Below are 72089 nucleotides of genomic sequence, written 5' to 3' on the forward strand. Positions count from 1 at the left end.
CATTCATTACTCAGTGCTATTCAGAGATGTACAGTACAATACGATGGAGCTGTACAATTTTCTGGTTTCTAGATTTGAAGAGGAAGTCCTATATCATGGCCTGTGAGTTCACTTGACCTGAAACCGCTTAAGTATTTCCTATGGGATATCTAAAGTCACTTGTATATGAGACCGCAGTGGATAGAGAGAAGGAATTAGTTGCCAGAATTGTAGCTGCTTTGATGTGATTCGAAACATACCAGGGAAATTTGTCTGGGTGCTTCAGAACCTTGTTCGAAAATGCCATGCTCTTGCATTGAGGTTTATGGCTGTCTGTTTCGCCACATTTTGTAAGATATAATGCAAATGATACGTTTATTGTGTCACTGATGGTATCTGCAGGTAACTAACGTAAATAAAAAGTACACAGTAATGTGATTTTATTCCTATTATCTCAAGCTTGATTCTCCGACCCCAGGTTCCCAACATCAAATTGTTCAGTGGAGCATCCTCTATGCCCTGCCAAATCTTTGCATGCACTTGTGGAAACACCCTGTATTGGAGAGGAGGACGTCGACAAAGAGAGTGCTAAGGAGGGGATAGTCAGAGGCAGGGGAAAGAAGACCTGGACAAAGAGAGGGTACAGGAAGAGATGGACAGAGAGAGAGGGCTAGGGAGGCAACAAACACAAAACGGTGAGGATGATATGGACATAGGGGGAACGAGATGGACAGAGATGGGAGTCATAGACAGAGAATAGTGGAGAGTAAAACGTAGACACAGCGACTGTGGAGGGGGAGATGGACAGAGACAGGGAGAGGAAGGAGATGGGCAGGTACGTGGTTCATGCATTAAATGAACCATGGATACATATACTGTGGCGATAAAACACCCCAATAGTCCACACAGCGTAAGGTAAGTCTGTTGGTTATCACTGACTGCCAATATGGCCATGTAGTACTTCGTGAAATAAAACATTTGAAGAAAATTTATATGACGCAAAATACACACCGCCTGGCGACAAGAAATGCTTTTAACAGTTCATGGGGGATATACAGATGGGATTCGCTGAGCTATTTCGCAAAACAGTCAATGCGGTAGTGTTAGTGCGCTCTATTTAAACAATCTGCTAACCAGAAATTTGAAAATGTCACTAGACTTATGGTCAATGAACTCTATGGTTTAATAAAATTTCTCTATCTTTTTGGAGTCATGGGATATGGCCTATAGAAATGAGAATCAAACCATCTGCATTTTATTTTAATGGGTCACACTTCCGTGTTCCTATCTATACCATTCCAAGGGTGTGTGACTGCATGAAGTTTGGGTGTAGTGGGATACAGAAAGCCGACGAACTAGCCACCGATAGTTGCAGGGTAGTGGACCTCGTCAAAGTATATCCTGTGGGAAAGCTAGGAAAAGAGATGGCCTGTAGGTTCAGAAATGATCGGCAGAATCGAAGGTAGTGGGCGTCAGGTGGAAATAACCAACAGAAGAGGTTGACCGTAGGGCCGTCTGAACAAGAAGATGCTGTCTCCGGAAGTCTGGCATGCTGGGGCACTGTTAGACGAGCTGCAGTGATACCCGGACAGTGCTGCTTCGAAGCTGTTGATGATGTTGGATAAACGGTATAAAAATGAGTTGTACCATCGTGGACAGCGTTCGTAGTCACTTTAGTTATGGCAGTCTCAAGAGAGGATGTAATTATAATAAATTCGTTGGTATAAAGCAACTTTTAAATTAGGGTCGTATAAGTGTTGGCCATGGACTATGCAATCTGTTTGTGGAATAACTGTAATATCTATTCATTTCAGAGAATGTGTCGAGTCATTGCTTAGTTAGTAAAGTTTTGTGGGATAAAGTTAAATGTCATACCAGTTTTGTTTGTGATGTGTTCGTGACGTTCACACCACATCAGTGAGCGCAGATTAACAGCTTCAAAGTCAAGGTTTTGCGGGTTGTTACGCATCTTAAATGCTTGCTAAGGAGAGCAGAAGCTGGACCACAGTATTTTCATTCAGTTATTTTATAAATTTTAGGCAGTTTTCTTTGTGATTTGTGAAGCACCTTCGTGGGTGCATGGAATATATTCTGAGCCTCTTCATATGTCAGTGTGTTCTAAAGTGTATTAATGTTTTCCAAAAGCAGTTCTATGAAGTATCTTATCTCCTTACATCAAAATTATTGTTCGATTTAACTTGTTGTTTGTGAGCGGTATTTGCCTATGTATGTAGCAGTAGTTCACATGGCACAGAACTCTAAGCCTGATTTAGATGTTATTTAATTTTCTACAGAAAGATATAATGATTCTGATGATCATTAGCAATGTCGTACGTAATAATTTAATAATTTTCAGTGAGCTACTTTTATGAATGCTACCGAACCCCTCATGCTCTCGCCATCGAGAATTCTTATCACCCGTCCTTGCAGGCCGCTTTTTTAATCCCTTGGTGTGGAATAATAACCTGTGAAACCTAATTCATTAACTAATCTCAAATTTTAAGTTTCGCGGTATACTGAGGCCATCCACATCACTTTGTTTTGCTAAACGTTATCAGATACAATGACTGTTCCGTTAGTATGTAACATAATTAGTACAAATGCCCGTCAGGAATCTGTTTTGTTTAGCTTTCCTACAGCGCAAGCTGTGGAAATTGGTCGCAGTATTTACCACGATCTTCGTTGTAGGTTTTACATGTTTTTTCGGTAATGTAATGTTACATGCTGGTACATGGAAAAACATTGAATTTAATCCATGTCCCTTCCATACAGGGGACAGAAGTTCCCTTTTTGTATCTATAGGGCCAAATAATATAAAATTCATAACTACTGTCATTATTCCAAACGTTATTACCATACTTTGAATGAATTTCGTACTTATATCACTTGATGTCGAAAGTAGTACTGTAGATCAATAAATGTCGATAGATGATTATAATCATACTGTGAGATCATTATAACCAGATCACCTCTCCCATTCCCTACTAAATGCAGATTGTGTTGAAACCCATTGCAAAGAATGATTTGAAATATAAAAGAAAAGTATGTAGAAGAATCATTAGCCATTTAGTCGAATAATATCAAATAATAGTTCAGTTTTGGCCCGATCAGGCAAATGGTTAACCACCCACAATAGTGAATATGTTGGTTCGAAATTCAGGGATCGGACCGTTACTCTTAACTAGTATAGCAGTACCAAGAACCCAGCATCCAGTAAGAGGTTAAGAGGTGCGTAGGAAGTGTCAGACAGCAGATATGAATATAACCACAGATTAAATAGTCTCGAATACACGAAAAACAACACAGATTACGAGGGTATTTGTAACCACGTACCATTGGGTTACAGCTACCCACACGGACGCTAAGTGCACGCGCACACACACACACAACTATTGCTTGCAAAAACAGACCTCCATGCAAGTACTTATTCTAGCTGGCGAAGCTCCAATTTATTCAATGTTTTACTCGCAAAATATGTGCTATGCTCTACAATCACGAACATAGCTTTAATCACTTTGAAAATTACGATAGTTTTCGCAAAAACCTATTTGTCCCCACAAAAACCCAGTCCAAATGCTTATCGACAGTTCATGTACAAGTTTTCGTTTAGGCCAACAGTCAACGCATTTCATTTTTGCGCTTACTGTTAATTCAAGTCTACACTCCTTCCATCCACAACTTATTAATAAGTTGTTACTAATTTTCTTGAAAATTGTGTTATTGCTGTCCACCATTTAATTTTCTTGGGATTTCTTCTTCCCTTCTATCTTCTATTCTTCTTCTGCGAGGAATTAATTTAGTCTTCTATCTACCCTTTTTCTCGTCCTCTAGTATGATCTGCCTCTTCAGGGTTTTAATATTCTATGTAAATAAAATGCATATACGTCTAATAGCGACGTCATGACTAGTCTCTAACAAATACTGCACTATGCTTATTGCTAATCTTCCAAAAATTGTTTCAATTGAACCGTTTCTCAAAATCGTCCTTCATTCTGCTTCGGCTCCACACTTCACAGTGCGAACTTAATTCGAAAGAAATTTCTTCACGCAGTTATTCGAAATCATGGTTTAGTGAACACTTATTGACGAAAAAGCCTTCTTCTCACAAAAGTCCTCTTTAGTTTCAATTGTCTGCCTGCTACTCTTTAGCCGGCCGGATTGGTCGTGCGGTTCTAGGCACTACAGTCTGGAGCCGAGCAACCGCTACGGTCGCAGGTTCGAATCGTGCCTCGGGCATGGATGTGTGTGATGTCCTTAGGTTAGTTAGGTTTAATTAGTTCTAAGTGATAGGTGACTGATGACCTCAGAAGTTAAGTCGCATAGTGCTCAGAGCCATTTGAACCATTTGTTACTCTTTAATTACAGAGATAATTTTTATCCTTATGGGCCAAAGTATTTATTTTATGTAATTCATAAAATTTACATTGACTTGCACAGAACAAATACACGTTGAACACAAGAAGACATACGTTCACAGAGAGTGTTACATACATTCACTTACGTGGTTCATTTCAGGATGTTTACATAAAAAAATATGCAAAACACATATTACATCAAATTCAGCGTTACAGACTTTAAGTGAAAAGACATTACTCGATCTTACAATTGAGTAAATCTTCTTCACATGGCCTTGGAGAAAAATTTGTGTGCGACAGGTTTCAGCGTTATCTGTTGATCACTATCCGTGTCAGTCAAGTCTACTCTGTTGTGCAAGGGATAACTCAAGTCAGAAGTCCAATCACTACGTCAGGTTCGAGTCATCATAATGTTTAGTAGCAGTTTCTTACAGTCCTATCTTCAGCTTGCTTCGTTCAACTACTGTTAAGTCATAACCACATGCTTTGTTGTTTTTCGAGGACTGGTTGATTCATTTGGTCGTTGGTTGAGAATTTGATTGCTTGATGTTATCTTGAGAAGTAAAAAAATTATCGAATGGTTCGTAGTTAAGGCGAATCTCAAGCAATTGCTCTAAGGTGGTAATTATCTACATCATTGTAGGTTATCTTCACGTTTGGTCCTCGAAAGTGAGTACTTGGTGCCTTACAGCAGCTGAGGTTCTGTTTAATGCTTCTGTACTTCTGGTATCAGCCTTCGTGACGCCTTCATCCAGCTGTTTTAATTGGTTCTTTGTGAACCACCGTTTTAGTTCTCTGATGATACTGGCAGATAATTTCTATTGTTCTGTGAACTTATCCTTGTTGTCATACGTCTTTTGTGAGTCCCACTTTAGCCATGTTGTTCTCTGATACATCTTTCGTTATATTCTAGTTACTTAATTTCAGTGCTTCTAGTTTCGTCTCTTTGAATTTAATACAAGCTGAAAGTTTCTGTAAACCAAAATTCGTAAGCTTAAGCGATTTGATTTTATTCGCATTTCTGGGTTGAAATCTCAGTGTTATTTTGGGTAGGCAATGATCTGAAGATAGATTTGCTCGTCTTAATACTCTTACATTCTGGATCTCTCTATGGGATTTCTTTGGGATACCTACAGGATCTATCTGGACTTCTCCCAAGAGCAGATAGCGCGATGTCCAGGTCTTTTTCTTCCTTGGTAGTTGCTTGCTCAGAGCCATTTGAACCATTTGTTACTCTTTAATTACAGAGATAATTTTTATCCTGATAGGCCAAAGTATTTATTTTATATAATTCATAAAATTTACATTGACTTGCACAGAACAAATACACGTTGAACACAAGAAGACATACGTTCACTTGATCGTTAGGTGGGCTAGACAGTCTTCCACGATGTATCTAAACTTGCGCCCTATCTCTGACTGGGCAGTAAAATCAACTAAGATGTTTCTATGACGCTCTTGAAACTTGTTAATTATGTCTTGTAGTTCTTTCCGAAATCTGTTAGTATTTCCAAGGTTACGTTTATTGCCCTCTTTGCTGGATGTGTAAACATATGGTGCAGTATACATCTTGTTTGTAAACGGGTTCACGATTGAACAAATGTCAACAACTGATTTCCGATTTTGTGGGTTATGATAAAGTCAGTCCTCAGGTGTGGAACATTCTTCATTCTTCTACACCCTATGTTTCCTTTAAGAATACGGTAGCCCTGTGGATCAGAGGCATGTTCGTCTATTTACCTGCTCTCGTGTATTGCTGTGAACGGCATCTTGTTGTGAGTAAAAGTGTGTGTTAAGTGTTTCAGATTTCCCAGTTGGAAACTCAGGAGACCAGTATGTGCAAAAAGAAAGTACGCTTCAAAGTGAATCTTAGTTTGTAAATGTTTCATGAGTACAACTTGTTTCGTTGATTTATATATGTATCTGTAAATAATTACACTCAACAGAAGAGAAGATTTACAGCTTGTACAACAGCTGAATGTATACAAATGTAAACTGTCAGTCCAAATAAATCAAAACGAATAAAAGGAAAGAATATTGGAGGATAAAATGAAAAGATATTGTTACAAGTGGTCATAGAAAAACAGAGTAAAATATTTGACTAGACATTGTAACATAGTGGGAAATACATAAGCTGAAATACATATCAGTAAGTATGAAGAATTGCATTTTACTGCAGGGAAGATATATCCATAATGAAACAGCAGAATACATACAAATTACAAATAGATTGCAACTGCCTTTCATGGCGATTCTTGGTTATCTGACGATGGCCTTGTAAGTCGAAAACTGCCAAAGCAAATAAATTAATACTGTATAAAATCCACATTTTTGTGCTCTGATCTGATTCATAACGAACATGAGGTAGTGGCAGTTACGGTCAGAGTTGAAATATCTGTTCAACCAACTCTTTACAGAGAAAAAAATAGTAAAATTTGCGTCTTTCGAAGGTCAAGCCTTCATCATTAGAATTGTTGTACGAGAATTAGGTGGCTGCACCATATCGATTTACATTTTTGTGCTTTTCATTTATAAACAAAATTTTGTCATTTGCAATATAATCTGCTAGAGAAAAAATATCAGTATCTGAATTTGAGAGACCAGGCCGTTTAACTTGAGTACTACGCTAATTACTTTGCAGTAGAACATAGAGTTCATTTGTATCCAAAGTAATTGCTTCATCTTTCATATCTGACATATAATTATATGATTGTATAGTGAGTTTTGAAACCTACATAACAGTCGATACCAAAGCAGGGACTAGCAAGTCACCAAAGTTTCCCCCGTGTAATTCCATTACAGTCATAGATTTTTCTACACTGACGGTGACGCGAAATGTTACGCCATGAGACGCAATCCTATATTTATCAGACTTTGTGAATACGTTCACCACAGGCATTAAAAGAATGAACTTTCATTCTACGAGCAACCCTTGTGGCAGAGCGGTTCTAGGCGCTTCAGTCCGGAACCGCGTTGCTGCTACGGTCGCAAGTTCGAATCCTGCCTCGGACATGGAAGTGTGTGATGTCCTTAGGTTAGTTAGGTTTATGTAGTTTTAAGTATAGGGGACTTATAACGTCAGATGCTAAGTCCCATAGTGCTTAGAACCATTTGAACCATTTTGAGCTACGCGCAACTGATGTCCATCATAAATACCATTTAAGGTATGACTTCCACAGGCTCGAATCGAAATGCACATGTGTATTCCCTCTGGCATGCAGACACACAGACTCCGATTATCATCTTTGGGAATTTCTTGCCGAACCTGAAAGACAAGTTGTGTCAGTTGGAATATTGCTGGCTAGATGTTGGTATGACTGCATACAGGGGTTGGACAAAATATGGGAAAATCGCGAGAAATACACTCCTGGAAATGGAAAAAAGAACACATTGACACCGGTGTGTCAGACCCACCATACTTGCTCCGGACACTGCGAGAGGGCTGTACAAGCAATGATCACACGCACGGCACAGCGGACACACCAGGAACCGCGGTGTTGGCCGTCGAATGGCGCTAGCTGCGCAGCATTTGTGCACCGCCGCCGTCAGTGTCAGCCAGTTTGCCGTGGCATACGGAGCTCCATCGCAGTCTTTAACACTGCTAGCATGCCGCGACAGCGTGGACGTGAACCGTATGTGCAGTTGACGAACTTTGAGCGAGGGCGTATAGTGGGCATGCGGGAGGCCGGGTGGACGTACCGCCGAATTGCTCAACACGTGGGGCGTGAGGTCTCCACAGTACATCTATGTTGTCGCCAGTGGTCGGCGGAAGGTGCACGTGCCCGTCGACCTGGGACCGGACCGCAACGACGCACGGATGCACGCCAAGACCGTAGGATCCTACGCAGTGCCGCAGGGGACCGCATCGCCACTTCCCAGCAAATTAGGGACACTGTTGCTCCTGAGGTATCGGCGAGGACCATTCGCAACCGTCTCTATGAAGCTGGGCTACGGTCCCGCACACCGTTAGGCCGTCTTCCGCTCACGCCCCAACATCGTGCATCCCGCCTTCAGTGGTGTCGCGACAGGCGTGAATGGAGGGACGAATGGAGACGTGTCGTCTTCAGCAATGAGAGTCCCTTCTGCCTTGGTGCCAATGATGGTCGTATGCGTGTTTGGCGCCACAATCAGGACTGCATACGACCGAGGCACACAGGGCCAACACCCGGCACCATGGTGTGGGGAGCGATCTCCTACACTGGCCGTACACCTCTGGTGATCGTCGAGGGGACACTGAATAGTGCACGGTACATCCAAACCGTCATCGAACCCATCGTTCTACCATTCCTAGACCGGCAAGGGAACTTGCTGTTCCAACAGGACAATGCACGTCCGCATGTATCCCGTGCCACCCAACGTGCTCTAGAAGGTGTAAGTCAACTACCCTGGCCAGCAAGATCTCCGGATCTGTCCCCCATTGAGCATGTCTGGGACTGGATGAAGCATCGTCTCACACGGTCTGCACGTCCAGCACGAACGCTGGTCCAACTGAGGCGCCAGGTGGAAATGGCATGGTAAGCCGTTCCACAGGACTACATCCAGCATCTCTACGATCGTCTCCATGGGAGAATAGCAACCTGCATTGCTGCGAAAGGTGGATATACACTGTACTAGTGCCGACATTGTGCATGCTCTGTTGCCTGTGTCTATGTGCCTGTGGTTCTGTAGGTGTGATCATGTGATGTATCTGACCCCAGGAATGTGTCAATAAAGTTTCCCCTTCCTGGGACAATGAATTCACGGTGTTCTTATTTCAATTTCCAGGAGTGTACATGCTTCAACACAAATGCAGGTGCTAGCCAAACCTGCAGATTGTGCTGTTGTACTGTACAACGAGCGGACCTGTGTACAGTTCGCAGTACGTTTCAAGAGTCAGTCGTGGTCAGAACAGTGTTGCGAGGTTGTGAGCACATGACGTGAAATCGAACGTGGACAGATTGTTGGTGCTCGTATGGACAGTGCTTCCGTAAACTAAGGTAGTCGAAGCGTTTGGTGTTTCAAGAGGCACTATGTCGAAGATCAATATAGCATACAGCCAAATTGGAAAGACATCATCCGCTAAGTCACTACGCAGGCGAATATGTGTGTTGAGTGACCATAACAGACGATCATTCAAGAGGATTGTGACGCAAAATAAAAGGACGAAAGCTGAAAATGTCACTGCAGACAAGAAAGATAGACTCGCGAACCCTGTCAGCATCTAAGTAACACAGAGGACTCCATAAACAGGAAACTACAGGGCAGGCTATAATTCTAAAAGCACTTATCAGCGATGCAAATGTTGTAACACGAAAACGTGTTGTTGAGGCAATAGGCCTGCACTATGGGGAAAAGGGACAAAGTCAGTTGGTCGAACTTCTGGCCAAGTACGTGCCTCATGAGTGAAACATGGCGTGGGTTCGCTGATGATTTGGGCAGCCATATCATGGTGTGATATTCCGTGGCCTTCATGGTTGCTGTTCAAAGATTATATGAACATCACACGCAAAAGGTTTGTTCCCTAATGGTGATGCTGTGTTTCAAGACAAGAGAGACCCTCTTCACACAGGCTCTGTCGTGCATAACATGTTCTGTCTGCAAGAGGATGAATTGCGCCTATCCCCTACCCACCACAGTCACCAGATATCAATATTATTGGGCTTTTGTAGTCCACGTTAGAGACAATGGTGCGTTCTGCCTGTTCACCTGTACCGTCGTTACCTGAACTTGCCACTGTCTTGCAGGAAGAATGGTATAAAGTTCCCCAGATAACCGTGCAGGACCTGAGTTTATCCATTCTGGCAGTTGTTTTGGATGCCAACGGCTTTCTTACACTATACATGCGTGATGGTGTGTCCTGTTTGCGGTGTTTCCATTCTTTGGCCAGCCCCTGAATGTCTGTTAGTCGCATCCTAGACATGCACTGTACGTGAAAAATCAGGGAACTGGACAGGCCAGTCAAGAATCCGTACACACCTAAAGTGGTTTGTGGTGTGAACTGCATTGTGCATTTTTCCTTTAACCTGCTGTAACACGTAAATTGATATCCTAGGTCGCGCGGGGTAGCCGCGAATGAGCGTTTCTATGACATCCCTGAATATTGACCATTCCTCCTGGATCACACTATACAGGGTGTTACAAAAAGGTACGGCCAAACTTTCAGGAAACATTCCTCACACACAAATAAAGAAAAGATGTTATGTGGACATGTGTCAGGAAATGCTTAATTTCCATGTTAGAGCTCATTTTAGTATCGTCAGTATGTACGGTACTTTATCATGATATCATGTGGGATACTCTACCTGTGCTGATAGAACATGTGCCTTTACAAGTTCGACACAGCATGTAGTTCATGCACAATGGAGCTCCTGCACATTTCAGTCCAAGCGTTCGTACGCTTGCGGCCGGTGTGGCCGTGCGGTTCTAGGCCCGTCAGTCTGGAACCGCGTGACCGCTACGGTCGCAGGTTCGATTCCTGCCTCGGGCATGGAATTGTGTGATGTCCTTAGGTTAGCTAGGTTTAAGTAGTTCTAAGTCCTAGGGGACTGATGACCACAGATGTTGAGTCCCATAGTGCTCAGAGCCATTTGAACCATTTTGATCGTACACTTCTCAACAACAGATTCGGTGACCGATGGTTTGGTAGAGGCGGACCGATTCCATGGCCTCCACGCTCCCCTGACCTCAACCCTCTTGACTTTCACTTATAGGCGCATTTGAAAGCTCTTGTCTACGCAACCCCTGTACGAAATGTAGAGACTCTTCGTGCTCGTATTGTGGACGGCTGTGATACAATACGCCATTCTCCAGGGCTGCATCAGCGCATCAGGGATTCCATGCGACGGAGGGTGGATGCATGTATCCTCGCTAACGGAGGACATTTTGAACATTTCCTGTAACAACGTGTTTGAAGTCACGCTGGTACGTTCTGTTGCTGTGTATTTCCATTCCATGATTAATGTGATTTGAAGAGAAGTAATAAAATGCGCTCTGTCATGGAAAGTAAGCGTTTCCGGACACATGCCCACATAACATATTTTCTTTCTTTGTGTGTGAGGAATGTTTCCTGAAAGTTTGGCCATACCTTTTTGTGACACCCTGTATAGAAGGCCTTTGTTTACAAATGGCGCAGTGTGTCTGTTTCATGAAAATCTGTTTGGTGGAACATATATGTCCCAGCAAAAACTTCACAGAAAGTATAAAATATTGGTTTGTGAGATGTCAGAGCCATCTTGAAAATTTGTATTCGAGGTTTCATGTTTTTGACTGTCACAAGAATAAATACGTTCTGGCACTGATGTGTTATACTTTTTCCATATTTGCCACCCTGGCAAAATAACTCTTGGGTCACATGTGCTCCATGTCATCGATTTTCAAAATCGATCGTCTTAAAATTTTGTTTTGGTACTGAAAGTATACTATTGATCATAACAGAATACAGTTTCTGACATTTTATTTTCTGGTGTATGCAAAGTAATTTCAAACACGAAAGTTCCTTTCGACACCTAGCAGTGGAAGCTTATAACACGTTCACCCTATGATTTGAATAGTAAAACCAAAAAACGACATATATTCTCGTTTTTATATCTTTCAGAAGTTTAATTTGGATATTTCGATTTTTTATTATTGTTATGTTGGAGATCCAACAACTGCTATGAGATGAGGACAGACAGAATCTTCGTGATTTAATTTCTTCTAACTCATGTTAGTTAAAACTAAAATCTTGAAGTAATTCACCAAAGTCAAAAAATTTCACTTTACAAGGATAATACTTCATTAAAGTTGATTGGTAATATCGTAGCATATTATTATTTGTATTTTCCTAAAGACATTTCAGTATATTTCAATCATTGCACTTTTCAAATATAGAAAAATAATTGACTTTTTACCATGACATACATTAAAAGGATTTCTGGATAAAATAAATATTTCTTTCTAATTAGATTCAAGTCATGCTTCGCCACTGAGACACAGTAAATTGGAATATTTTAAAAATAGAAATACACAGTGTCAGAGAATATGGAGAACGGTAGACTCAGCAAGAACATACTATTTCAGGTTTCAACGCCTAATACATAGTTCATTAGAAATTTTGATACGTATTAATAAAAATAATGTGCGACGAGATTCTTGATAACGTTGTCAGTCGGTCGTTCAAATGGAAAAAACCACAGGATTTCGTTATATATACATACCATCGGTGCGTACATAAGTAATTACAATTACAATACTCTGTCATATTTAGACTGGCCACCAGAATGCATTTGTCTTGTTCGCGTTTAAAGTAATACCAGGCCCACTGCGTTATATGAGGGTGTGACCATCGTCAGATGTTGAATGATTACTGTGAAAGACTCATTAATGCCACGTATTCATCTCAAACAGCGTCTTCAGTACCTGAAAGAATTTGTAAGGGACCTCGTTGTGCATCTCCGTTTGGCCATCTGGTCGAATCGTGCAATATCCATATTCTTCGACCACATACTCATCATCAAGATTCCGGTCCACCACATCTGAACTCTACGAATGAGAATCGACATATTCTGGACCCCCTTCACGTGCGTGGACTACCTGAAACTTTTCTGTGACATCCAGCAACAATGGTCGGAGGCTAGGAGTAGCCGGCCTGGGGAATTACCATCCCATTGGCAGGAAGCTGTCGACAGTACAAATACAAGCAGATGCGTTTGGAGTGGCGTCGTAAAATGGTAGTATGGATACCTGATGAATGGGTTCAAATTGTGTTCAGCGAAGAATCGTGGTTTGCACTATCCTGGATGACTATCATCAGTGAGTATGGCTGCAGACTCAGGAGACACCTCATCCTTCCAATGTTTTCGCGAGGTAGAGCTGTGTTAGTCCTGGCGTCATGGCGTGGGTTCAAATGGTTGAAATGGCTTTGTGCACTATGCGACTTAACTCCAGAGGTCATCAGTCGCCTAGAACTTAGAACTAATTAAACCTAACTAGCCTAAGGATATCACACACATCCATGCCCGAGGTAGGATTCGAGCCTGCGACTGTAGCAGCAGCGCGCCTCCTTACAGAAGCGCCTGGAACCATTCGAGCATCGCGGCCGGCCTCGATTTTGTAATCACAAAAATAACATCGCACACCCTCTCAATGTGTAAAGTTTCTTTTCGTTTCCTCCTCCCCTTCTAGGTGCTCCACTTTTCCTTGTCAGCTAGTGAACATAAAAAATAAACTTATTATTATTTACTTGACGTCGCTCAGTCGGAAATGACGCCGGTATTATAGGTAACATTAGACTGTACAAACGGTTGCTGCTCCCAGTTTCACAGTTACGTGGAGACACACTGTTTCTCTCAGGAACTGTTTTGGGTGGTTCACATTTCGGCCAGCGTCGAGCATGAGTGCAGTGGCGGCCGCTCTTCCGCTCTTCGCCAGAGGAGGAAGCCTCAGCGGCGCCGCTGTCAAGCGGTGCGGGGAATCCACTCATTTCTCCAGCCCCCCCCCCCCCCCTTTTCCCTCCCACTCTGCGCTGTTGCAATTTCTGCGCCGCCGCCCCAGATAGCGCCTTATCTGCTGAGAGTGCGCCACGCCATGCTCTCACAGCTCTGTGTGGTCTCGCCTTTCCCTGCATTGGCAGATAAGGCGCCGCGCAAAAGTGGCGCTCTCCGCCGCACTCGTAGCCATAAACACTTGACACCGCAACCACGGGGCCAGTTTCTGGGCTCGGTGTCTCCTAGCCGGGTTTCAAGAAAACGCGGCTCTTTTCTCTTTAAAATAGCTGCCATCCAAGACGTGAATAGTACACAAAATACTATAACATGAGGGTACTTCAAAAAGTAACTCACCTTTCACTATGCCTGAACAAATAACTTTCAGGTGCAGTGCACAGTGGGGTGATATGGGACCACTGCTAAACAGGAGTGGCAGAGGATATTGAATGTATACAGAGATGGACAGCACGAATGGTTTGTTTGACGTGTGGGGGAGTGTCACTGAGGTGCTGTATGAACTGAAATGACACACTCTTGAAGAAAGACAGTAACTATCCTATATGGTTTACCCACAAAGTTTCAAGTATCAGCCGTGATGTTTTAGTCGCTACAGTCTGGTACCGAGCGACCGCTACGGTCGCAGGTTCGAATCCTGCCTCGGGCATGGATGTGTGTGATGTCCTTAGGTTAGTTAGGTTTAATTAGTTCTAGGCGACCGATGACCTCAGAAGTTAAGTCGCATAGTGCTCAGAGCCATTTGAACCATTTTTCAAGTATCATCTTTAAAATATGACTCCAAGAATATACTAAAACCCCACACATGTCACTCACATAGGGATCAAGAGGATAATATTAGATTAATTTCAGCACACACAGAGGCATTTAAATATTTTTCCCGCCCTCCATACGTGATTGCAACGGAAAAAGCCTTAATCACAAGTGCAGTGGTAGATGTACATACGGTATTTGATATGTCGCAGAAACAACACAAATAGGCGTATCACTTACAAATATATTGGAACACAGTTAAGTAAGACGCCAGTGATGCAACACACGCACCATTGTCTCTCCAAGAGCAATATGGTGTGCTGTTTGCTCCACACAACTTGCGTTCAAATGGTTCAAAGGCTCTGAGCACTGTGGGACTTAACATCTTAGGTCATCAGTCCCCTAGAACTTAGAACTACTTAAACCTAACTAACCTAAGGACATCACACACATCCATGGCCGAGGCAGGATTCGAGCCTGCGACCGTAGCGGGCGCGCCGTTTCAGACTGAAGCGCGTAGAACCGCTCGACAACAACGGCCGGCCACATCTTGCGTCGTACGATCCATGGTGAGGGAAATTTCAAGTCATCACTGATACGGCTGAAAAAGTATAAGTGCAGTTTCCGCTATGCAGGCTATCTAATTAGACATTGAGGAAACTAGTTGGAAAAAAAACGTAGATTTTTCCGCATCTTATAGTCTGACAGCCTAGATAATGAACTGCTTTTGCTTTTCAGTATATTGGTGGGTATTAAATATAGCCAACATATCGAACTTGGTTTTTACAGTGGAAGGAGAGCCATACCGCTGTCCATTACCGAGAAAGTACGTGGGATATACTGGAGCTTGTCCTCTAAAAGGTGGGCAGCTTTGCGTCGCACCGACGCTTTTGCCGACTGCTCTCACCTGGTATGTGGGGTGCGGAGCAGCCTCGTGTTTCTCTGCCGAAACAAGCCGAAGCCCTAAATGAAAAACTTACCGAAAAGATAAGACGGCAGGAGTCATCAGCTGATGATACTGACAAGAAGTTTTTCAATCTGTAATCACAGAAAACTTTGAGACAACCGTAGAACTGAAAACTAAATTCCTGTTAATTCTGAAAGAGCAGCTGGACAAAGCCAGGGAGGAAACGTCGGGATTCTACTCATCTTGGTGGGCTTTTTCCATTTCTTCAAAGACATCGTTTACCCCTACAGAGAGCTCACCATCCATTGCTACACCATCGATGGAAACTGATCTCACTTCAAACCCAATAACGTTTCTTCTGAACATTCCTCAAACTGAATCATATACTAACCTGTGGTACTGGAATGTTGTAGAAATAGTATCCTAGCTTTATCAATCTGTAACTATTATTTGTATATGTACAGCACTGTATGAAGTACCATTCTAGGTGGTCTTAAACGAAAGTAATTTCTTATGGTGGTATTTTTAATGTCATTCACACACTTTCATCACCTTGCAGCAGGACAAATAACAAGTGTGTCCTACATTGTCAAAAGAAATGCAAGTACATAGTTGCCCGAAAAAGTGGAAATTGTCTGGACTTGTGCTGTAGAGTTGTAACAGCTTATGTGAAAACACACCTGAACAAAGTCTGATACTTATTGCTTTGTACGAATGCAACCAGTACCTTCTTTTCTTTTTGAAACACTTCAAATGACGATAAGCCACAACAACGTCCTTCAGAATAGCCCATGAATGCAACTGAAACTGAGACAGAAATATAAGTCGTGCTTGCATGTTGCTTGTCGTATAGCGAGTCGCATTGCGCATCACGTAATATATCATTTCGTCTCATCCTACTGGGAACACAAGTGTCGTACTGGTAAGTGTCGCGTCGCGCAACCTTCACTGCGGTGTGTCGTACTGCGTATCTTTACCCCCTCATACCTTATTCAACGCTGCACTTCATTTCAAAGTGACACAAATACTAGGTCTCTTTAAACAACGGTCGGGACAGGTTACCAGTCGTTCAGTTCCCAGAAGGCAGAAACCCACTCCTCAGTCACGGAGCCGTTCGAGAACATCTACGTGAACGTCCTCTCCCTTGGAAAATCTCTTTCGCCTCAGATGATCTTTCAGCTTGCCAAAAATACGGAAATCGCGTAGTGCAAGATCTGGACTGCTAGGCGTGTGCTTACAAACCTCCCTCCGAAAACGCTGAAGCAAAGCTTGTGCTCTGGGTGCCGTGTGGGGTGTCGTATTGTCTTGGAGGAGAACAATGCCCTCGCTTAATTTTCCACGGCACTGCGCAGCGACGTCAGTGCCGCACAGTACGAATCGGCACCAATACACTGAGAAAAATAAATCCAGAATATCAAGGATTTGTGCAACACAAACGAAACTTGGTAAGCCTGTTTGTACATCTGAAAGATGATGTCTGCTGAAATTTCGCACCCGTCGTTTATGAGTTGATTTAGCGACACTGTGAAGATGCAAATCAGATTCGTTTTAAATATACGCTGCCAGTGGTGGTCACGACAATGAACCGTCTCAAGAAGACCGGGTTCCTGATGGTCGTGGCCCACATACGCTGTTGTAAACCAACGTTGCTCTACACTATTTTCAGATCTTCCCTTGGCCTGCTCGATCACCAGATCTGTCTCCAGTCGGGTAAATATGGGACATCATCGGACGAGAACTCCAGTGTCATCCACAACCAGCATTAACCGCCCCTGTACCGATCGATCAGGTGCAACATACATAGAACTCCATCCCACGAAATGACATCCGGCACCTAAACAACGCAATGTATGCATTTTTGCATGCTTGCATTCAACGTTCTGGCGGTACGCTGGTTACTAAAGTACCAGCATTTGCAGTGGCTTATGTCGCGCTTACATTAGCCTATGAACTTGCAGTGTTAAACACTTAAATGTGTTTCCCATATAAATGTACTTTCGGAATTTAATTACCCTACGTTAATTATCTTTTTCTCTTAGGATTTTTTTCTGACAGTGTAATTGTGGCCTTTGCCGCAGATTCTGTGTACACAACTCCTTCACAGCAGAAGAAGTGTAACTTCGTATTTGCTACGCGTAGGAGAGCTGTGTCTCCGATCCATAGACACCGTCTTTGTTGCAGGTGCGATATGATTGGCCTATCTCTCATCGCCGGTAATGCTGCAGTTTAGGAAAGTAGAGCATTCGCCAGAATAACGCACAAAGAAGTTAAGGGAAGCCTTAAATCTTGCATCATTATGTGCATCTGACAGTGATCGTGGAACCGTGCGTGATCAAAATTTCCGATACTGCAGACGATCTCGGACCGAGGAATGAGCACTCCCTGTTGAGATGCGCGTCTGCTGAGCCTTGTCCGTGGTTGGCACTCTGTGATTGCTGCGGATCGGTTCCTCGACTGCCTGTACATTGTGTTGTCCGCGGTCGATTTCGATGTCATTGCTTCCCGGCCTGCCTCACCCACGTCTTTGAGACCATTGTCGAATTGTTCGCACCATTCCACTACAACATTACATTTCGTCCATGCCCTGAAAGAATTCCACGCTGAATCTATCTGATATTTAGACGTTTTGCTCACAAGAATAGTCCTATCCCACGTACTTTAACTTCGGTGTACCTTACCAGTTGCCACGCCATTTCACTCGTGCACTGTAAGGAACCTTTTATTCGGAAGGCTGCAGAACACTGTCTGCAGAAGACCCAAAACATATACTCTCTTCTGACAATATGGCAATCTTGTTGCGCAATGGTCTTAGGGTGATATGCTTCCTGGCCCTCCCATAATCTCAAATCTAGAATCAGACCTCATCTACAGTCTGCTCTCCACACTTCTTTACTGCTTTCTGTGTAAACTTGTAACATAAATACACTCCTGGAAATGGAAAAAAGAACACATTGACACCGGTGTGTCAGACCCACCATACTTGCTCCGGACACTGCGAGAGGGCTGTACAAGCAATGATCACACGCACGGCACAGCGGACACACCAGGAACCGCGGTGTTGGCCGTCGAATGGCGCTAGCTGCGCAGCATTTGTGCACCGCCGCCGTCAGTGTCAGCCAGTTTGCCGTGGCATACGGAGCTCCATCGCAGTCTTTAACACTGGTAGCATGCCGCGACAGCGTGGACGTGAACCGTATGTGCAGTTGACGGACTTTGAGCGAGGGCGTATAGTGGGCATGCGGGAGGCCGGGTGGACGTACCGCCGAATTGCTCAACACGTGGGGCGTGAGGTCTCCACAGTACATCGATGTTGTCGCCAGTGGTCGGCGGAAGGTGCACGTGCCCGTCGACCTGGGACCGGACCGCAGCGACGCACGGATGCACGCCAAGACCGTAGGATCCTACGCAGTGCCGTAGGGGACCGCACCGCCACTTCCCAGCAAATTAGGGACACTGTTGCTCCTGGGGTATCGGCGAGGACCATTCGCAACCGTCTCTATGAAGCTGGGCTACGGTCCCGCACACCGTTAGGCCGTCTTCCGCTCACGCCCCATCATCGTGCAGCCCGCCTCCAGTGGTGTCGCGACAGGCGTGAATGGAGAGACGAATGGAGACGTGTCGTCTTCAGCGATGAGAGTCGCTTCTGCCTTGGTGCCAAGATGGTCGTATGCGTGTTTGGCGCCGTGCAGGTGAGCGCCACAATCAGGACTGCATACGACTGAGGCACACAGGGCCAACACCCGGCATCATGGTGTGGGGAGCGATCTCCTACACTGGCCGTACACCTCTGGTGATCGTCGAGGGGACACTGAATAGTGCACGGTACATCCAAACCGTCATCGAACCCATCGTTCTACCATTCCTAGACCGGAAAGGGAACTTGCTGTTCCAACAGGACAATGCACTTCCGCATGTATCCCGTGCCACCCAACGTGCTCTAGAAGGTGTAAGTCAACTACCCTGGCCAGCAAGATCTCCGGATCTGTCCCCCATTGAGCATGTTTGGGACTGGATGAAGCGTCGTCTCACGCGGTCTGCACGTCCAGCACGAACGCTGGTCCAACTGAGGCGCCAGGTGGAAATGGCATGGTAAGCCGTTCCACAGGACTACATCCAGCATCTCTACGATCGTCTCCATGGGAGAATAGCAGCCTGTATTGCTGCGAAAGGTGGATATACACTGTACTAGTGCCAACATTGTGCATGCTCTGTTGCCTGTGTCTATGTGCCTGTGGTTCTGTCAGTGTGATCATGTGATGTATCTGACCCCAGGAATGTGTCAATAAAGTTTCCCCTTTCTGGGACAATGAATTCACGGTGTTCTTATTTCAATTTCCAGGAGTGTAGTTTTGGGTAATACCTGAAGTAATGTAGGCAACACCAAAACTTTTATCAGCTCACAATTATATTTAACATTAATGGAGCCAACGGGACAAAAGCACACTGTGAGGCTCCCTCTCTGCCTTCTGCCAGCCTGTGCACACGCCATCCTCGACTCTGAACAAAATATCACCCACACATTGTCCCCCACAGCAGACCCTCCCCCCACCCCCGCCCCCGCCCCCCTTCCACCACTCCAACCACTTACAGTCAAACTGTTGTATACCCTTACTAGGAGGAACTTGATCCTCCAGCTTCAGTCAAAAATATAACATTAGGAAGAGAAACCCAGAAAACTCTGTGTTTTATTTGAGGTACTTCAGTAGAGAGAAATACATTCTTAGAATTCCAGAATGAGATTTTCACTCTGCAGCGGAGTGTGCGCTGATATGAAGTTTCCTGGCAGGTTAAAACTGTGTGCCCAACTGAGACTCGAACTCGGGACCTTTGCCTTTCGCGGCCAAGTGCTCTACCATCTGAGCTACCGAAGCACGACTCACGCCCGGTGCTCACAGCTTTACTTCTGCCAGTACCTCGTCTCCTACCTTCCAAACTATACAGAAGTTCTCCTGCGAACCTTGCACAACTAGCACTCCTGAAAGAAAGGATACTGCGGAGACATGGCTTAGCCACAGCCTGGGGGACGTTTCCAGAATGAGATTTTCACTCTGCAGCGGAGTGTGCGCTGATGTGAAACTTCCTGGCAGATTAAAACTGTGTGCTCAACCGAGACTCGAACTCGGGACCTTTGCCTTTCGCGGGCAAGTGTTCTACCATCTGAGCTACCGAAGCACGTCTCTCAGGAGACGAGATACTGGCAGTAGTAATGCTGTGAGCACCGGGCGTGAGTCGTGCTTGGGTTGCTCAGATGGTAGAGCACTTGCCCGCGAAAGGCAAAGGTCCCGAATTCGAGTCTCGGTTGGGCACACAGTTTTAATCTGCCAGGAAGTTTCACTCTTAGAATTGTTACAACGTATGAAACAGCTATTTTTCTTGACATCGTTGTACCTAACAAATAGTGCACGTTATTAAAAGTATCTCATCAAAAGCATTCGAACGCTTATTAGTGGACATCAATGTGGCATGCGACAGGCCTTCACCGTTATGACAGCTTGAAATCTAGCCTCATGAGCCCAAATCAGAGAAGGCATGGATGTTGGACGCAGGGCTCCAGAGGAAGTCGATGTTCTAATTCATCCCGCTGCCAAGTTCATCGGGTTCAATTCTCTCGATCTGGGCAGACCAGTCCATTTCAGGAATGTTACTGTCCACATACCGTTGCTTCACAGAACCTGCAGTTTCATGCTGCTCCAAACTGCTACTGTACTGTATGCGGTAAACAAAGCTGCAAAATCAGTTTAAATCTTTGCGCATATTAAGTGGAATAAGTGGAACACAACCCTAACCGCGAAAGGCATCCCCATACCGTAACACTACCTCACTCTGTACTTCGCCGTTGGCACTACAGATGACGGCAGGTAACGTTCTCCAACCGTTCGCCAATGTCAGGCCTATCTATCAGATTTCCACACAGTACAGCGTGATTTATGACCCCAAATTACTTATTTCCAGTCATCCACAGTCCACTACTGTCTGTCTTTATATCACCTCAAGTGTTGGTTCCCACTGACTACAGAAATGTATTGTTCATAAGAAACTGTGCAACCATTCTAATCCACTCATCTTATGTGCCTACATATAGTTATCGTACTAGCTGGACAGCCGGTAGCAGTTTGTAACCCATGCGTCATCCCTTCCGCTGACTTCATGCGATTTTTTAAAATCACATTACGCGAAGGTCCTTGGTTCGTATCCGTCAGTGCATGATGTCAGCCTGGTCTTGATTTAGTTATGGTTGTTCCTTCGCGTTATCTCGCAATCACGTCACCAGAAGTCGACTCAGGCAGCTTCTGAAGCGCTGAAATGTCTCTAATGGATCTATTATTTAGGTGACGCCCAATGACTAATCCACGTTCGAAGATTCTGTGCTCCTCTGATCCACACATTCTGCTGTTATTGCCAAGTCCACCTTCCGTGACGTCTAGTGATCAGTTCCACTTAATGTAGGGCTGTAATGATACTTTTGATGAAGTAACGTGTTAATTTACTACAAATACAAATTGTTTCTCGTGAGAATATGAAATAAACGTGGCAACAATATCCTTCTATCGCGAATAAGAACATTAAGGCTCAGTTAATTACAACACCAAATGATCTCACTAAAAAAGTGTATTTCAGGAGAAAATGGTGTATAAATATGAATATCCATGCAAAATTACAAAATGTAAGCCGCTAAGGAAATGAATGCGTTTAGTGAACTAAATTTCAGTCTTAGTTAAATGAGATTTTTCTCGTTCTGGTGTGTGCTAATTGTTTTTTTATCTCAAAAATCAATATTTCTTGTCGTTCCATTTTCTATGGATATATATACAGCGGATAGGCAAAATAATCTGAACAGTGGTAGTAATGGAATGGTTGTGTTTGACGATCAACAATGCAAATTATACAAGTTTTGCGCTGGACTGTGCGTATTCAGTATGGACTAGGCAACAGTTCGGGTTGTTAACGAGTAGTGCACACATCGTATTTGGATTCGGAGACCGAAGTCGAAGTGCATTGAAAGACCTAACAAACTTCCCAAGAGGCCAGACTGTGGGCGCCTGATTAGCTGTAGCTTCGGTAAACAAGACAGCCAACTTACTTAATGTTTCAGGAGCAACTGTTTAAACATTCATGACATCCTACACAAAACATGGAAACACGTCGTCGTGTAAACGTAATAGCGGGCGCAAATCAAAACTAAGTGACAGAGATCTTATTAAACTAACACGAATTGTGTCAATACCACACGAAGCTACGGCGGTTAAAGTGATTGCAGAGCTCAACAGCCATCTTCGAGACCCCGTATCTATCGACACTGTCCGCCGAGAATTTCATGAACGAGCTGCTATACCGAAATCATTATTGACGACAACCAACGCAAAGAAGAGTAAGACGTGGTGTTAGGAGCATAAATCCTGGACGGCTGATCATTGGAAACGCGTCATATGGTCGGACGAGTCAACGTTTTCGTTATTTTCAACATCGGACAGTGTTTACGTCTGGAGAACACCAAAAGAAGCCTACAATCCTAATTGCTTGGTTCCAATGGTTAGGAGTGGAGGTGGAAGTGTGATGGTGTAGCATCCATATCGTGGTATTCTGCTGATACCATCATTCCTCCCAATGGCCGTGTTACAGTCGACAATTGTGTGTACATTTTAGGTGATCATATGCAGCGCCCGATTCAAATGTTGTTTCCCAAAAAGATGCCATATTTCAGGACAATAATTCACCCATTCACACAGATCCAGGACAGGCTGTAGCATGCAACTGAAGTGCAGCGTCTTTCCTAACCAGCAAAGTCCCCACACTTAGACATTATCGAACCCTTATGTGCGGTACTGGATTGCAGACTCCGGAGCAGATTTTTGCCTCCCTCGTCACTACAGGAATTAGAAAAGATTATGACCAAAAACTTGAATAACATTCCACTGGAGACTATACAATTATTATATGCCAGTATTCCAAGAAGAATCGCAGCTGTATTGTAGGTAAATGGGGGACCAACCCCTTATTAATAAACCATTCTCAAGAAAGTACAGGTGATCATATCATTTTACCTATCCCCTGGTAAACATCTTCACCTACGCTCTACGAATCACTATGAAGTGTGCGCCAAAGTCTATTCCTGTTCCATGCTTGGATGGAGCGTGGGAAATATGACTCATTGTTCTCATCTGTGCTTACTATTACTTGTCTAGTTTTATCTGCGCTATCTCTGCAGGATGGAAACGTAGGTAGCTGTTGAACATTTGCAGTTTCTGCACTAAAAGCCGGGTCCTTCGATTCCAAGTACGTTCTTTCGAGCTTTACGGCCTATTGTTTCGAGTTACGCCTATCAGTATTCTTAAAATTTCTGTTACGCTTGATCACCAGAAAAAGAAGCCTCCACCCTACGCACCGCTCTCTTCTTGTTGATATTACTCCCATGTTAGACAATCATTCCTTACTCAATGTACATCCAAAAATGTTTAAATGATCCGAGCCAGCTTTTGCAACAGCCGCTTATTCATACGTCAAGATAAGTCTGTATCGTCTCTCGTAAGTGTTGTGCACCAGGCAGTCTCGATAACTGTATTTTAAAACAAAATTTCCATTAGAATCAACTGAGCTGAAACAGAAGAGAAGAGTGAGGATAAGATATCATTGGTAAACTTAGTGCTTCATTTTTAACGTTTTCGTCTCGTGATCTCGATATAATAGTAGATGATATTGCTCCACATGCGTCTGTAACTGTCTGGAACCGGGCGACCGCTACGGCTCGAATCCTGTCTTGGGCATGGATGTGTGAGATTTCCTTAGGCTAGTTAGGTTTAATTAGCTCTAAGTTCTAGGCGACTGATGACTTCATAAGTTAAATCGCATAGTGCTCAGAGCAATTTGAACCATTTGCGTCCGTAACTTCAGAAGTCAAAAATAGGTATTTATTTCCGTGTAAATATTTTCAGTGAGGGTAAGCCTCCGTCAGGCTGCTTTACTGTTTTCATTCATTTATTACAGAATTAACACTCGATGGGTCTTCTTTCACGGATGTGAAAAGTTTCTTCAAGCAGTTAGTGGAATAATTCTTTCTGACAGCTTCATTCCTAAGAGATCACATGCAGCTGAAACGCCCATACCTTCAGATTTCAGGGACTTAGATGGTGTACTGATTCTTTGTACTACTTTCCACAGAAGAAAACTGTTGTAAGAATCATTGTGCTTCTAATAGTACTGGGACAAACAAAGCACGGCCCAATATTGCACTGTTGCCAAATTAATTCAGTCTGATGGATACAAGATTGAGGCCATGTATATGGGAACATGCTCATGGAAGCTCAACGATTCTTTTCGTTCGAGGATGTACAGTAAACAGTTACCAATTTCTTGAGGCAGTAGGACACAGTTCTTTACAAAACGCGTATCTTCAGCTTGTGGGATGATTGTCTGATTGGCGTACGGATTCTGGACAGTACAGAATCGAACGAAAACTTTTTGATCACCTTCTATAGTTGGACAGGTTACTCTTGTAACCAATACAATCTGATATGAGGATGGCCCACGTTCAACCGCATCTCGCCATTTTAAAAACCAAGACAGACAGTAAAACATCTGCATATAGTACTTTAATACCGTATCTCTGCCGACCAATCAAGTGGCTATGCGGTTAGATTCAATTCGAATAGGGCCACGGGGCAAACACGTACTCTTTTTTTCCTCTCAGTTTTTTTTATTACAGAGGGTACCTAAATCCTCTGACCGAACACGGTGAGCTACCGTACCGGCGTACTCTTGATCTGTTTCTTGCCGTGCAGCAGTAAACATCATTTTACGTTTTGAGTTCAGACATTATTGGCTTGTGTTTTGTCAGAAGGCAATCCATAAGCAGCAGTATTCAGGATTCAAGATGAGAGCGTCGCTTTCTAGTGTTGCATTGGAATAATGCCTGTTTTTTTTCTTTTGTTTTGCAGGTGTGTTTTCATTCTGTGCGAGGTTAGGCTTATATCTGACACAATTCGCAGTCTAATATAGTAAGAATTAGCATCACGCTTTGTTCGAGCCATCTCCCAAATAATAGTAGCTTTGTATTTTATTTTCTCACTCAGGGGATTTGTAGGTATGGTGGACGTACGTACACTACTGGGCATTAAAGTTGCTACACAACGAAGATGTGCTACAGACGCGAAATTTCACCGACAGGAAGAAGATGCTGTGACATGCAAATGATTAGCTTTTCAGAGCATTCACACAAGCTTGGCGCCGGTGGTGACACCTACAACGTGCTGACATGAGGAAAGTTTCCAACCGATTCCTCATACACAAACAGCAGTTCACCGGCGTTGCCTAGTGAAACGTTGTTGTGATTCCTCGTGTAAGGAGGCGAAATGCATACCATCAAGTTACCGACTTTGATATAGGTCGGATTGCAGCCTATCGCGAATACGGTTTATCGTATCGCGACATTGCAGCTCACCTTGATCTAGATCCAATGACTGTTAGCAGAATATGGAATCGGTGGATTCAGGAGGGTAATACGGAACGCGGTGCTGGATCTCAACGGCCTCGTATCACTAGCGGTCGAGATGACGGGCATCTTATCCACATGGCTGTAACGTATCGTGCAGCCACGTGTCGATCCCTGAAATAACAGATGGGGACGTTTGCAAGACGACAACCATCTGCACGAACAGTTCGACGACGTTTGCAGCAGCATAGATTATCAGCTCGGAGACCATGGATGCCGTTACCCTTAACGCTGCATCACAGACAGGAGCGCCTGCGATGATCTACTCAACGACGAACCTGGGTGCACGAATGGCAAAACGTCATTTTTTCGGATGAATCCAGGTTCTGTTTACCGCATCATGATGGTCGCATCCGTGTTTGGTGACACCGCGGTAAGCGCACATTGGAAGCGTCTATTCGTCATCGCCACACTGGCGTATCACGCGGCGTGATGGTATGGGGTGCCATTGGTTACACGTCTCGGTCACCTCTTGTTCACATTGACGGCACTTTGAACAGTGGACGTTACATTTCTACCTTTCATTCGATCCCTGAAAAACCCTACATTTCAGCAGGATAATGCGCGACCGCATGTTGCTGGTCCTGTACGGGCCTTTCTGGATTCAGAAAATGTTCGACTGCTGCCCTGGCCAGCACATTCTCCAGATGTCTCACCAATTGAAAACGTCTGGTCAATGGTGGCCGAGCAACTGGCTCATCACTACTCTTGATGAACTGTTGAAGCTGCATGGGCAGCTGTACCTGTACACAACATCCAAGCTCTGTTTGACTCAATGCCCAGACGAATCACGGCCAGAGGTGGTTGTTCTGGGTACTGATTTCTCAGGATCTATGCACCCAGATTGCGTGAAAATGTAATGACATTTCGGTTCTAGTAGAATATATTTGCCCAATGAATACCCATTTATCACATGCATTTCTTCTTGGTGTAGCAATTTTAGTGGCGAGTAGTGTACCTATTGTTCGAAAACCTTAATGCGTATTCACTGAGTAACAACTGAAATTAATATCAGTTTATCCTTACTTGTTTTCTTTCTCACACCATTTGACTGCTATGTTCCATCTACATGTGTTCGTTTATCGTTTATTCACGTCAGTAGCCGATACGAGAACTGCTCTTTGGAAGCAAGCTGCCTTCAGCAAATTCACATCTCCTAAACCACTGGATCTATTTCAGCCAAACTCTATACACGTATCACTTATGTCCAGAAAGAATTTTTGTGGGGGCTCCCGCCAAAGGGGTGGCGGGGGGGGGGGGGGGGGGGAGGAGGCAGTGTAGCTCACGATGGGCGAATATCCAGACTTGTCATCCAATATTTGAGGATGGGAGCGCTTAGAGGCTTGGAACAGTGTTAGACATAATTTCAAACCTTTACGAAAAATTTTCTCTCTCACAACCCCTGCAAAATGTATAAAGGGGAAAAAGTTCATCGCTTACTACATTTTCGCCGTTCATGTAGTAAAACTGGCGCACCATGTACCGTGTTTCAGTTTATTACTTCTTTAGTACTAACTTCGTTCACAATACACTTCGCAGACAGTATCCACTTATGCTGCTGAATATACGTAGAAAAATATACGAGGGTCGCTTAATAGGCCGGCCGCGGTGGTCTAGCGGTTCTAGGCGCGCAGTCCGGAACCGCGCGACTGCTACGGTCGCAGGTTCGAATCCTGCCTCGGGCATGGATGTGTGTGATGTCCTTAGGTTAGTTAGGTTTAAGTAGTTCTAAGTTCTAGGGGACTGATGACCACAGATGTTAAGTCCCATAGTGCTCAGAGCCATTTGAACCATTTTTGGTCGCTTAATAAGTAATGCCCCACATTTTTTTTAGAACATATTTATTGTTGAGACTCAGAATTTGGTGATAATATACATCAACATGTCTTGTTCATGTCCTATTTTTGTACATAATCTCTATCACGTTCTATGGCCATACGCCGACGTTGTGGAAGAGCATGTATTCCCTACTGGTAAAAGCTCTTGTCGTGTAGGTGTAGCCAGGTTTTCACTGCATGACTGACAATCTCGTCAATTTAAAAGTGTGACCCCGTAGAGAATCTTTAAGCGGCCCAAAGAGATGGAAGTCCGACGGTGCCAGGTCAGATGAAATGGCCTTTCATTGAATCTTGAGGTCCGCTGTAAGCATTCGTAGAACCCATCGTGAGCAGCTCTTTGATTATCCGAGCGTCTCGATCATTGCAGACGCACTTGCAATGGTGACCGACAACTGTAGAGCCAGTTGTCGAGTTGTGATGCGGCGGTCGGCTGGGATAATGGCATCCGCACGATTCAGCATGTCTGGACCAGTGACTGCGACAGGACATCCGGAGCATGGCTAATCGTGGAGCTCTGTTTCTGTATTTTTTGAGGCTGTAACTTTCTTTACCCATTGCCCAACTGTATTCCTTTCAACTGCAGTATCGCCATACACTGCATATAAACGTTTATGGATTTTCATCACATTTTCTTTTCCTGCACACAGGAATTCAGTAACAGCACGCTGCTTGTAACATGAGTCGTTTGTAGACGCCATTTCGATGCTGTACTACGGCTGTGCCATCTGCGAGAACAGTTCCAAACTTCAACGGCGCACAGAACAAACATCAAATGTGAAGCACCAGTAAGGAGTTTAAAAAAAAATGTGGAGCGTTACTTATTGAACGACCCTCGTTTCATTGTACAACACGTAGCTCAGGTAATACGACTTCTTTGAACATTGAGCTGCCGAAACTGAAACTGCAGGGCGAAATTCGTAACACACACGGGCGAAATACGTGTTAATATGTGAAATTGATTTGCTTGTGCGTACGTGGACAAAGCCATGGGTAAAAAGCTCATCCTAAACCCCTTAAACGATTTCAACCAAATTAGTAACAATCTGCAAGGAAATACTGTGAGGGTAAGAACTCTCAGCCTCCTATTGGGGTGAGCGTGATAACATGGAGGGTGAAGGGGAGAGGAGGAGATGAACAGTGAAGGGTTCAAATGGTTCAAATGGCTCTGAGCACTATGGGACTCAACTGCTGTGGTCATCAGTCTCCTAGAACTTAGAACTACTTAAACCTAACTAACCTAAGGACATCACACACAGCCATGCCCGAGGCACGATTCGAACCTGCGACCGTAGCAGTCTCACGGTTCCGGACTGCGCGCATAGAACAGTGAAGGGGACAGATGAGATAGGCACAGACAGGAGGGAGGAGAGGATGGACAGAGAGAGGGTAGGGGAAAATGGACAGAGAGAGGGAAGAAGGAGTGATGGACAGAGAAAGGAAACAAGAGATGGTGGAGAGGGGGAGAGGAAGAGATAGAGAGAGGGGATGGAGGAGCTGGAGAGGATAAGGAGGAAATGGACAAATGGGAAGAAGAGATGGATAGAGAGAGAGGAAGGAGGAAATGGACAGAGGGAAGGACAAAAGGAGATGGACTAATAGAAGAGTGGAATAAATACATACTTGGACAATGCCGGGTACTTAGCCAGTAGAATTATAAACTGTTTCCCCAAATAGAATATTTTCTTCTTCGCATTCACTTTTCAGCCAATATGAGATGGGTTTGAGCTGTACGGGACTTCAAGACAAGTTTTACAGTTCAGGATAAATACTCTTTCGTGATACAAGCTTCTTGCTACTAGGCACGAGGTAATACAACGTGAGTTTATATCAGCGTTACACACGTTTTCTCTACAACAGAAGACGCAGCTACACTTACAGGTCATGTCATGTTAGTGTGGCAGAAACTACGGGCTCGCTGTGTCTTCCTTAACAGTCAAAGCTCGGCAAGTCTCCGAGAGCAGCTTTCCTGGTCATCACTTCAGTAAGCAGCGCATTTTTTCCGACCAGTGACAGCTTAGAGCCGCTTGATGGATATTCATGCTTTCGCAAAGCGTAACGGGACTTGAAAAACATATTCCAGGCGTTTATATTTCATGAACGTCCGAAAGAACAGACACCACACATTCAAGTAACTGATTCGCCTCGATGGCCAGTGTTCCATAATTGACAGTGTGGGTGCACATTTATGTTCGACCTCCAACGGGAATCTAAAATTAGGGAGCGTGGAGGACATGGAGGGGACTGAGGGCAGGTGGCGCCAGGTGGGGTGGGAGTCGTTCGGGAGCGTGTCGAGATAGTCCGCGCGTTTGCGTTAAATACTGTGTCTGGGTGGCGCAGTGGTTACCGCAACGAGCTCCTGGGTTTGAGTCCCGGTCTGGCACACATTTTCATCCTTTATTGCAGATTCCGTATAAAAACTCGGTGCAGCTAATACTATAAGTTCCTTTCCTTCCTACCCCCCCCCTCCCACCATCACCAATTTACATAATATTACAGGCGTGATTAGTTCCAAATCCTTCGTTGTTACAGTGTGGCTCTTAGCTGTATTGATCCCAAGAGATTGAGTGTAATAGGGGACAGTTTGATTGAAGAAGAAATTCTGAGATTGCTCGAAGAATTTGGATCAGAAATTGACGATGATTGTCTTGAAATTGACGACAGTATTTCTGAAACAGAGAATAAATACAAAGATCAGACGTCAGCCAGAGTGACGCTTCGCGTCTTGTATTTTGAATGCTTAAAAATGGAAATGAGCTTTAATGTAAAGTAGAAGAGCGTGAAGCTCCCATTCGACGAGGCAGAACACAACGACGGCAGGAGTCTCGAAGCAACGTCGTTGCCTGGATAAATGACAATGTTCGACGCCAGTTGCCCTTCTTTTGAAGACGTAAACAGAAAGTACCGAATTTGGCTGTAGGAGCCTATTTATTGGCGGGAATGTGATAAAAACATAAAAACTGAAACAAACCGCTAGAGAGGATCTACTGTTTCTAATCTGCGGAAACAAAATAACGTCCAGGTCGGTTTGGGCTAACTGGTCTGTTTTGGAGCTACATGAGATGTATGAGTGGCTTGCTACAATTATTCACATGACCTTGTGCACAAACCAAATATCACTGACTATCGTAGCAATGAGGTAATGTTAGATTCATCTTTACGTGCTAAATTCGTGAAAAGCGACAGCTATAGGTACTTTAATTTATGATTCATGTCATTAACAATGACGATCACACACGCAGGGGCAATCAAACCGTGATCCTTTACATAAAATCTGGCCTTTTAATGATAACTTTATACTGAAAAGTAAGAGCAGTTTTTATCCTGACGAAAATCTAACAGTTGATGAAGGTTTATGTCCTTTTAGAGAAATAATTCGATTTAGACTATGCATCAAGAACAAGTCTGATACTTGATTATAATACAAGTAAAACAGGTGTCGGCCATGGAGATCAGTTGGCGACCTAGCATTATTTTCGACGGCTTTCTGTGAAATGATGGAACCAGGTATATTTTCATGTAGTTATGATATTTGTGATCAGTTCCTACCGTGTGGTTGTATTGGGAGCAGTAAGGCGCTAGAGCAGAATAACAATGAACATTCAATTTAAGTGAGACGTGGCGGCTTTGTGCCATCTTTGGATCCTCTGACTTACTGGCATTCCGGTAGGAGGAGCGAGTACCGGACTGATTCGCTGATGATGATCGCTGTGTGCGAGTGAGGAAATGGCGGGATCCGTGTGGCGATTGTCGAGTTGGTGTTGGTGCGAGGCGGCTGCAGGTACTGAGTGAAGGGCCAGTCTGTTGGCATGGTGGTCGATGCGGCCTCTCGCTGTACTCGGAGCAGCATGTACGATAGCACCCCACTGTGGCTGATTTCTGGGTTTTGTAGAGAGAGTGGATCAGCAATTTGCCTTTAGAATGTTCTTACCGTGTGAAGTTTGGATGTTGACGGCCGAAATATTGCACAAATGATGACACATGGAGCACCAAAGAAGTTACGGTGCGTAATGTGTTTATTCCTTCAGTTTGAAAGATGAGGTTTTCTTGCAATTACTGTACATATTTGAATTCACGAGTGTAACATTGCTGATTTGCTTACTTATTTCTATTTACGTCTGCATAAAAAGTGTTGTATGGGCAGCTGGTCTGGTAGAACGTCTCGGGTTACAACAACGTTTACTTAGATGGGTCTCTGATTGTAGCGGTAAATATGTGTCTGAACTGTTCTGCACCAAATCCAAAGGCGGTACTCACTCTCTGGTGTTTCCATTTGTTGTTCTTTAGCTTCAAGTCATTCCCTATCTCTTGTAATTTTTGAGCAGTGCCGGCCGGTGTGGCCTAGCGGTTCTAGGCGCTTCAGTCCGGAACCGCGCTGCTGCTACGATCGCAGGTTCGAATCCTGCCTCCGGCATGGATGTGTGTGATGTCCTTACGTTAGTTAGGTTTAAGTAGTTCTGAATTCTAGGGGACTGATGACCTCAGATGTTAAGTCGCATAGTGCTCAGAGCCATTTGAACCATTTATTTGAGCAGTGTTGAATCAGCTTTTGATGTTCTAAATTAATGTTCTTTTAAATTTGTGTTAGATCGATTTAAATCTTGAAGGCTTGCAATTTCAATTTAACCTGAAAATGTTAAGCCTAAAGTCGGTTCCCGGGGTGTAAGACTGAATCTGTTATTCTGTAGTTTCAAAAGAGCATTCGATATCTATTGGTAAATCTGCTGTTGGTTATCACAAGTGACATATCCTTTTGTATTTGCATTTTTAGTAAAGTAATTGAAATTTTTCTTATGATTAAAATATTTATGCATTATTCACTGAACTTAGAGTTAAGTTATTTTAAATTTTGAGTGACTTTAACTTCTTGTCTACTGAGTTTTAAGAGTGGCCCCTGCATGGGTAAGGGTGATTCCGTATAGTTAGTGTGATAAACAGTAGTTATTTCAATTATTGTTTCTCCGCTTCAAATTTGCTCGAGTAGGTGAAGCTTGTTGTTTAAATTGCTATTTCTTTTGTCTTAAGGACAGCTTTTGTAAGTGAAACTTGCTCTTCATTATTATATAGCAGGTGCAAGAGAATATCGTGGTTTTAATTATAATTATGATTGTTGGCATATTTTGAAATAAACTTGTAATTTTTTAAGGAAAAATGATGTGAGCAGCCTGGGTTCGCCCTCTTATCCGTTATCATTTCTATATTTCACTAACCAACTACAATTTTTTTTAGTAAATCAGCGTAGCAGTTTATAACTAAACACTGTCTAGTGTCAGTGGAGCTCTCATCAGTATGAATTTAACAAAACAGTTAACCTTAAAATCTAAAGGCACTCCACTCAAAAGAAAAAAGTATACAGTTAAAAGAACAGTTAATCTTACTTCCACGGAATCCCTCGAAGTTCAGTTTGTAAATCGAAATACCGTAATACAGTAACATAGTGGCTTTAATGAATTACAAGGATTATTAAAAATAATTCTCTCACGAAAAACAATCTGTCTTCAGTATTAAGAGAGAATTTACAACGTATCAGCAAATGTAGCTTGAATTTTCTTCATTGCACACTGCAAGCGTTTACAAGACAGACTCACAGACCAAGTCAGTTTACCTGGGACTCGTGTACTCACTCAGTAATGTCCCCCAAAATGACTGAACAACAGTAATAAGATTTCTTTCTTTCCTTTTTTCTTTTTTTTTTTTTTAATCCGGTTTGATGTCACCCGCCACTAATTCGTCCTCCGTGCCACTCTTTTCATCTCAAAATATCAATTACAATCTACATTCTTCATTATATGATGGATGTATTCCAGTCTCTATCTTCCCCTACAGTTATACGGTTCTTACCCTCTACACCTTCCTCTAGTACCATGGAAGTTATCTCCTGATGTCGTAACAGATGACCTACCATCCTGTCTCTACTTTTTGTCAACGTTTCCCAGGTATTCCTTTCTTCGCCAATTCCGTGGAGAACCTCTTCATTCCTTACCTCGTCATGCCATCTAATTTTCAATATTCTTCTGTAGCACCACATCTCAAACGCTCATATTCCCTTCTGGTTTACCCACAGTTATGTTTCGCTACCGTACAATGCTGTGTCCTCCAAAGATACATTCTCAGAAATTTCTTGCTGAAATTAAAACCTATATTTGACACAAGCAGACTTCTCTTGGTTATGAATGTCCTGTGTTTCAGTGCTAGTCTGCTTTTGAAGTCCTACTTGCTCCGTCCGTCATGGGCTATTTTGCTGCTTAGTTAGCAGAATTTCTTAACTACACCTATTTCTTGACCAACAGTTCTGATGTTAAATTTCTCGCTGTTGTCATTTCTTCTACGTCTTGTAAGTAGGCTGTTTAGGATTTTTTATTGGTAACTCCGCCGCCACGTAGCGCTCTGTATGAAAATCACTGGCTGTGCTGTGCGCAGTCTGTGTTTAGTTTGTATTGTTGTCTGCCATTGTAGTGTTGAGCTGCGGCAGCTGGATGCTAACAGCGCGCAGCGTTGCGCAGTTGGAGGTGAGCCGCCAGCAGTGGTGGATGTGGGGAGAGAGATGGTGGAGTTTTGAAATTTGTAAGAATTGGTGTCATGAACTGCTATATATATTATGACTAGTGAGGTAAATACATTGTTTGTTCTCTATTAAAATCTTTCATTTGCTAACTATGCCTATCAGTAGTTAGTGCCTTCAGTAGTTTGAATCTTTTATTTAGCTGGCAGTAGTGGTGTTCGCTGTATTGCAGTAGTTCTAGTAACGAAGATTTTTTGTGAGGTAAGTGATTTGTGAAAGGTATAGGTTAATGTTAGTTAGGGCCATTCTTTTGTAGGGATTATTGAAAGTCAGATTGCGTTGCGCTAAAGATATTGTGTGTCAGTTTAAGCACAGTCGTGTATAATTGTTCTAAGGGGACGTTTCATATGTCGACCCTTAGCCAAGGATACCTCACTGGAATCTTCTGATTTTTTTCTTATAGTTTGTGTAATTAGTGTAGCTTTTGTTTATTGCTAGCGCGTAATCTTAGAGTGAATTTCCTTTGTAGTTGTAGTCTTTCATTGTTGTACAGTACAACAGTTGTGGCATGCATGTAGAGTTGCACCAAGTATTTCGCAGCTGCGCTTGCAATTAACTAGATATTATTTTCAGTGCTATGTTAATGTGTTCTCTTATTTTTGCTCTTCAAATTGTGCTTTTCTGTGTTATCGTGTGAAATATTGTGACAATAATGGCGTGTGAAAAACGTAATTCTAGGCTACAAAGTAAACTGAGAAATGACAGTGAAGACGAAAGCAATGTGTTAGCGCCACCATGTAATGAATTCACAAATGTTCAAAGTAGTAATTTGGTAATAGTGCATAGGGAAATGGAGCGGGCTGCAAATAATGGTGTAGGAAGTGAAACAGTTAGTGAACAGGGAAGCATTATCGATCGATTGGTCGGCAACAGCTCGCGTCAGGAATCCGATATGACAGGACACAATCTTGCAAATACTGTACATTCAGGTTTTGCGTCCTCACCGTTTTCTCAAATAAGCCGAGACACATTTTCTGCTTGTCAAACTGTGAATGTTGCCAGTGCAAATGCACTGCCGAAAAGCATAGATGATCAGATTCCAGACACTAATACATTATTATTGCAATTAATGCAACAAATGAAACAAAACCAGAGACAAACACAGCAACAGTTAGACACAATGGAACAAAATCTTCAAAAGTTAGACACAATGGAACAAAATCAGAGACAAACACAGCAACAGTTGGACACAATGGAACATAATCTTCAAAAGTTAGACACAATGGAACAAAATCAGAGACAAACACAGCAACAGTTGGACACAATGGAACATAATCTTCAAAAGTTAGACACAATGGAACAAAATCAGAGACAAACACAGCAACAGTTGGACACAATGGAACATAATCTTTGGAAGTTAGACACAATGGAACAAAATCAGAGACAAACACAGCAACAGTTGGACACAGTGGAACATAATCTTCAAAAGTTAGACACAATGGAACAAAATCAGAGACAAACACAGCAACAGTTGGACACAATGGAACATAATCTTTGGAAGTTAGACACCACACTTGAACAAACACGTGAAGATTTAACTACTGAGTTACATAACATTGAATCGAAACGTCAAAAAATCTGTAATGACGTAAAAACACAAATTTGTGAGCATTTTCAACCTATTTTTTCGCGGCATGAAAACTCATTACAGAATCACGAAGCAGCCATAAAAGAATTGCAAACTGTTGTTCGTGAAAATCACGACACCTTGCAAGCTAAAATGGACTCAGTTGCATCCACCGATTCGGTTACGCAACTTGCAAGAACTCAGGAAAACTTAAAGGACACAGTAGATTCGATTTCAACACAAATGGACACTCTGAAACTTGGTTCAGAAAAACACACTGAGGAAATGTGTTCACTATCGGAGAAAGTAGCCGAACTTTCGGATCAGTTCACTAATTTATCTATGAAGGTAGATGATAATCTGAATGACACAAAACCGGTAGTCTTTAATGACACAGAAGAGTGCGAACAAATTAGGAAATTCAAACAAAGTCTGAATCTAATTAGTACGCAACAACAAAGAGAAATCCGGGAAGTACAAGATCAGCTGACACAGGTAATACAACAATTACGTATTTCAGAGGACACTCGCGCTCCAATACGGGCAGAGGGACATAGAAATACGGAACAGCCACAAAATAATAACACAGGGCACTTCGGAAATTATGAAAGAAATTGGCAAGGTACACCGAATTCTGAGATGGAACCGCCGACACGACGTAACAATGACCGATATGCTACCCGCCGAGACGATGATTTTGACTATAAGCTGTTCATTACTACACGTAAATTCAAAACATTTAAGAATTCTGGCAACGACATTCATCCTCAAGCGTGGCTCCATCAATTCTCTCATTGTTTTCCTCCCAACTGGTCACTAGAGCACAGATTACAATTTATGTGTGGCTACTTAGAGAATGAACCAGCTGTAAGAATGCGATCGGTCATTCACGATTGCCACAGTGAAGGAGAATTTTACCATGCCTTCCTCTCAGCATATTGGTCCCAAGCCACAGAAGACCGAGTAAAACATGGCATCATGATGATGAAACATTTCGAACAATCTGAATTTTCCAGTCTTGTGAAATATTTTGAAGCCATGTTGCACAAGAATCAGTACCTGTCAAACCCATACAGCCCGTCAGAACTCATCCGCATTTGCTTAATCAAATTGCCTGAACATTTACGGCATATTATTTTGGCAGGCCGTTGCAAAGACGACATTGAAGCTTTTCAGGGACTCTTACAAGAATTAGAAATTGACACTGACAATGGCGGAACGCGAAAACAGGAACACAACAATTACAGGTCACATCCGTCGCAATTCCGCGATGAAAGAAATAATAACTGGACACGACAAGGCTATTCTCACAATACAAATCGTGACCAAAACAGACACCACCCGTATGACAACCGTTGGCAGAGTAGTAATAATTACAGGGAAAGGTCACCTCTCCGCGGTAATGACTATCACAGAGACAATCAGAGAAACAGACAATATGGGAACCAAAATAATTACTATCAAGGGAGACAGAATAACTTTAGAAGCAACGGTCCAGCGCGCAGTTACGATTCAGAGAGAAATTCGCCACCACGTGACCGACAAGAAAGAAACTATGGAATCTACCGACATGACGACAGACGATATGATCGTAACGACAGACCTGAATTGCAGCAGAACTGGCGGGAATCAAACAGAGCAGGGCCCTCTCGACAAGGTGAATTTGTAAAAGTTAGGTCTCCTAATCCCATTAACGACGCGCGCCAACAAAGAAACAGACAATGACTCGCACCGCAGGCAGCCGCGTGCACCGGCGTGCTCAGAGAAAAATAACATAAGCTAACCTTGAGCAAAATTCCAGTGTTCCTTACCGACGTAACCACATGATAATTTCTTTTCAGTTGACAGTCTGTGTACTAGGAAGAGTAAAGGTTTACACCACATTTCACATGTAAAACCGTTTATTGAAAGATAATCTGCTTTTTAACTTTGTCTTTGCCATAAAACATTTCACTTCACATTTCTAGTATGCTTTGTCACACTTAGAAACTGTTAACATGCAGCAATGTTTTGAAGTTCACTATCCAGTCTAGAGCCTACGGAACATATTTAGACAGTATTTACGAGTGTATTGTTATAGTGAACAGACATCACTGTGTTATTTCGTGTGTACATTCTTGCTTGTTAGTTGCACGATTACGTAACGACCATAAGGTTCACATACTTAGAACATTTACCAGTATTGCTAATGGGATTTTAATGCAACATTTTGGTTTACTTGAAAATACATTCTGGATTTAAAGTACTTTCTGTGAGATACCAGATGATACAGTGGTTAGTTTATGTGACAGCTACACGATTTTATCACGACGCTACTAATGTGTGACAATTTACAACGTTGCTTTTGCTGTTTATCTGTTTTATATCTGCACAGTTTTTCTGAATTTTTCTGGAAAGTAAAACATGTTTTAGTAGTAACGTTTGTGGTATAGCTACAATGAGACAGCCTTTTCTGTAGCACAACAATACGTACAGTACAGTACTTACTTCATCACGGCAATAAGCGTAATAACTAAGATATCCATACGCAAAGCATTTCAGTTTCGTTTATCATGAGGTAAGTACATTGACTTCTGCAGAACTTAGCTTTCGGAGGACAACAACTACGACACTTCCACAGAGATTATCTTACAACACGACGCACAGTTTAGCGCTACGGTACGCGTATTTGAGTGACTAATTTTGTACTTAAAATATTTATTTTCAAAGATATTTGAAGTACAATGATACAAAGGTTTTCTGTGATACATTTCATTCTATTGCTGTAATCTGTAACACCTGAGGATATAATCACATTAATCCTCAGGGGGGTACACGCTTACTTTGTGTACCATGTGTTTGGCAAGCACAAGGAGCCCTAGCCAATATGGTATTTGCTTATACAACTCTACACATCGGTACCATATTTATCTAACATATAAATTACACAGCTATCTGATCATTTAACTGAGAGAAACAAACATTTATTATACTACATCAGTGACAGATGTTTACGTAATTACACAGTTGGATAACTTCACACTTACGAAATTGTATTCTTTTCTGTACTTTGTGAACTGTTCATATTTTTCCAGAACCATTGTGATACTATGAGAGCTTTGAATGACGTATTTGGTATGGGATCATGATTTTTAAAGTACGTTTGCAGTAGATGACACTTTTGACATGAGCAGAGTATTTTTTTTAGGTTTTGAAATTATTGGAAGAAGCTACGACGATTTGGAGATTTGGCTGAGGTTTTATGATGTTATGGTGACGATGTGTATTACGCTGTTGTGGTATGTTTATGATCAATAAGCTGATGCTGTATGAGGAATTTGATTATGCTACGTATTTATTATGATGAAATATTGAAGAAGTGTCTACAAATATGTAAATGTGTAATAAAGCAAGGAATAATGAGTAGTGGTTAGGGACTCTTGTTTGCGAAAAAGGTAGTTGGAAACCAAGAATCGTACTTTAGGAGTTATGAAATGTATGTAAATGAATGTATTACAATGCCGACGAAAATGTTTTGGACACTGTTATATCAATAAGATTTTGTTTCTACAGATTTGTAACGCAAGTTCTTGACCTGTGAAATTTTTTATATGAGACTGCCACTTTAGCGGAAACTGGTGTCGTAAATATTTCTGTAAGACAGTTAAGTGACCACCTGCACGTAATGCGTCGTGGGCACCCAGCTGGGCGACAGCCACCGGGAAACAAGCCATTAGTGTGTGTGCCTTTCAGAGGCACAGGTGAAAAAAAAAGGGAGGCCATAATCCTCGCTATTGACAGTCCTTTGTAGAAAGCACCGCAAATACGATATGCTTATTTCTTGGAAACATTCTTACATCTGCACACCTGATTATGACAAGTGCCTTTCTACAAGAGTTGAGAGAATTTGTACTAACTTATGAAATGTCGCATGGCTATTGAATGATATTTTTATGCTTTGTACATAGTTGCTTATTTCATTTGATATCTGTTTTCCAGCTGTGTCGCAGCATTGGTTTTATAAAATAAAATTAAATGCATTTGCTAATGTGAACACTTTCTGTCAACAGATCTATTAAATAATTATTTTATAATCCACATTCTTCGAAAAAGGAGCTCTTGGAATGGAAAGAGCAATAAGAAGCGACTAATAACAGTAACTGTATATATAATTTTCTTTTCAAGTACTTGGTAATTTGTTGTAGCATTAGTTTTTGTCGTGCACCACTTTAATTATGTAGACATTAAGATGTGAATAGACATTGTCCTTATCTGCATTGTTGTCTTTAGTGTAACATTTTTTCTGATTGAGCTTTGTCATGTTTAGGTATAAGTTATAGCATTTGCTGCGGCTGTTTGCCATTCATAGTGCTACTGAATGTCACTTTGTATTACTAGGTTAAGCCTATTTTATTACTGATTTATTTTTCTTGTTTGCTGTGCATTGCCTTATATTAGTTGTAATATTGCTGCCTATTTTTGCCAATTTCCATTTTTTAACATTGCTGTTTGTGTAAATTGTTTTGTGCTGCTGCATTGCCTCATCCCTTAGTTAAGCATCTGAGCTCAGTAGATTTAAGTTAGCTTAAGAGGGGGTAGCCTATATAAGAGAATGATTTGCGATGGATTGTAAGAAATGCATTGAGAAGTTATACGAAAAAAGTACAGAAAGCAGGTATAGATAGGACTTTTTGGAAATAATGAAGAACAAAGGGAGATCTCCGAGAAGTAAAGAAAGTTTTGTTTGCAAAATACTGCAGTAAAACAAACCCTGTCCTTTCCTTGTGTTATCCCACTATGTGTTTGTGTACCCTTGTGTATTTATGTTCTTCCTGTCTTTATATGTTTATCTGATAAGACTTATGTTGCAGAATTTTTCTAATACTAAGCTACATTCACTATGATGAGGAATACTGTTATCCTCAAATATAATTTGCATTAATAACATGTTATTTACTTTGTAAAGATGTTTACACATTATTTATTCTGTTTTGTTCTAATGCTCATTCGTGAAGTCGATGTTTCGAAATTTATTCTGATTTTTTATGTATGTGCTCCTGTCATAATTCCTGTAACACTGATGTATATGTTATTTCGATTCTTTTGTAAAGCCTGTACTACTACAAATGTTATCTGTATTGTTATGTTCTTTAAAGATGTATTTTGTACCTTTGTTATTGTATTCTTATGTTATAAAATTGTAATTGACACCAGTTCATCAAATTAAGTAACTTGTAAATTACATTTCACTGCACACGCTTCTGTTGGTCATAGTATATGGACAATATGTGAGAAGTAGCGACTGATAGTGTTTCCACGTGCATTAATAATTCAGCAAGGGACTGGATAAAAGCATTGCTGGTTCTAAGGACATATAAAAAAATTGTGAGTGCACAAGTGGTAGTTTATGGACTTGCTGTATTCTCTGCAAGACTCTTCAATGGTGATTGTGCACCTGCGCAGTCGCAACAGATGGCTGCTGGCCATCTCTACAAGGACTACAGTGGGTCTGCATCTTTGATGGCCCAGCAATATCATTATTTCTACAAGGACTGCAATGGGTCTGCATCTCTGGTGGCCCATCAATACCCTAATCTCTACCAGGACTACAATGGGTCTCCTCGGTGATGACCTAGGTACCAATAGTCTTCAACTTCGACTGACTCTGCTGTGGGTTTGCTCTGTTGTGGCCCATTACCTGTCTGCATGTCAATAGTCAGCACTGTCTTTCGTTGGAAGGACAACACTACTTCTTCAAGACTGCATGGAAATCCACTACTTCAGTGTGCATTTTCTTTTACTACTCAGACTTTGAGAAAAACACTGCAATTTTACTTTGATGAATGATCAGGACTGTCTTTATGGACTGTGAGAAAATTTTAGCTTTTGACCAACATTGTATCGATAAGTGTGTGCATTTCATTTCTTTGTTATTGGAATTATGAAAAAATTTTTCAAATCTGTATTGTCCACTGCCCAAAACAATTTGTAAATTTTTTTTGTGGGGAGCATGGGGGCTATGTAAGTAGGCTGTTTAGGATTTTTTATTGGTAACGCCGTCGCCACGTAGCGCTCTGTATGAAAATCACTGGCTGTGCTGTGCGCAGTCTGTGTTTAGTTTGCATTGTTGTCTGCCATTGTAGTGTTGAGCTGCGGCAGCTGGATGCTAACAGCGCGCAGCGTTGCGCAGTTGGAAGTGAGCCGCCAGCAGTGGTGGACGTGGGGAGAGAGATGGCTGAGTTTTGAAATTTGTAAGAATTGGTGTCATGAACTGCTATATATATTATGACTAGTGAGGTAAATACATTGTTTGTTCTCTATTAAAATCTTTCATTTGCTAACTATGCCTATCAGTAGTTAGTGCCTTCAGTAGTTTGAATCTTTTATTTAGCTGGCAGTAGTGGTGCTCGCTGTATTGCAGTAGTTCGAGTAACTAAGATTTTTTGTGAGGTAAGTGATTTGTGAAAGGTATAGGTTAATGTTAGTCAGGTCCATTCTTTTGTAGGGATTATTGAAAGTCAGATTGCGTTGCGCTAAAGACATTGTGTGTCAGTTTAAGCACAGTCGTGTATAATTGTTCTAAGGGGACGTTTCAGTCTCATTACTTTCGTCTTTCTTCGATTTACTCTCATTCTATATTCTGTACTACACTGTTCGTTCCATACAAAGCGCTCTGTAATTCTTCTTCATTTTCATTGAGGGCAGCAATACCATCAGAAAATCTTATCATTAATATCGTTTCACCCTGAGTTTTAATCCCACTCTTGTAACTTTCTTTTATTTCCGTCATAGCTTGTTCGATGCATAGATTCAACAGTAGGAGCTGAAGACAATACCCTTGCCTTTCACCCATTTTATTCGTAGCACTTTGTTCTCAGTCTTCTATTGTTATTGTTTCCGCTTGGATCCTGTACATTTTGTATATTGTCCGTCATTCCCTAAGCCTACTCCTATCTTCCTTAGAATTTTGAACATCTTCCACCATTTGACGTTGTCTACAGCTTTTTCCAGCTGTCTTGATTTTTCTTCAGTCTCGCTTACATTATCAAGCGCAAGGTGAGAACAGCCTTTCAGGTGCCTGTATATTACCCAAAGCCAAACTGATCGTCATCTACCAGATCCTCAATTTTTTTTCCATTCTACTGTATATCATTCTTGTTCAAATGGTTCAAATGGCACCAAACACTATGAGACGCAACACCTGAGTTCATCAGTCCCCTAGAGCTGGAACTATTTAAACCTAACTAACCTAAAGACATCACACACATCCATGCCCGAGGCACGAATCGACCCTGCCACCGTAGCAGCATCGTGGTTCCGGACTGAAGCGCCTAGAACCGCTCGGTCACAGCGGCCGGCTATCATTCTTGTCAGAAACTTGATTGTGCGATAACTCTCGCACTTGTCAGGTTTTTCTCTCTTCGGAATTGTGTGGATGATGTTCCCCGAAAGTCTGATGATCTGTCGCCAGTCTCATAAGGTATGCAAACTGAAATTCCCACTTAAGCAGGCAACATACAGGGTGTTACAAAAAGGTACGGCCAAACTTTCAGGAAACATTCCTCACACACATAGAAAGAAAACATGTTATGTGGACATGTGTCCGGAAACGCTTACTTTCCGTGTTAGAGCTCATTTTATTACTTCTCTTCAAATCACATTAATCATGGAATGGAAACACACAGCAACAGAACATACCAGTGTGACTTCAAACACTTTGTTACAGGAAATGTTCAAAATGTCCTCCTTTAGCGAGGATACATGCATCCACCTTCCGTCGCATGGATACGCTGATGCAGCCCTGGAGAATGGCGTATTGTATCACAGCCGTCCACAATACGAGCACCAAGAGTCTACGTTTCGTACCGGGGTTGCGTAGACAGGAGCTTTCAAATGCCCCCATAAATGAAAGTCAAGAGGGTTGAGGTCAGAAGAGTGTGGAGGCCATGGAATTGGTCCGCCTCTACCAATCCATCTGTCACCGAATCTGTTGCTGAGAAACGTACGATCACTTCGACTGAAATGTGCAGGAGCTCCATCGTGCATGAACCAAATGTTGTGTCGTACTTGTAAAGGCACATGTTCTAGCAGCACAGGTGGAGTATCCCGTATGAAATCATAACTTGCTCCATTGAGCGTAGGTGGACGAAACTAAAATGAGCTCTAACATGGAAATTAAGCGTTTCTGGACATATGTCCACATAACATCTTTTCTTTATTTGTGTGTGAGGAATGTCTCCTGAAAGTTTGGCCGTACCTTTTTGTAACACCCTGTATATCGAAATATATCCTCTTTGGTAGGACAATTAGTGAGTTATTCTCCCATTTCGCACGCTCCACCGAGCGGACCAAGATCATATACAAGGCCACCTCATCGAAAAGAAAGACAAGGCAAAATATTACTACTCAGCCGTAAGGGGCAACAAAACATGCTATGAAATAACACTCAGAGCTGTATTCCTTCTAGTACAATATGGGATTATGTTAAACGTTATTCTGAGATAACTTGTCTAACAAGTCACAAGGCATCAAATAAGATGATCTCTTTTAAAAATTGTCTCCATAAATAAATTAATCACAATACATATTTTGTCAAAAGGAATTTTAGTCAAGTCTGTCACGTATGACCATAAAAATGATCAGACGTAAACCACTTCCTGTTTTGCGCAACTGGTATTTAAAAAAAAGCCGGAAATTAACTTACCCCAACAATTGCTCTTACTAGCTCTACTAAACAGAAGTGTCGCTTTTCTTTTTCCTTTTCAAACACGGGCAGAAGTGTGCCCAACAGTCAACAGCGTTGTAAAGGTTTAACAGCTACGCCCATTGGCGGCTCGTGAATGTAGATTATGGGTGTTCACAAATTTTTGGATTCAGATACATGTGGGTGTGTGAAATTAATTTATGACGAGGAAACACGGATAAAAGTCTGCTGCAGTGTGCTACCACCTGGTCTCACTGACGTAAATTTCTACCTGAGTGGCAAGAGCTAGCTGTGCATATCGTGAACAAACCCGTATGTATTTGGCCCGTAAGGAAATTACGTCACACGAGTTTCGCAGACGCAAAAGCTCCTTAAAATATGCACAATTGAAGGCATGCTCGCAACCGTGATACCAATATTCACTAAGTCTAGAGGGGCAGTAGCGCGGTAGACTTAAGTGCTATATCTTTAAGATTGCAGCATCTATGTTACGTTTACATTACAACATGCATTGAAAAATAACCAATAAATTGTAAAGGTGTCGAGAGTTTAGATTTTCACGTGCTCTTACACAGCAGTCGCCACTGGCTACGCCATATGGCTTTATGTTGCCTACAAAATAAACAAGCTCACTATGTCTATACACTAAAGCGCACTGACCAGCAAATAGAATTAAAGGAAAGGTAACATACTCACATACCTCGATTCGGTTTAAACACAGAATCAGCGATGCTGGGTGGACAGCGTTACACAAAGAAGACAATTTTGAACTTAGCCAGTCTCCTCTTCTGCAACATACATATACATATGAAATTAATTAAGCACATTCATACCGGAACTTAAGTCACTGGCTGGAATAGTGGAAATTAGTAAACAACAACAAAAAATTAATGGCAATCGGCCGAATGGGTAGTTTGTTCAGAATAGTAGTTATTCTCATACAACAGCCCGTCTATTACTCACACTAAAACACGTCAATGCATTCATGTTCAGGACTAACAGGAACGCGACACATTAGTGCTCCTGAATAATAACTGATCAATCCTGCAGGATACACAGAAGAACAGTTACTCTAATATCACGGCCCATAGACTGTCTCCACTTAAAATATCGTGGTACATGAAAATTTATACCTTTAACTGAAACACAGTGCATCAGCACACAATAAATAGCAGCCGGCTCGATTTTAATTAATACCTTATAGATATCATCGTCGCATGCAAGAGGCGACAGGGTAAATACGAAAACAGCAAAAGCCAAAATTTATACAAGTTCCCCAAGTAAAAGCAAAACTACAGAGGAAACCATTAACAGAACAAACACACAGATGGAACAGTATACGTTGAGTGACTTCCATGCGAATCCAGAACTTCGCTAGGAACATTCAGTCTCACCATCAACTGGAATAATATTGGGCAGTCAAAACCATCTTTCTTCCGTCCTCGATCTGAGGTGTTAATCATAGAGCTCCACCCGGTGCCAGCCGTCCAAGACATTTCAGAGCGTGGCCACCGCGTACACAGCGATGGTTCGCCACGCTCAAAGTTGTCACATCATTCGGACCACGGAGCTCTCCTTTCTGTCGGCCAGTAATTATCACCCAGTCGATATCCTGTGCTTGCCTCTAAATACACAGCGCTTGGGTACTCACTGCCCTCTCGTGGGGCTAGAGATTACCACGACCCCGTGGGGACCAAAGACAGTGCCTGAGGCACCGATATGGACCATGGCGCCGAGAAAATAGAATGCGCGCACGGAAGAACATCCATATGATTGAATTTTATGTTTTGACTTATATAAAATTGTTTTCTGTTATTGGTTTCACCCCTCTTTCATACTTCATGTTTTTAATTCTGCCAACTGAAACACTTACATTAAGTGAACATGTCTGATGTCTCCACGGCCAGTGGACAGATTATTGGCAGGCGAGAATTTCTCTATCTGCTGACAAGTAAACAGTGGCTAGCACCACAACTGATTCTGTAATTCATTCAACAACATGGTCGTGTTTCTCGCATTTTCGTGGAAATTTTTTCGCTCCTTATTTTCGATTTGGTTTCTGCAGTATCTGAATTAACACGTCAACGTCTTCCTTAAGTATAGAGACATCTCTCGAATGGCTGTAAGAAAGTATTTTCATTTTAATGTTTTAAACATGGCTGCACTTCAGCAGAGGTTACAGGATAGTACGTAAACAAGACAGTCAACTGGTTGCAATAAATGGTGGTTTTCTGTTAACCTTAACTATGGTTTCAACGAATTTAAACCCATCTACATCTACATGGATATCCTGTAAATCACATTTAAGTGCCTGGCAGAGGGTTCATCGAACTACCTTCACAATTTTCTATTATACCAATCTCGTATAGCGCGCGAAAAAGAATTAACATATATATCTTTACGTACGAGCTATGATTTCCCTTATTTTATCGTAGTGATCGTTCCGCCCTACGTAGGTCGGTGTCAACAAAATATTTTCGCATTCGGAGGAGAAAGTTGGTGATTGGAATTTCGTGAGAAGATTCCGTCGCAACGAAAAACGCCTTCCATTTAATGATTTCCACCCCAAATCCTGTATCATTTCTGGGACACTCTCTCCCATATTTCGCGACAATACGAAACGTGCTGCCTTTCTTTGAACTTTTTCGATGTACTCCATCCGTCCTATCTGGTAGCCGGCCGCGGTGGTCTCGCGGTTCTAGGCGATCAGTCCGGAACCGTGCGACTGCTACGGTCGCAGGTTCGAATCCTGCCTCGGGCATGGATGTGTGTGATGTCCTTAGGTTAGTTAGGTTTAATTAGTTCTAAGTTCTAGGCGACTGATGACCACAGATGTTAAGTCGCATAGTGCTCAGAGCCATTTGAACCATTTGAACCTATCTGGTAAGGATCCCACACCGCGCAGAAGTATTCTAAAAGAGGACGGACAAGGGCAGTGTAGACAGTCTCCTTAGTAGGTCTTTTACATTTTCTAAATGTCCTGCCAATAAAATGCAGCCTTTGGTTAGCCTTCCCCACAACATTTTCTGTGTGTTCCTTCCAATTTAAGTTGTTCGTAATGGTAATACCTAGATATTTAGTTGAATTTACGGCCTTTATATTTGACTGATTTATCGTGTAACCGAAGTTTAACGAGTTCCTTTTAGCACTCATGTGGATGACCTCACACTTTTCGTTATTTAGGGTCAACTGCCACTTTTCGCACCATTCAGATATCTTTTCTAAATCGTTTTGCAGTTTCTTTTGATCTTCTGATGACTTTATTAGTCGGTAAACGACAGCGTCATCTGCAAACAACCGAAGGCGGCTGCTCAGATTGTCTCCCAAATCGTTTATATACATAAGGAACAGCAAAGGGCCTGTGGTACTACCTTGGGGAACACCAAAAGTCACTTCTGTTTTACTCGATGAATTTCCGTCAATAATATGAACTGTGACCTCTCTGACAGGAAATCACAAATCCAGTCACATATCTGAGACGATATTCCATAAGCACGCAATTTCACTACGAGCTGCTTGTGTCGTACAGTGTCAAAAGCTTCCAGAAATCCAGAAATACGGAATCGATCTGAAACCCCTTGTCAATAGCACTCAACACTTCATATGAATAAAGAGCTAGTTGTGTTTCACAGGAACGATGTCTTGTAAACCAATGTTGACTGTGTGTCACTAGGCCGTTTTCTTCGAGGTAATTCATAATGTCCGAACACAATATATGTTCTAACATCCTGTTGCATATCGACGTTAACGATATGGGCCTGTAATTTAGTGGATTACTCCTACTACCTTTCTTGAATATTGGTGTGACCTGTGCAACTTTCTAGTCTTTATGTAAGGATCTTTCGTCGAGCGAACGGTTGTAAATGATTGTTAAGTATGGAGCTAATGCATCAGCATACTCCGAAAGGCACCTAATTAGAATACAATCTGGACCAGAAGACTTGCTTTTATTAAGTGATTTAAGTTGGTTCACTACTCCGAGGATATTTACTTCTACGTTACTGATGTTGGCAGCTGTTCTCGATTCGAATTCTGGAATATTTACTTCGTCTTCTTTTGTGAAGGCATTTCGGAAGGCTGTGTTTAGTAACTCTGCTTTGGCAGCACTGTCTTCGATAGTACCTCCATTGCTATCGCGCAGAGAAAGCATTGATTGTTTCTCGCCGCTAACCTACTTCACACACGACCAGAATCTCTTAGGATTTTCTGTCAGGTTTCGAGACAAAGTTTCGTTGTGGAAACTGTTATAAGCATCTCGCATTGAAATCCGTGCTAAATTTCAAGCTTCTTTAAAAGATCGCCAGTCTTGGGGATTTCGCGTCTCTTTAAATTTGGCATGTTTGTGTGTTCTAACGTGTTCTAACACGTTTTGTGTACCAAGGATGATCAGCTCCGTCGTTTGTTAATTTATTTGGTATAAATCTCTCAATTGGTACCGATACTATTTCTTTGAATCTAAGCCACATCTGTGCTACACTTATATTATTAATTTGGAATGAGTGGAGATTGTCTCTCAGGAAGGCGTCAAGTGAATTTTTATCCGCTTTTTGAATAGGTAAATTTTTCTCTTATTTTTTGAGAATTTGGGGATTACAATATTCAGTCTCGCTACGACAACCCTGTGTTCACTAATCCCTGAATCGGTTTTGATGCTCGTTATTAACTCAGGATTATTTGTTGCTAAGAGTTCAAGTGTTTTTTCACAACCGTTTACTATTCGTGTGGGCTCAAGAACTAACTACTCGAAATAATTTTCTGAGAATGCGTGTAGCACAATTTCGGATGATATTTTAAGCGTACCTCCAGAATTAAACACGTATTTTCGCCAACATATCGAGGATAAATTAAAGTCACCAACTATTATCGTATGAGTCAGGTACGCGTTTAAAATCAAACTCAAATTTTCTTTGAACCTTTCAGCAACTACATCATCTGAATTGGGAGGTCGGTAAAAGTATCCAATTATTATTTTATTCCGGATGCCAACCATGACCTCTGCCCACACTAATTCACAGGAAGTATCTACTTCAATTTCGCAACAAGTTAAACTACAACTAACAGCAACAAACACGGCACCGCCAACCGTGTTTAGCCTATCATCTCCGAACACCGCTAGGTTCTTCGCAAAAATTTCGGCTGAGATTATATCCGGCTTTAGCCAGCTTTTAGTGTGTATAACTATTTGAACATCAGAGATTTCTATTAGCGCTTTGAGCTCTGGTTCTTTCCCAACACAGCTACGACAATTTACAACTGATACTATTGGTCCCTGTATCTAATTTCTTCCTATGTTCAGCCTGCACCTTTTGTGGCTGAAGCCCTTCTTGTGTTTTCCCGAAACCCTCTAACCTAAAAAACCTCCCAGTCCTCTCCACACAGCCCCTGCTACCCGTGTAGCCACCTCCTACGTATAGTGGACACCTGACCTACTCACTGGAACCCGAAACCCAACCACCCGTTGGCGCAAGTCGAGGAATCTGCAGCCTACACGGTCGCAGAACCGCCTGAGCGTCTGATTCAGACCCTCCACTCCGCTGTGTACCAGAGGTCCGCAGTCGGTCCTGTCGACTATGCTACAAACTGTGAGGTCTGCTCTCATCTTTCAAGCAAGACTGGAAGCCTTTACCATTTCTGTTAGCCGCTCGAAGCTAGAGAGAATCTCTTCTGATCCTAAGTGACATACATCATTGGAACCGACGTGAGCTACCACGTGCAGTTGCCAGCACCCTGTGTGCTTCATGTCATCCCGGAGGACCGTTTGCAGACCTGGAATGACTCCACCCAGAATGCACACGGAGTGCGCATTGGATTTTTTGCCCTTATTGTTAGCCAAGTCCCTAAGGGGCCCCATAACGCGCCTAACGTTGAAGCTCCCAACTACCAACGCTCTGTGATTGCCCGGATCTTTCAGGCTGAGTGGTTTCCTCTGAAACAGGTCAGGCGACAGCATCTGGCTTAGCCACAATGTCAGCCACAGACAGCACCAGGAACCTATTTGTCAGACAAACCAGGGAGGCCTTACGAGCGGCCGCCATGGAAGTCTTCCGCCACCTCCTTCGCCCCAGAGTGACCTCCCACTCGACCACAGGTGAAGGATCAGCCTCAGTGCCAGCAGTAACTGGGTTGGCCACTGGTGAGTACCGATCGGAGGACACGGACGTGCTTGACGCCCGTTGGATCCCCACGGCCGGCCCACAACAGTGGTGCCCATCCACTGCAGCCTCAAGCTGTGTAACCAAAGGCATCACAGCCTGGAACTGAGAGCGAAGTGTCAACAACTCGTCTCGCATCCGCACACAACAATCGCAGTCCCTGTCCATACTAAAGACCGTGTAAAACTAAACTATGCAGATAAACGGACTATCGACTCGCGCTACGGAAATCTTCTGTAGACCCTGACGAAAACGCACGAACTGTGTGTAGTAACACCCAGATATTTACAACCCTAACTACCGAAGCACTCAGGTGAAACTAAATAATTCGTTCCTGATTAGAAACTTGTAATACCTCATAAAATCGGTTTACTTTCCGACGCAAACTAAAACGCGAGAACAGTGGCTATTCGGTATTACATTTACATGCAGAAGCTAAAGAAACTAAACTATTAAAGCACACAGATGATATAATAAAATTCTCTCCTGGTTAGGAACTCGTAAATGTCACAAAGGCGGTTACTTCCCTGTTGCTGCGTCTGTCTCGGTCGGCTATTACCGCCTACCCATCTTCTTCAGAAGGACAAGAAACCTGCATACTATGCGACAACGTAAATTACAATCAAAATATCATGGACCAATATTACGTGTCATACAGGAACTACTACCTACAACAAGGGTAGACATGTCACAAAAAATTGATATATATCAAAATAGGATAAGTACTACTTATAAACTTCGCATCAGCAAACATCCATTTAGTACACCAGTCCAAGATCTCCAAACAAAATATATCGACCACGATCTGTACATCCATTTCCAAACGTGAAGGTTCATAAAATATAGAGTTTGGCACATCACTAAAATCAACCGAAATCAGAGCCCATCCTGGGTCGGAGACGAGAGGAAAGGAGACAAGGCTCAGCCCATCCCAATTCAGTCTTTTCAGGTCCAGAGAGTTGAGCAGCGGAAACCTGATCAAGACTGGAGAGTGGAGGAGGCCTATTCTGGAGAGGGCAGGACTGAGAAGAGTCTGGGATGTCACACCCGAGCACAACCTGATCCAGAGAGGAGAAGAGAGTAGAGCAGGCCTGACGTCTCCCAGCCCTGCACCTCTCACCCAGTCCCATCCCTGGCCCAGCCTATCTCAGCGCAGACAGGAGTCGAAAGGAGCCCTGACCCAGCACAGAGATGAGGGTAGAAAGTCTGGCCCACAGAGGAGAGGGGAACAGAGGAGGCCCAGTCCAAATAAAGGAGATGAGGGGAGAAGGCTCGATGCAGAGATGAGAGTCCAGCCCATCACAGCCTGACCCATCTCGGCCCAGAGAAAAAAAGAGAGGAGGTGAGGCCCAGCCACGAGATGAGATGAGAGGAGAGTAGGGGATAGGAGCGGAAGCCTGGTCTAGTCCAGAAAGTATAGGAGAAGGCCTGTCCCACAGAGGAGAGGAGAGGAGGCTGGCACAGAGGTATGATGAGGGGAGAGAAGAGGGGGCCAAGTCTGTCACGTCACAGTCCAGGCTGTCCCTACCCAGAGAGAAGAGGAGAAGGGAGGTGGCCTGTTCCAGAGAGGACAGGAGAGGAGGCCAAGCCTTTCCTATTCTGTCATAGACAGTCTCAATCCAGAGAGGAGTGGAGAGGGAGATGGTCTGGCCCAGAGAGAACAGGAGAGGAGTGGAGACCTGGTGTGGAGTGGAGTGGAGACACAACCAAGACAGGAAGGGTACTCTTCTTGGGGAGGAGAGAAAGGGAGAGGATCTACATCTACATCTACATCTACATAAGGAGACGAGATCTAAATCTACATCTACATGATAACTCTGCAATTCACACTTAAGTGCCTGGCAGACGGTTCATCGAACCATTTTCATACTACTTCTCTACCATTCCACTCTCGAATAGCGCGTGGGAAAAAGAAACGCATAGTCTTTCCGTTCGAGCTCTTATTTCTCTTATTTTATTATGATGATCATTTCTCCCTACGTAAGTGGGTGTCAACAAAATATTTTCACATTCGGAGTAGAAAGCTGGTGATTGACATTTCGTAAATAGATCTCGCAGCAAAGAAAACTGCCTTTGTTTTAGTGACTGCCGCCCCAACTCGCGTACAATGACACTCTCACCCCTATTGCGCGATAACACGAAACGAGCTACCCTTCTTTGCGCTTTTTCGATGTCCTCCATCAATCCTACCTGGTAAGGATCCCACACTGCGCAGCAGTATTCGAGCAGAGCACGGACAAGTGTAATGCAGGCTGTCTCTCTAGTGGGTTTGTAGCATCTTCAAGGTGTTCTGCCAACAAAGCGCAGTCTTTCTTTCACCTTCCCCACAATGTTACCTATGTGGTCTTTCCAATTTATGTTGCTCGTAATTGTAATTCCTAGGTATTTAGTCGAATTGACAGCCCATAGATTTGTGTAATTTATCGAATATTCAAAATTTATCGGCTCTCTTTTAGTACCCATGTGGATGAACTCGCACTTTTCTTTGTTTAGTGCCAATTGCCACTTTTCGCACCATAGAGAAATTCTCTATAGATCATTTTGTGATTGGAATTGATTGCCTGATGATTTTACTAGACGGTAAATTCAGCGTCATCTCCAAAAATGTGAAGTGGCTGCTCAGATTATCATCTAGACCATTTATGTAAATCAGGAACAGCAGAGGGCCTATGACACTACCTTGTGGAACGCCAGATATCACTTCTGTTCTACTCGGTGAATTACCGTCTATCACTACGAACTGTGACCTCTCTGAGAGAAAATCACAGATCCAGTCACACAACTAAGACGATACTCCATATGCACGCAATTTGATTAATAGTCGCTTATGAAGAACGGTATCAAAAGCTTCCTGGAAATCTAGAAATATGGAATCGATTTGAGACCCCTTGTCGAAAGCACTCATTACTTCATGGGAATAAAGAGCTACCTGTGTTGCACAAGAACGATATTTTCTGAATTCGTGTTGGTTATGTATCAATAAGTCATTTTCTTCAAAGTGATTCGTAATGTTCGAGTACAGTATATGCTCCAAAATCCTGCTGCAAATTCAGGTCAGTGATATGGGTCTGTAATTCAATGGGTTACTCCTATTTCCTTTCCTGAATATTGGTGTGACCTATGCTACTTTCCAGTCTTTAGGAACAGACCTTTTATCAAGTGAGCGGTTGCATGTGATTGCTAAGAAAGGTGCTATTGTGTCTGCATACTCCGAAATGAAACTGATTGGTATACCATCTGGACCGGAATACTTGCCTTTCTTATTTGAGTTGTTTCGCAACACCTGAGATATCTCCTTTTATGTCACTCATGTTAACAGCTGTTCTGCTTTCGAATTCTGGAATATTTACTTTGTCTTCTTTCATGAAGGAATTACGGAAAATTGTATTCAGTAACTCCGCTTTAGTGGCACCATCATCGGTAACATTTCCATCGCTATCGCGTAGTGACGGTATCTCGCATTGACGTCCACACTAAATTTCGTGTTTCTGTGAAACTTGGCCAGTCTTGGGATTTTGCGTTCTCCTGAATTAGGCACTCTCTTTTCGTTGCTTCTGCAACAGTATTTTGACGTGTTTTGTGTACCATAGTGGATCAGTCCCGTCTCTTATTAACTTATGCGGTATGAATCTATCTATTGCTGTCGATGCTGTATCTTTGAATTTGAGCCATATCTAGAGAGGAGGCTGCCCCAGAGAGGAGAGGAAGAGGGAGAAGAGGAAGAGGAAGAGGGAGAAGGAGAAGAGGAAGAGGAAGAGGAAGAAGAAGAGGGAGAGGGAGAGGGAGAGGGAGAGGGAGAGGGAGAGGGAGAGGGAGAGGGAGAGGGAGAGGGAGAGGGAGAGGGAGAGGGAGAGGGAGAGGGAGAGGGAGTGGGAGAGGGAGAGGGAGAGGGAGAGGGAGAGGGAGAGGGAGAGGGAGAGGGAGAGGGAGAGGGAGAGGGAGAGGGAGAGGGAGAGGGAGAGGGAGAGGGAGAGGGAGAGGGAGAGGGAGAGGGAGAGGGAGAGGGAGAGGGAGAGGGAGAGGGAGAGGGAGAGGGAGAGGAGAGGAGAGGAGAGGAGAGGAGAGGAGAGAGGAGAGGAGAGGAGAGGAGAGGAGAGGAGAGGAGAGGAGAGGAGAGGAGAGGAGAGGAGAGGAGAGGAGAGGAGAGGAGAGGAGAGGAGAGGAGAGGAGAGGAGAGGAGAGGAGAGGAGAGGAGAGGAGAGGAGAGGAGAGGAGAGGAGAGGAGAGGAGAGGAGAGGAGAGGAGAGGAGAGGAGAGGAGGCCCTGCCCATCTTGGCTCAGTCCATTGTGGTCCCGAGAGAACAGGGGAGAGGAGGCCTGACTCTGGAGCAGAGATGATTGAGGCCCAGCCAAGAGATGGGAAGAGAGGAGGAGATTACCAGCACATCCCAGCCCAGCCCAACCAGGTCCAAAGAGGAAATGAGAGGAGCAGATGTCTGGCCCAAAGAGCTGAGGGTAGAGGATACCCAGCCCGAAGAGGAGAGGAGAGGACAAGAGGCCCAGGCTGTGGAGTAGAGAAGAAGGAGAGGCGTAGCCTGGAAAGGAGAGGAGGCCCAACCCAGAGATCCAGAGATGAGAGAGAAAGGACCTGACTTAGCTCATCTCGTACTTGCTTCTCCTGGCCTTCCAGTCCCGGCCAAGATATCGATGTAATTTACAGTGAACATGCTGGCAACAAAACAAACATGGTTTAAAGGCTCCTTGTGTGGACGTCTATGGTACTAGGATTGAGGACACGAACTCCAGTGGCACAAGGACGATGTTGCTGATCCTCCTATACGCCAGTATAAACAAATATTTCACATTTCATTTCATTCTGTTAATATCCTGTTTTTTGGAACTCCTATGATTTAAAATACGCTAGAAATTCCCATAAATTTATATTGTCTCTTATTATATGAGAATGGAAAACGTGACTCCCACGACACCACAGTGGAATGCTCGAACTGTCGAATATTAGCTGTTCGAGCGAATGGAGAAGCGTATTTTACATGAAAACTTCGTTGTAGAATGAATAATCCGTAGTAGTCTGATTTTTCTATAATTACATGATTTATAACACTCAGGCGTTTTCAACACCTTGCTTTAGGCAGGCAGAGATAAGCAATCTGGATAACTGGATTTCAGAATCAGATTATCCTGAATAAATGGCTGTGTCGAAGGTTTCATATTCATTACACATCTATCCTTTTCAGCATTATGTCGAACGTCTGCAGAAAAGTAGGATAAATTCTGGTGTAAAACTTCACACCTCAGCGTTGACCAGTGACACGAAGATCGTACAGATGAGCAATATTTCATAACATCGACGCTTATTCGTAAACAAACGAATGTAGGAAAAAATAAAAACGCATATATAGCATAAATTAGTCAGTTCACGCGATTAACTACTTACGCACGAATTATATGGCAAACAAATTATAATGAAAAAAGGACAGAAAGGAAAAGAAATATACATATGTGAAATAAATTATAGTTAGTTTACGCGAATAAGTAAAGTAACCACAGACAACCTCCGACGTCTATTACAAATCTCTGCATCGTGAACTCAGGGCATTACAGAACGGCGGTAATTCTAATTAATAAATATTGAATCTAATGTGACTGCTACCAGAAAGTTGAGGGTTTTTTGGCGGAGAAAAACTAAAATCTAAAGTAAAAACCGTAAAAACAAAGAAATAGAATAGAACAACCCAAAAAAGCAAAACCGATAGAGACAGGAAATAACACAAAATCAATAGAGGAATCGTAAAAAAAAATCGCACTACACACTTAAAGAAAATTCTTGAAAAATAACGAAACGTGGAATCAACAAGTGGAATTCACCTACATAGGTCAATTCCATTTCCCAGTTTCGAGGTTTGTTCTTTTTCGCGTTTTCGCATTAGGCATCGATCTAATAGACGATTACGCTTCCTGTTATTTTTCATGATTTGTTGTAGGTGTGGATCATTATTTCGTTAATGATACAACTCATTCATATCGCTCTTTGTACTGCTACTCAAACATGGTAAATAACAAACCTTGGAGTCGATAATTGTACTTAATCTATATAGGTCAAGTACTGAGCCCACAATCAAAAAAATATATTCTAAAATGATAAATCTAAAAAAAGAAATAACAAAACGTGGAATTGAGAACTATAATTGACCTCAATGCAGGGTGACAATTACTGAACTTTATGAAATAAAATCGTCATAACTTTGAACTGTTTGCGTTAGGGCGCTCAAACTACACGGTTGGCGCGGGGCATGATGGGAATTAGTATGTGCATGTATTGCTTGGTTTAGCGACGAAGCCCACTTCCATGTGGATGGGTTAGTCAATAAGCAAAACCGGCGCATGTGGTAGACTGAGAATCCTCATTTCGCGGTCAAGACGTCTCTTAACTTCCTAACTTCCTATAGGTGACTGTGTGGTGTGCAATGTCCAGTCATGGAATAATCGGTGCAATATTGCTTGATAGCACGGTGATCTCCTTCGTCTGCTCTTTCCTCTGACCAGAGCCATGCTGTGGCATGGCCATGATTTTATCTCCATTATCCAAAGTCACCCCGATTTCGACAACAAATGGATCATCAAGGTGCAGCTCAATCCCATGAAAGCAGGAAGTGTTTGATGTCCTGGAGGAGCACTTTGGGGAGCGCATTCTGGCTCTGAGATACCCAGAGGCCATGGGCATGGACCTCGATTGGCCGCCATGTTCTCTGGATCTGAACACGTGCGACTTCTTTTTGTGAGGCTACATTAAATACAAGGTGCATAGCAATAACCCGTAAACCATTGCTGAGCTGAAAACAACCATTCAGTAGGTCATCGACAGCGTCGATGTTCCGACACTTCGGCGGGTCATTCAGAATTTCGTTATTCGTCTGTGCCACATCATCGCCAATCAAGGCAAGCATATCGAACATGTCATAACGTCAATCCGAATATCTGTAGTGATGTTTACATGTTGAATAAACCGTGTGCACGTCGTAGTTTGTAACTGATTTACGTTTTTTTTATATATATACTTGAATAACTTTCACCCTGTGCTGTCCTCTTAGGTTCATGCCCAATCTCACCCTTGGAAAAGGTACCACATTCGAAATAAAACAAACATTGGAGAAAGAATATCGCAAATATTAAAGCAGATTGTTTCACTCACAGTAGTGAAAGTTGTGCTCCCAGGTTCCTGCCTAACCTAACTCAGGGAAATCGTGCCATATTAGTAAAAAATAGCCAAATATTTGTGATAACTAAGATGATAAGTACTACTGCAGATCGTTTCATAAGCTGCAATATAAGCTGTGGTCTCAGATTACTGCCTAACCTAATCCTCTAAAACTGTGTCAAATTCGGAAGAAAACAGCCAAACACTTATGAGAACCAAGATTACGAATATTATAGCTATTTTATTCATTTTCAGCAATTTATGCTGCGCGCTTAGGTTCCTACTTAACTACACCTTCAGATATCGTGACATAGTTGTAATGAACAGCACAGCTTACGTCTGTTACTAAGACAACCACAGGTAATGTTTAATAATAGACCGATAAGATTATTCGGATCATACGCTCATGACGTCACACAGGAGATACTTTTTTTTCAGATCTGACGGTTGGAATCTGACACTGGAACTGACCCGTGCAATCGATTTGTCTCTTAATTTTTAGGTGTCACGGATTGGCAGAACTCATATATTTGTTAATGGCTTACCTTCTGACACCTGTCGTTGCTGCGTGCTCGCACTGTATGTCACGGTGCTCTTAACATGTTGCTGACTGGGTATGGACACGTCCTTGTTACTCGTCAATCGTTTCGTGTCAGTCCGTTGCTAAGCAATGGCTTGGACCTCTGCAGGAAGCCCTGTATTGTTGAGAGCAGCATCACGTCATCATTTTTCGTTTACTGTTTTACTGTTAGAGGACATGCGGAAAATAATCATCACACAATTACGGAAACTATTCAGCGACAACAGCATTCAGTAATAAGTGTCATGCAATGGCATGGAATACTTGAGGACATGGGACCCATGAGACATATAGAAAAGAAAGAAAATGAGAATAAGGAAAAAAGAAAACGCGAAACATTGATAAAGTAGTTCAGATATCCTTCACTATGTTAAACAAATTAAAGAGGTCTCTGAAAATCTATCAGAGGTAAATATAATCACATAATTTATCCCCTTTAGGCCAGATCCAGAGCCGAACAAGGGTACAAGCAGCCCTTGGCACTTTTCGTCAGGTCACAGTTTTCTGACGGGCGACAAAAATATAAATAGTAGAAGAAAGGTGAAAGACGGAAGGTGAACAGGAGAGGGAAGAGGAGGGCAGAGGACAGAAAGGTACTAAGAAAATCACGAGGGGATTCGAATTAGACTGCGAAGAGCAAAAGCTCCATGGGTTCTATCTTTCCATGGTGCTTATGTGTGGTATCTACATGTGCATCCATACTCCGCAAGCCACCGGACGGTGTGTGGCGGAAGGTACTTTGAGTACCTATATCGGTTCTCCCTTCTGTTCCAGTCTCGTATTGTTCGTGGGAAGAAAGATTGTCGGTATGCCTCTGTGTGGGCTCTAAGCTCTCTGATTTTATCCTCATGGTCTCTTCGCGAGATATACGTAGGAGGGAGCAATATACTACTTGACTCCTCAGTGAAGGCATGTTCTCGAAACTTCAACAAATCCCATACCCAGCTACTGAGCGTCTCTCCTGCAGAGTCTTCCACTGGAGTCTATCATCTCCGTAACGCTTTCGCGATTGCTAAATGATCCTCTAACGAAGTGCGCTGCTCTCCGTTGGATCTTCTCTATCTCTTCTATCAACCCTATCTGGTACGGAGCCCACACTGGTGAGTAGTATTCAAGCAGTGGGCGAACAAGCGTACTGTACCTTACTTCCTTTGTTTACGGATTGCATTTCCTTAGGATTCTTCCAATGAATCTCAGTCTGGCATCTGCTTTACCGACGATCAACTTTATATGATCATTCCATTTTAAATCACTCCGAATGCGTACTCCCAGATAATTTATGGAACTAACTGCTTCCAGTTGCTGACCTGCTATATTGTAGCTAAATGATAAGGGATCTTTCTTTCTATGTATTCGCAGCACATGACACTTGTCTACATTGAGATTCAATTGCCATTCCCTGCACCATGCCTCAATTCGCTGCAGATCAGCCTGCATCTCAGTACAATTTTCCATTGTTACAACTTCTCGAAGTACCACAGCATCATTCGCAAAAAACTTCAGTGAACTTCCGTTGCTATCCACAGGGTCATTCATGTATATTGTGAATAGCAACACTCTTACGTCACTCCCCTGCGGCACACCTGAAATCACTCTTACTTCGGAAGACTTCTCTCCAATGAAAAAGACATGCTGCGTTCTGTTATCTAGGAACTCTTCAATCCAATCACACAATTAGTCTGATAGTCCACTACCTTGTTCATTAAATGACTGTGGGGAGCTGTATCGAACGCCTTGCGGAAGTCAAGAAACACGGCATCTACCTGGGAACCCCTGTCTATCGCTCTCTGAGTGTCGTGGACGAATAGCGCGAGCTGGGTTTCACACGATCGTCTTTTTCGAAACCCATGCTGATTCCTACAGAGTAGATTTCTAGTCTCCAGAAAAGTCATTATACTCGAACATAATACGTATTCCAAAATTCTACAACTGATCGACATTAGAGGTATGTCTCTATAGTTCTACACATCTGTTCGACGTCCCTTCTTGAAATCGGGGATGACCTGTGCCCTTTTCCAATCCTTTAGAACGATACGCTCTTCCAGAGACCTACGGTACCCCGCTGCAAGAAGGGGGGCAAGTTCCTTCGCGTACTCTGTGTGAAATCGAACTGGTATCCCGTCAGGTCCAGCGGCCTTTCCTCTTTTGAGCGATTTTAATTGTTTCTCTATCCCTTTGTCGTCTATTTCGATATCTACCATTTTGTCATCTGTGCGACAATCTACAGTGCAGTCTTCCTCTGTGAAACAGCTTTGGAAAAAGACATTAGTATTTCGGCCTTTAGCCTGTCATCCTCTGTTTCAGTACCATTTTGGTCACATAGTGTCTGGACATTTTGTTTTGATCCACCTACCGCTTTGACATAAGACCAAAATTTCTTAGGATTTTCTGCCAAGTCAGTACATAGGACATTACTTTCGAATTTATTGAACGCCTCTCGCATAGCCCTCCTCACACTACATTTCACTTCGTGTAGTTTTTGTTCGTCTGGAAGGCTGCTGTGAAGTTCCCTTTGCTTCTGCAGCAGTTTTCTAACTCGGTTGTTGTACCTCGGTAGCTCTTTTCCATGTCTGACGATCTTGCTTGGCACATACTCATCTAACGCATATTGTATGATGGTTTTGAACTTTGTCCACTGATCCTCAACAATATCTGTACTTGAGACAAAACTTTGGAGTTGAGACGTCAGGTACTCTGTAATCTGCTTTCCTTGTCACTTTTGCTAAACAGAAAAATCTTCCTACCTTTTTTAATATTTCTATTTACGGCTCAAATCATCGATGCAGTAACCGCTTTATGATCGCTGATTCCCTGTTCTGCGTTAACTGTTTCAAATAGTTCGGGTCTGTTTGTCACCAGAAGGTCTAATATGTTATCGCCACGAGTCAGTCGATAGCTACGATGCCACAACGTAGGTGCGCTTTGCAAGGTTGACACTACGACACCGACACCGACGACAGCGCCCTCTAGCCGGCGTTGTGCAGCTCTACGAGCGCCGCTCCAGATTCTGCCCAGTTGATTCCGAGAAAACGACCAAGCAACATTGTTTCTATTTCAAAGTGGGCGAGCCATTACAGGTTTTGCCTTTGTAACTTCTAGCCGATGTTCCATTTGATGTATAGCTTCGCACATATGTGCTCGTCTCAGCCAAGGTTAAATTGGAGTTTATGAATTCGTCATTGTGTAGAGAGATAGTAAAACCAATTCTAAAAGCAGTACCGAGAGAATTTTACCTCACCTGCTCCTACTCCCTTCCTACATTTGGCCTACCCTTCAGTTTACAGGAGAAGACACACCCTCCACTTACCAGGCGGGATACAAAAAGTGGCGACGAGTCTTTTTTGCTCGGTACTGCTTTCTTTTCGTGCTAGCCCAGTGTGACTTCTTCCACCATTCGCTATAAGGTTTTCTATTGTGTACACCATGACCTCGTCACAGGAACAGGCTTCGCTGTCCGATCTTCTACGTTTTCTGGCTCAGAAAATGACGCAGCTGCTTGCTGCCATGAATGGACTGGTCACACTACAAACTGCAGCTACTTTGACGCCTCCGACGCCGCCAGCGTTACCACTGCCGACTCCCACGGCGCCGCCATTTCGTGCCTTCAATCCTGACGTTGAACGTTGGCCAGAATATATCGCGCAGCTGGAGGCACACTTCGCAGCATACAACATACAGGTACAGAGCGGCTTTCTTTCTTCATTGCCAACGCGGATGTTGTTATACCGTGTGCTCGTAAAATTGTTTCCCACCACCTGCCCAGAAACTAAAAATTATGACTATGGTGTCACCGCCAGACACCACACTTGCTAGGTGGTAGCCTTTAAATCGGCCGCGGTCCATTAGTATACGTCGGACCCGCGTGTCGTCACTATCAGTGATTGCAGACCGAGCGCCGCCACACGGCAGGTCTAGTCTTAGAGGCACTCCCTAGCACTCGCCCCAATTGTACAGCCGACTTTTCTAGCGATGGTTCACTGCCTGCATACGCTCTCATTTGCAGAGGCGACAGTTTAGCATAGCCTTCAGCTACGTCATTTGCTACGACCTAGCAAGGCGCTATATTCAGTTACTGGAAGTCATACCTTCAATAATGTATTCTGAACAGATAATACTGTGAATCATGTACCGTCAAGAGCGACGTTCATCATTAATGGCTTAAAGTTAAGTATCAAACTAATTATGTCCGCTTTCCGAATTCTCATTCCCTGTCATGTTCCAGACCTCACGTCAGGGTCCGCGTGCTCTTCTCGCATGAGAGCACATCCAGTAAGAATAGTGATTCTGGATGCACCATCATATGGCGATAGGTGGTAACACGTAATGCACCGAGGAACACTGGCGAATATGACCATTTGGTGGTTCGGTTGTTGTGTTATGGGAAGTTTTGTGTTAGCAGAAGAGCCAACACCGTGTTACGAGTGTAGGCCGAAATGCACAGACTTGTGAACTGGCCAGCGCGAGCCCCTCGACGATCCATGTGTGGATGATTAATGCAAGCAAGCTAGCTCCACGCAACAACTAGGTTGGAAAGCAGATCTAGGATACAAAACTTATCAGTCGAGATACAAGAGGGAATCCTCGTCTTACCTGCATAGAGGGATAGGCCAAATCTGAACTGCAGAATGAATATTAAATTTTCTTTAGGAAAACTTTTCACCGGGCCTCTAAGCTTGAGACTGCAAAAGATTTCAGCAATAGCCCGAAATAACTGGGCCTTGCTACCCTGAAACCTCAATAACACGAACAAACACGATAAAATGCAATTAAATTTATGAGCAGACAGCACAAGAAATTTACACTAAACGAAAACACATAATTTGCAGTAAAATAATAATGGTTCAAATGGCTCTGAGCACTATTGGACTTAACAGCGGAGGTCATCAGTCCCCTATAACTTAGAACTACTTAAAACTAAGTAACGTAAGGACATCACACACATCCATGCCCGAGGCAGGATTCGAACCTGCGGCCGTAGCGCAGTAAAATAACAGCTAGGTAACAGATTTCCATTATCAAAACCTGCAATGCTGCGCAGCATACTACACGTAAAATTCCAGAACTTAAAACAAGGCAAATTAAGTGTCAATATCATACAGTTTACCTCAGTTCCAGCAGTGAGGCCACGAGTAAATTGTTATGTCGTATCCACCAGCAGAATGACCGTCTAGGGATGTAACCGTGGTTTAAACTTAGCAAGCCAAGTGGGAAATACTAGAACACACCAAAATTTCCAATAATTTTCAATACAAATAAATGCATGAACCTAAAACAAATCGTACACAAGGAAACCTAAAACAACGTCGTATTACACATAGTCAGATCCAAAGCAGGTGAAGGCAGCCATTTAAAATACAATCATGCCATGCTGGCAGTACAAGTGCAGAAGAGAGCAATTACAATGCTTGAATCCCGAGCTCGGAACAGTAACACCTTCGCTTCCAGACGACGGCTTCGTTCTCCGCAAACATGGCTTTAATGAAAAACCAGAAGGCGCCAAAAACCGGTTCTGCAGTGCAGAACGCCGCCAGCGCCCACAGCCCCCGGAGCTGCCACCGGTGTGCACCACGCCCGAGGCGCACGCTTCCCTGTAAACCGCCTTGCCGAGCTCCTTGCGCTCTCCTCACAGCCGTTACCCCATCTCTCCCTCACTTAGCTTGGCTCTCCGCCCCGGTGCGCCACCTGGCCCAACCACGCAGCAGTGAACCAACGATACGCAGGCAGCGATAAATCGATTCGAAACGAGCCGCCACGGCTCAGATTGTTTCTTATTAATAATAAAAATAACGCAACAACCGTAACTTATTACAGACACACAAGAGACATGTATTAAAGGCCATTGGGGAATGCTTTGTGAGTAAAAGGAAGCGAAACGCATGTGATATAAAAATAAAGTTATTGAAAAAGTAGCAGATTCGGTAATCCATCAGATCGTACTCAGACATTAAGAAGAACGATGAATGCCTTGTAGATGTTATAGTCTATTGTGTTTCAACGCAACGTAACATACAACTATGTTGTCAGATCATGATACTTGAAAAGAATTTAAATCTGTAAATCATTTCATCCCTAAAATGTATAAATTGTCACTGTGGAATAATTACAGGTCAGCGCTCCATTATTTCGGCCATAAGAAATCCGCTTATGACGAAATAGTTTATCTTCAGTTCGATTTGTGGAACAGAAATTTTCTTTGCAGTGGTGCGAGAGCTGAAGTTGGGCAATACGCCTCCATTTTGCTTTTTAAAGGAACACCTGAAAACCGAGTTCACTATTCCTACTTTTGTTTTCCTGCCCTCAGTTTCTGTTCCAGCCTCACCCATTAGCTGTGCTACCCCTAACAGCCTTCACATACGACCAGAATTTCCTCGAGTTTTGTAAGAAGCCCTTCAACAATATTCTGCTTTGGTAGTTGATGAGGCCTTCACGTATCGTCCTATTGACGACCAAACGCGTTTCATTCGGCATCTACCTTTCTATAGCCCTCCGCTTTGTTTTGTACCTACAATGCAGTAGTCTTTATGGTAACTGTATCAAGGAAGGTCCCTCCCATCATCAACTGTTCTACAAGGTACATACGTATCAACTACATGGTCGAAACTGAGCCAACGTTCTTCTCAATGCTCCTCTCCAGACCTAACTGTTTCGAGTTCCTTATTCCAGATACGACACTACTGCCTCTTTATCTAAGTTACTGAACATATAAATCATGCCACTCGCTTTTGTTGCCATTTGTTGTTCATTTATTCATTCTACTCAAGGACCACAATGAAACATGGTCGTCAGACTGTCTATTCCATCTTCAGATCTGTCAGGAAAAGGGAAACCAAATATACAGTATTCGTCTTACAAACGATTAACTAAAATATATTGAAGATGTGCTAATTTCATATATACAGAAAACTCTAAGTAAAAACAGAAGATGCCTTATGTTGCTGTCGTTGTGGTCTTCAGTCCAGAGACGTATGATGCAGCTCTTCACGCTACTGTATCTTGCTCAAATTTCTTCGTCTACCCGTACTTACTGCAACGTACATCCTTCTGAATCTGTTTATGTATTCACCTCTTCTTCCGTCTACGATTTTTACCCTCCGCACTGCCCTCTAATACTAAATTGGTGATCCCTTGATGCATCAGAATATGTCCTACCAACTGATCCCTTCTTCTAGTCAAGTTGTGCCCCAAATTTCTCTTCTCCCCAATTCTATTCAATACCTCCTCATGGGTTATGTGTCCTACCCATCTAACCATCGGCATTTTTCTGTAGCACCACATTTCGAAAGCTTCTATTCTCTTTTTGTCCAAACTATTTATCGTCCACGTTCCGCTTCCATACAAGCCTACAATCAATACAAATACTTTCAGAAATGACTTCCTGACACTTAAATCTATACTCGATGTTAACAAATTTCTCTTCTTCAGAAACGCTTTCCTTGCCATTGCCAGTCTACATTTTATATCCTCTCTACTTCGACCATCATTAGTTATTTTGCTCCCCAAATAGCAAAACTCATTTACTACTTCAAGCGTCTCATTTCCTAATCTAATACTCTCAGCATCGCCCGATTTAATTCGACTACATCCCATTATCCTCGTTTTGGTTTTGTTGATCTTCACCTTATATCCTCCTTTGAAGACATTGTCCATTCCGTGCAGCTCCTCTTCCAGGTCCTTTCCTATCTCTGACAGAATTACAATGTCATCGGCGAAATTCAAAGATTTTATTTCTTCTCCATGGATTTTAATTCCTACTCCTAATTTTTCTTTACTTTCCTTTGCTGCTTGCTCAATATACAGATTGAATAATATCAGGTATAGGCTACAACCCTGTCTCACTCCCTTCCCAACCATTGCTCCCCTTCTTGCCACGCGACTCTTATAACTGCTATCTAGTTTCTGTACAAATTGTAAATAGCCTTTCGCTCCCTGTATTTTACCCTTGCGATTTGAAAGAGAGTATTCCAGTCAACATTCTCAAAAGCTTGCTCTAAGTCTATAAATGTTAGAAACGTAGGGTTGCCTTTCCTTAATCTATTTTCTAAGATAAGTCGTAGGGTCAGTATTGCCTCACGTGTTCCAACATCTCTACGGAATCCAAACTGATCTTCCCTGAGGTCGGCTTCTGATAATTTTTCCATTCGTCTGTAAAGAATTCATGTTAGTATTTTGCAGCCGTGGCTTATTAAACTGATAGTTCGGTAATTTTCACATCTGTCAACACCTGCTTTCTTTGGGATTGGAATTATTATATTCTTCTTGAAGTCTGAAGGTATTTCGCTTTTCTCATACGTATTGCTCACCAGACGGTAGAGTTTTATCAGGGCTGGCTCTCCCAAGGCTATCAGTAGTTCTAATAGAATGTTATCTACTCCCCGGGGCCATGTTTCGAATTAGGTGTTTCAGTGTTCTGTCAAACTCTTCACGCAGCATCATTTCTCCCATTTCATCTCCATCTACATCCTCTTCCACTTCCATAACATTGTCATCAAGTACATCGCCTCCTTCCACCTTTCTGCTTTCCATTCTTTGCTTAGAACTGGGTTTCCATCTGAGCTCTTGATATTCATGCAAGTGGTGCTCTAAAGGTCTCTTTAATTTTCCTGTAGGCAGTATCTATCTTACCCCTAGCGATACGCCTCTACATCCTTACATTTGTCCTCTAGCCATCCCTGCTTAGCCAATTTGCACTTCTTGTCAATCTCATTTTTGAGATATTTGTATTCCTTTTTGTTAGCTTCATTTACTGCATTTTTGTATTTTATCAATTAAATTCAGTATCTCTTCTGTTACCCGAAGCATTATACCATCCTAAAATGATTATGCAGACTGGAGTGCGGTTGCGACACGAAAAACTTGTTTATGGCGTAAAGTTGTCAGGTATCACTACTGAAAACATATTTGTCAATTACGTACGTACAATTAAGTAAAATACAGACAGCTAAGAAAAACGCTTCTGGAACTAAAATGTGTTACAAGTCATTGCAGCAGGTACATTCAATAGATGAAAAATAAGTAAATTGAAATAGAAAAAATTAACTATTTTTTCAAGGAAATAGAATGTCATGCTGAAAAACCATGGTGGTAACTTTAGACAACAGGAACAATATACGCCCCCCCCCCCCCCTCCAACCGCCAGGGATCAGGAACTGTGCGGCTGCTCCCGGCGAGGTTCGAGTCCTCCCTCGCGCATGGGTGTGTGTGTTTGTCCCTAGGATAATTTAGGTTACGTAGTGTGTAGCTTAGGGACTGATGACCTTAGCAGTAAAGTCCCATAAGATTTCACACACATTTGAACATTTTTGGACCACGGACCTTGACGAGATGTGGTGGCTTGTGTCGTTCAACGATACAGATAACCGTACTACACTTGAAACAACAGCAGGTGGAGATCTGTGGAGCGGCCAGACTAACCCGTGGCTTCAGAAGACGGGCAGCCAGCAGTGTAAGGGTCAACGGTGTGGATGATGGCCTTGTAATATTAGCCAATACGACCTCGCTGTGCTGATACCGCGAACAGCTTGAAGTAAATGGAAACCATAGCCGCATTTTTCTTCTTCTTTTTACAGTGGGCGTACAGTTCTACTGTATGGCGTGATGATGACGGCGTCCTTTTGGGTAAAATATCCTGGAAGTAAAATAGTTCGCGTTACGTATTCTTGGTGGAGACTACTCACGATGATATCATCATCAGGACAGACAAAGGTGGCATTCAATGCGTCAGAGTCTGGAATGTCAGGTACTTTAATTCGGTCGGTAGGTTAGAGAATTTAATAAAGGAAAGGATATGTTGAAATAAAATACAGTGACATGCGATAGCAGGAAGAGAAGGACTTGTTCATGTCAGTGCAGGTTTCATCAACACAAAATCACATAGAGGAGCAGGTCTAATAATGAATAACAAAATAGGAGTGCGTGTAAGCTACTATAAACAGCGTAGTGAACGCTTTATCGCAGGCAAGATAGACACGAAGCCAGTACCCACCATATGAATACAAGTTTATATGCTAATCAGTTCCACAGATGATGAGGAGATTGAAAGAATGTTTGATGAGATAAAGGAAATTATTCAAGTATTTTAACTGAGATGGGGACTGGCATTCGCTAATAAGCAAAAGGACGAGGAATAAAACAGTAGTAGAACATGGATTCAGAGAGAGAGCAATGAAAGGGGAGCTGCCTAGCAAAGTTTTCCACCAAGCACAATTTAATCGTTGCTGACAACGTGTTTAAAAATTATGAAAAATGCGTGTACAAATGCGGAAGAGACCCGACGACATTGGAAAGTTTCAGATTGATTATATAATGATAAGATAGAGATTTCGAGGCCATATTTTAAACTGTAAGACAATTACACAGGCAGATGCAGACTACAACTATAATTTATTTGTTATGAATTACAGATTAAATTTAAAGTAATTTCAAAATATTAAGAAATGAAGGAGATGGAAATTGGATACATAGAAAGAACCAGATTTTGTGCAGAGTTTCAAAGAGCGCATTATTCAATGTTGGACTGAAATGGCTGAAAGGAATCCAATAGAAGACTAGTGGATAGATTTGAGTGATCAAATGGTGACGACGGTGGAGGATCACATCAGTAAAAAGACAAAGCTTCGCATAAATCTCTCGATAACTCGGAAGACTGAATTGACGTAAAGAGACAATAAAACATGTAGCAAATGAAGCAGGCTATAAGAAATACAGACGCTTGAAATATGGACTGATAGAAAATGCAAAATGGCTAAGCAAGAATTGCTAAAGCACAAACACAGTGCTCTAGAAGCAGGCGTATCTAGGAGAAAGATAGACCCCATCTATAAGAGAAATCAAAGAGATCTTTGGAGAAAAGAGAAGCATCTGTATGAATATCAGGAGCCAGTCGGCAGGGCGGCACTAAGCAAAGAAGGGAAAGCTAGAAAGAATATATAAAGGGTCTATGTCGGGGAAACAACTTGAGAATCACAGTATAGACAGAAAAGAGGAAGTACGCGAAGGCAAGACGGGATATATGGAGACATTGTCTCTGAAGTAGACGACTCAGAATTAGTGAGATTGTTGAGAAAGGCAAACATGACAAAATTATTCTACACGGTGTGCAAGATATATGAGATATGAGACATGTCAGTCATAACACTACAACACTGTGCACGAACTAAGCAAATTAAATAATTAAGCACTATAAATAACAAAAGTAATTAGTTGGAAAAATCTTAACTGATGCAATGTTTTATTGCAGTACGAATGGTGAAAACAGAATGACCATCGAAGTGTATATAATTGAGACATTTGAGTTGTAATGCAGTGAGCCTATCAGAATTTACTCGGCAGCGGTTGAAGTGCAGGGAAGCAACATAACGCATTTGGGGGGGGGGGGGGGGGGTAGATTCAGTCAGCGACCAGCAATATTGCAAGTCAGCTTTGCGGGCTAAGCCGGCATGGTCTGAAAAGTAGAGGAGCAGGAGCAGGGATATTGAAAAGGACCCGGGGTGATCGTTAAGATGTAGTTTCCGAGGGCGGATACTCTTTTGCTTTGAGCCCTGTGGACGAGTCCTTAAGTGGGCACAGTCCAAGGGAAAAAAAACAGTCCATCTTATATCGTTGTGGACACTAGGGAATTTGTAGTATTTATTAAATCAACGTTTAGAGTTTGTGTCCTTTTAGGTCAATCATAGAGAATGATACATTTACAAGCAGAGTTAATACTGGGTAAACTGTAGTGTCTGGCGTCACTGCTACCAAGAATCATGAGCAGTGGGGCGACACGCCTTTGTTTAAGAGAAGCGTGGCTCAGATGCTGAATTGGACGGACGTGAGCCGAGTGTTGCACGTCTTGATGGCACAATACGCTTTGTTAATGCTCACGCTGAGCTAATAACGTTGCCTAAATAAAGTCGCGCAGACAGTTGCTGTGCACTTCATGAATTGTTTTAAGTACATTTCTGATGGTGACAAAGCTCCTGAGTCTTAGACGAAAGTAGTTAATGAGCAAAGCTTATGTCGTATGTGGCGTGTCAGTCCCAAGTATGAAGATAGGTTGGGCGCGGCGTACTATCAGATATTGTGATATTGTCGTCGCCGATAACTTTTTGGTCGCGAATTGTAATTTAGTGGAAATTCATCAGCTAGGAAAATATCTAATTAGTTAGTTCCGGCTACTCCAAACTACCCTGGTGATGTGTGATAACTCCCCCGTGGCAAAGAGCATTAATTGAATCTTCTCAACATACATAAGCTATGTTTTGTGAGTTGTAAAACATGAACTATTACGTGTGTCGTTTGTGCCACTGGTATAGGCACTCTCGCGTTTAAGCAATCTCTGTAATTCTGCCAAGCGCCATCTTTGCTTTGGTTTCGACGTGGTTACAAACGTCTCTTGTAGACATTGGGCTCCCACAATGTAGATAAATTTTACCAGAATTAATTTCTCTTTATTTGCAGGTGTACTGAAATTCCGCAGGTGTGGCTGTGTTGAAAACTTAATTACGCAGAAGTCACATGTTCGACTGCAGCATACATATAACTGCACTAGAAATAAGGTCAGCTGAGTCTCACAGTTTGAGGAAGTTGGTTAACCTGATAGGACGCTGTACTGACAGGTAGGTCAGTGTCAGTATAGAGTCATGCACCCCTGTGAACTGCCGCTTACTGTAACCGTGCTTTATGTCCAATAACACATCGTCATTTAGGGTTTGACTTTCGTATTCGTCAGCAATACAACTGGGGCGCTCAGTGCACAAGGGTATCAAGTCATAATACAAACGTTTTAAGAAAAATAGGCATACAGTTTTTGCTGAATAATTAATTACAAGAAAAATTTTACACCATTTCACAACGTTTGAATCATAGAAAATACTTGGTATCATGTATTCCCATATTTCAAAATGATGAATGTAAGTGCTATCCCCTTTTTACTTTGAATGGAAATGTAAAACTTTGGACTTGACTGTATTGTGCACTGAATGTCTTGTAGCTGTATCTTCCTCTCTATTCTAGTCTTCAGGTTTCATTGAGTTTATGTAATAATAATTTTATTCCCTGTGTCTGCCTATAACAAACATTTCCAAATAGGTAGTTACGTAATCTAGTTTCAAAGAAAAACATATTTACTTTCGTCTGCTTGCTCTTGCAACGCCGAGGAAACACGTGTGCCAGTCTTACACGATTAGTCTTTGCAAAAATGGTGGAATGTATAACAGTGAACTCTCCATGTCCTTTTTCTTCACTTTTGTAACTGGTCTACGTTTCAGATAAAGGGGCATTTATGAGTGCTGGAAAAGTATGTTATGGGATGGCCAGGCTTCTTTCTAAATCCGCTTCGTGAAACTGCACATCAGCATTCACAGTCGGCTTAAACGTCGGGGTAAAAGGATAGTCTGTCTCATAATGTAACCATCTCATCGTCAGCCAGTTGATGGCATAACAATTAGACATTTTTTTCTATTCATTCTCCAAGTTCCTGGAGCATTAAAAGTCTGAGAATTACATTTCAACGACATCACATCGCGGGACGTTTTCTTTGCTTGCCTAACAATATCCATCCAATCATTTGGTGTGTAAATTTGCAAAATTTTCCTACTGCCTTTCTCTGTCAAACTAAAATCACTGTCAATAGGTTA

The 72089-nt window shown here is 42.6% G+C and overlaps 1 protein-coding gene across 1 annotated transcript; it reads left to right on the plus strand.

Annotated features, from left to right (window-relative positions):
- The first annotated feature begins 13683 nt into the window (after nucleotides 1-13683).
- On the plus strand, nucleotides 13684-55075 carry LOC126278857 (RNA-binding protein 25-like). Its single transcript, XM_049979133.1, has 3 exons — nucleotides 13684-13754; nucleotides 30306-30483; nucleotides 54416-55075. The coding sequence occupies exons 1-3, from the start codon at nucleotides 13684-13686 to the stop codon at nucleotides 55073-55075; spliced, it is 909 nt and encodes a 302-aa protein (XP_049835090.1).
- The last annotated feature ends 17014 nt before the right edge of the window (nucleotides 55076-72089 follow it).

This window comes from Schistocerca gregaria, chromosome 6, assembly GCF_023897955.1.
Source record: "Schistocerca gregaria isolate iqSchGreg1 chromosome 6, iqSchGreg1.2, whole genome shotgun sequence".
Taxonomy (NCBI): Eukaryota; Metazoa; Arthropoda; class Insecta; order Orthoptera; family Acrididae; genus Schistocerca; species Schistocerca gregaria.

Excerpts from the sequence above, each read along its gene's own strand:
- LOC126278857 (XM_049979133.1), top strand. The coding sequence starts at position 13,684 with ATGAGTGCAGTGGCGGCCGCTCTTCCGCTCTTCGCCAGAGGAGGAAGC. Across the intron at positions 13,755-30,305 it reads AGCGGCGCCGCTGTCAAGCG|TGTGGCTCTTAGCTGTATTG; the intron begins GTGCGGGGAATC and ends TCGTTGTTACAG. Across the intron at positions 30,484-54,415 it reads AAGATCAGACGTCAGCCAGA|AGAGGAGGCTGCCCCAGAGA; the intron begins GTGACGCTTCGC and ends AGCCATATCTAG.